The sequence below is a fragment of the Haematobia irritans genome, chromosome 2 (assembly GCF_050003625.1).
Source record: "Haematobia irritans isolate KBUSLIRL chromosome 2, ASM5000362v1, whole genome shotgun sequence".
NCBI classification, from domain to species: Eukaryota; Metazoa; Arthropoda; class Insecta; order Diptera; family Muscidae; genus Haematobia; species Haematobia irritans.
The window spans coordinates 90,316,893-90,388,981 of record NC_134398.1 but is presented as its reverse complement, the minus strand read 5'-3'; the positions used below and the strand labels follow the sequence as shown (position 1 = coordinate 90,388,981).

The following is a 72,089-nucleotide window of genomic DNA, read 5'->3' as shown; positions in this document are numbered from 1 at the left end:
TTTTTCCAAGCGTTCATCAATAAGTTGCAGCATTCGGAAAGGGGAGTCGGAAAGACGTGGAGTTTTAGAGGTGTTTCCCATAAATGCAAATGACCGAAACAAAAATAAATAAATGAAATTTCAGCAAAGAAAACGCGAAGAAGTGGTGAATATACGAAATAAAGAGAGTGATATATGTGTATAGTGAATATTAGTGTACGAAAGTGGTGAAAACAAATACTTTTAGTTATTTCTCTCCGAAATTATTTGGACAGACGGCAAAATGGAATAACAAAAACAACAAACTTTAATGCGTTTTGCCGTCGGCAAATGAAAATTTAATTAAAAACACTGAAAAACGATATTTTCACGCCAATAAAAGCAAAGAAACCACTTTAAATCAAAAAAACACTAATATTCACTGATATCACTATACTTGTATACCACTTTTAGGAATATTTACAATAAAAACGATCGCGTAGCGTTGTAAAACAACCTTTTTTTCTTTAAATGGACGGACGACCACTATATTTGTTGTTGCACCGACCGCAAACTCACTTTATAAGGGAAAATGCACTGCACTTACCTTATAATACGATGAAATAGATGTTGAGGATGATGAAATGATTGGTTTGAATTTAGGTGAAGGTGATGACCAGGTCAGGTGGACTGTGTCTAAAACAAAAACCAAGAAAACACCGGTTAAACCAATTCTTCCACTCCGAAGTCCAATTATCCGGTTCGAAGGACCAAAATGTTCGCCGATTGCGAAAAATATGGAAAATATAAAGAAAAATAAACACGATAGTTTAGTATTTTCAATGTATAATAAAAGCAGGAGGCTTTATTGAGGGTTTTAAATAAATACAAAATGGTAAACAATATTACCTATAATTTCCAACGATATGGATAAATTTTGCAACTGCACCAATTGGCTTATCGATAACAAGTCAAGTGAGAGATGCTCTCAACCAAGATGGCGGAAGGCGGGGGCTTTTGACAAGATAAATTAATATTGGAATTATGACATTTCTACTCTGGCAGGGATGTACCAAAAAGTAGTATACAAATTCTAACGAACACTATTAAACCCAATTAATCTTTATTCTAACTTAAACAGAATCCTTACCAATTCACTATTAAATTACAGGCAAAGGAGTACAAAAAATTTGTCCAAATTTTTAAGGGTTTATTCTGAAATTAAATATTTGTTTTTACATTAAAAATATTACATTGGTTTCTAAAAAAATTGATTAAAGAAATACTAAATAAGGTATTAAAAACCTGTAATTTTGATGATAAAAAGGTCACAAAAACGTAAAAATTCTAGTTGAAATAAAGCCAATTTTTAAAAGAAAACTTACCAATTCTCTATTTTTTAAATTTGTTCGAATCCATCTGGAGTTGCTCTGAAATTAAATATTGTTTTTACAACAAAGAAAAACATTAAACTGGTTTCCAAAATAATTAATTAACAAATAATAATATACATACAAAATATTCTTTTTAAAAGAAAGTCATATTAAAAAAATACTTACCAATTTAAGAATAAACTATACACTGAGATATAACAATAATTTTCCAAATTCATCTGGAATTGAATATTAATTTTTTACATAGAATAATAAAAATTTCAATACACTTTCAATTTCAACATAGTTTCCTAAATATTCTTAATAACTTTTTTCTAAACTACCGATAAAATATTAATAACTTTCATTTAAAAGGTTTAATAAACAAACACCAATATATGTCTCAAAAATACAAAATATTCCATGCCTTTATATTCTCTTGTTGCATACCTACTTAAAAGATGCAAAAGCCCACGCCAACGCCAACTATACAACTGAAGCATGCCAAGCAAAGCCAAAACATTCCTACAACAACAAAAACACATGTGCCTTTATTGAAAACAACACCTCATCCAGCCAAATAAACCATCCGCGAATAACAAACACACACACAAACCACTAAATGAACAAAAATAAAAACAACCCCACGCTCATGTATACACAAGAAAACTCAAGTAACATCATCATTAATCACATTCCACTGTGCCGATAAAGATCTCAGTACTATGCATTAGTTCATCGCATCTGCTGACAATTTACTCTAAGAATAATATTCGTAAAGGCATACCAGTTTATGAACGATGAAACGTTTAACTTAAAATTTTCATGAAATGTTATCTACCATTTTTGACGAAAATGTCTATAAATTTAATTACATGTGAACTAAAAATATTTCATTGGGTAATTTTTTACCAACAATTATTAACTATAGGAATTGTCAGTAAGAAATTGCTATCCACTTTCAAGTTCATTTTTCGTAAAAAAAAATTTTCTCACACAAAAAAATATTATAGTAAATTGCACTTATTATTTAGAAAATACTTTACATTTCACAAGTAGATTTATAGCATGACAAACGAATTTTTCACTACCAGTTAAGAAATTTTTTAAGGAAATTTCCATCGTATTTTGTAGGCCATGAACTAAACGATTGCTACTTAGAATTTGTAAAATTTCGTTGAAGATACGAAAAATGAACTAAAATTCTGGAAAATTCTTGTAATAAATTATTATAAAAATCTTCTTAAATTTACGAGGCACTTTTTTTTCTGTGCATGGAGATATGATTACACCCATAGAAAAATTATTACCATACGGGCTCAAATCGATACCGTACGTTATTGATAGTTAGCCAACCCCGTATAGTACAATATCAATACCGAACGGTACATGCGGTACGCAAAGCATGAACGTACCATACGGTATTATGAAAATACCAAAATGGTATTAAAAATAATGCCTAAGCGGTATTAATATTTATACCATTAAGTTATTGATGTATAAACAGTGTGGTATTACCAAATAATACCAAAACGGTATTGGGTTTAATACAAACCCGATATTTATTGTTATTATACATATTAGTTCAATAAAACAGACGTAACAATGACATTTCCTTTAATACATTTATAAAATACTTAGTACATACACTTCACCACTTTTTTCATGCAAAATTATTCTTTGAATTTTATGTCCCATCGCAGGCTCTGCATGCCTCAAGCTGTCTGTTGTGAGATTTGGAAAGCTTTTGTATGTCTCTTACGTATCTAATGAGAGTATGGTTCCGAATTAGTAAACATTAATAATGCTAAAACATTTTATGCTTACGAATACTTCGCTATATCCACAAATTTAGTTTTTTCAGTCATCATGTTTTACAAGAAATATTGCAATTAACGCGTCTATCTACTTTATGTGAACAAACTAAGCTACTAAGGCGACCACTTAGTTTTTAGCAACGGTGACATATCATATGCTACGGGTATGTGATAGTTAATACCATAATAATACCGGATGTAAATGATTTGATAGAAAGTGGTATCAAAATTAGAAAGTAACGTGAACCAATCAATTAATACCAAACGGTAATGGCCACGTACCGCCTTTTTTCTACCAGTGTAGCTGTATATATGCATGTTATGTATTAAATGAAATAAAGAAACAAATACATTTTATGTGTGTTTTATTAAACTAAATATGTATTACTATAATTAATACAGGGTTGGTATTAAACCCAATACCGATTAGGTATTATTTGGTAATACCTCACTGTTTATACATCAATACCTTTATGGTATAAATAATAATACCGCTTAGGTATTATTTTCATTCCCATATTGGTACTTTCATAATACGGAAAGGTACTTTCATGCTTTGCGTACCGGTTGTACCATTCGGTATTTATATTGTACCATACGGGTTTGTCTAACTATCAATAACGTACGGTATCGTTTTGAGACTGTATGGTAATAATTTTTCTATACAAGGCCGGTTTGGAATCGATGACCAATTCTTTTGTAGTTTCATGTAGAATTTGTTAGGCTCTTGTAATTTCATCACTTTCAACAACAGGAGCTGATCTCATGCCCATATTTTCAATATTAAAGTAATCTGCAACAGCTTGTTCGTCATTTCCTCTTACGTTTGCAAACAGACATGAATTTTGCGATGGCGCTACACTGGGACATGGACCAAACACAACCCATCCCATTTCTGTATTACATGAGTTACGATTCACTAACTGCTATTTAATTAATTCTTTTATTTACTCTCCACATTCGTTACCCATTATTTATAGTTTTCATTTTTATCCTTTATCTATGTTATAATAATTATCTATTTTAATGACTATTTTTGATTACACACTCTTTATATTCATCTCCATTTTTGAATATGTAGTCAGTTGATCCGTAGAATCTGTAGAGTTAAGACTATTTGGAATTTAAATAAAATTATTAAATTAAATCAATTGTGTTTTAATATTACAAACTGGCGCAGTCAAGGTTGTGAACCTTAAGAAATTAAATTTTTTATTGGAAATCATAGTAAATACGAACATGTGAACTTAAGTTTGCTGATTTAAAAAAATATAAATAAATAAAAAACGATTTCCATTCTGTTATTAAATAATTTGTTAAAAAATTAAAACTCCATATTTGAAATTTAAAGTGAATTCAGTGAGAATAAAATGTAATTTGTAAAACTAAATAATTTATGAAAAAAATGATATAAACCAATAATGTGAATTAAGAAAAAATATTAATTGAGTTAAGAAAAATCATAAATAAAATTTAAAGAAATTAGAAAACTTGGTGCATTTGACCTTTGCTTAATGTTTCTATGTCATTGAAAGACAAATGCAATCAATGCTGTAATGTGAAATTAAGAACAAACAAAATTAACGAATTTGATAAAGCACAGCAAAAGCAAAGTGAGTCGGCAATCTGGATTGCTCTATGCAGAGTAACAAAATAACAGTGATCAAGTCTACACAAAGTATGGAGACTAAAGGTGGGTATTAAGTTCGAGTTTAGCCGCTAAAATCGTCAATTTTTCACGATTACTTTTCTTTAATAATCCATTTTAAGGAATACAAACTTTGTGAAAATTTGCTTTGGGATATTCCCCATCAAGTTATAATGAAATCTACAACAAATGTGTATAATTTTATAACTTTTTTTACTGATTTAGTTTTCACTTTAGTGAAAATTAGCGGCTAAAATCGAACTTAATACCCACCTTAAGACAAAACAAAAAGACAGTATCCCCAACTCCCCACAAGCATTTCAGTGATTTGGATCAACAACAATAACAACAATGACGTCACAGGTAGTTATCTCAATAAATGATGTGCTAAAAGACGCTCAACATATACGTGAGTACAGAGGAGATGACACTTACGCTCTAACGTCTTTTTTGAGAGAAGTGGATACCATACTCTCTCTTGGCCAATGTGATGAGGGCGAACTTTGGGGCCTAACCCAACGTGGGAAGAGAGGCACTAATTAATAACTTTGGTATACGAGAATCATATCACCAGCTTTACCAGGAGGCATTTGCTGCAAAGGATACCGGTGTTGTCAATTATTATAAACAACTGCGATGTATATTATGTAAGCTAAATGAAAAATATGAGTATGATAATACGAAACCAATCGAATTCATCCCATTGTATGTTGAAAAGATTATTTTGAGAACTTTTCTCAATAACATTGATGTAAATTTAGCATCTGTTGTTATTAACAGAAACATAGTAAAATTGAGAGATGCATACAATTTGCTGGAACGAGAGGGTTTAATTAGAAATAAGGATGAGAGTAAGGAGAAAAATGTGAAAGAAAACGTTGATAATTACAATCGAAATTCTTATCGCAACAAATAATGTAAGGGGAAATTTTGTTTGTCATGAGTAATCAGACAAGAAATTATTCCAGTAGAAATAGTTTACAATTTAGAGGAAATGATATGAATGGTGGTAATACTTTCGATCGGAATGGTTCATCTCAAATGCAAATTGACCATATTGATGCTCATTGCCAACAGTCTTCATACAGTGATGAACAGCTAAATTTTCATACAACTGATTCAAGAAGGCACTTCCAATGATTTACCTCACCATTGGTGGGGAAAAGACAAGGGCCTTAATTGATACGGGTTCGACTACCTCAGTTTTAGATAGTGGTAGTTTGTTAAATTATGAAAGAAAGCCCCTTAAAAAGAGTATTTCATTTTCATCACTGAATGGTAGTACATCCATTACCCATGAAATAATTACAGAATTACCCCACGAGTTTGGCGAGATGGCAACAATGTCGTGGAAATTGACCAGCTTAAAAAATAGGGATTTTGACGCGATTTTGGGACAAAATATTTTGAGACCTTGGGGCTATAATAGATATGGATAGTGACACATTGACCATAAATGACAGACGGATTGATTTTATTCCTTTTTGTACTTATTTTTTAGATCAAATTTACCAGTTAGAGTCTTTGAATATAAATGATAGGGTTTTGCACCATTTATTTAAAAATTTAAATCAAGAGGACACAATTGCTCTAGAGGATATTATTCAATCTTTTAGTGATCTAGCATTTAAGGAGGGCGATGTTTTGGGAAGTACCCAGATAATACAACATAATATTAGGACAATTACTGATAGGCCTATATATACGAAAATTTATCGTTATCCCCACATTTATAATGTGACGGTGGATGATAAGTTCCCAATACCAAATATTGACACTATTCTTGATAAATTGGGCAGATCCCAGTATTTCTCGACTATTGACCTTGCTAAGGGTTTTCACCAGATCGTACTTAAACCAGAGGACAGACCGAAAACTGCATTTTCCACCCCATATGGTCACTACGAATTCGTACGAATGCCCTTTGGCCTGAAAAATACTCCGGCGACGTTTCAGCGATTAATAAATAATGTACTCAAGGATTACATCAATAAAATATGTGTTGTTTACTTGGATATCCTTGTATTTTCCACGAGCCTTCATGAGCATATTGACAACATTAAGAAAATTTTTCAAAAATTAAGAGAGGCGAATCTAAGGATTCAAATGAACAAGTGCTCATTTTTTGCAAAGGAGACTTTGTACTTGGGCCATTTATTAACAACGGAGGGAGTTAAGCCAAATCCTGATAAGATTTCCGCGATACTGAATTTGAAATTACCACACACCATTAAGGGTATTAAACCGTTCCTTGGTATAACTGGATATTATAGGAAATTTATCAAGGACTATTATAAAGTAGCATATTCGATGATAAAATATTTACATAAGGACATTAAACTAGATGTTAATGATCCTAATTATGTGAATTGCTTCGAAAAAATGAAGAGGATACTGACTGAAGCGCCGGTACTGAAGTATCCGGACTTTAATAGACCATTTCAGTTAGTGACCGATGCTAGCACAAATGCAGTTGATGCTGTTTTGCAGCAAAATGGACATCCAATCTGCCATGCAAGTAGGACTCTTAGGTTAGGTTAGGTTATGTGGCAGCCCGATGTATCAGGCTCACTTAGACTATTCTGTCCATTGTGATACCACAGTGGTGAACTTCTCTCTTATCACTGTGTGCTGCCCGATTCCATGTTAAGCTCAATGACAAGGGACGTCCTTTTTATAGCCGAGTCCGAACGGCGTTCCACAGTGAAACCACTTAGAGAAGATTTGAAACCCTCGGAAAGTCACCAGCATTACTGAGGTGGGATAATCCACCGCTGAAAAACTTTTTGGTGTTCGGTCGTAGCAGGAATCGAACCCACGACCTTGTGTATGCAAGGCGGGCATGCTAACCATTGCACCACGGTAGGACTCTTAATAGGCATGAGAGTAATTACTCTGCCACTGAAAAAGAGCAACTTGCGATAGTTTGGGCAACGGGTTATTTTCGTCCGTATTTTATGGTGTAAAATTTGAGATACTCTCTGACCACAGCCTCTACGTTGGCTTTTTGTGAAATCTCAATTAAAGGAACTTAATCCTCGTCTTTATAGATGGATCCTTAAGTTGAGCGAGTTTAACATTACTCTCAATTATATTAAGGGCCATGATAATGAAGTCGCGGATCAAAAAGAACAGGATCAATTTCGAATCTGGTGAGATCAATTATTTGGACAATTCTGGGTGTTCATTATACAATAATGATGATGATGATGGAAGAGCCACCGTCCATTCTCAGACAGAGGGTGATGTCGATTATGTGGGAATATTGGATACTACAGTGAACAGATTCCGGACTCAAATAATATTGACCGACAATAAAAGGAAAGAAACTGACGTCGTTAATGGTAACAAAAGAATTTTTATTAGTTCTAGGGATTTGAATTCTGACTTGGATCACATTCTCACTGAGAATCTTGTGAGAGGAAAAATTGGAATATTTAGTGAGTTTGATGATCATAGATATTATATATTGCAGAAGAAGATTATCGACCTTTATCAAGGACAGCCAGGTTTTAAGTTTGTTCGTTGTGCATACATGGCAGAGAATATGCCCTCAGAGGATGAGGCATACGGGCAGATACATTTTTATCACAGAAATGAGACAGGATATACTGGAATCAATGAATCTAAACCTAATCTAAAGCTGTTAATACAAAAGAATGTGAATAATTGCAAGATTTATAGTCAGGTGAAATTTGACCGAAATCCAATAAGACCTAAGTTGTCTAACACTGAGACTAAATCGAGCTTTTTGACATTTATCGATTGGTTTTCAAAATTTGCAACAGCATACTATTTAAATGACAGGACAATCAAACAATTATAGAAGTAATGCGACTTTACAAATCACAAAAAGGACATTTCCATAAACTTATAACGGACAACGAGTTTAAGAGCATCAATATTAAGGATTATTTACAAAATGAGGGTATTGATATAGAGTTTGGTAATTGTGATAAGAAAAAAATACACGAGAGAGTAATTGCCCATAAGAATATTGTAATTGGTAAAAGAAATACTAGGAGAGAGTCATATGTCGAGAAAAGAGATGTCGGTTATATAAAGAATTATAAGTCTGTTAGACATAAGGATGAACCAAAATTTAGACTAAGTAATTTACAGAATGTTCATGATTCGAATATTAAAAGAGAGACAAAATTTAACAATCAATTAGATGTATCACAATTTGATGGTTGAAGTCACCATGTTCTTGTTTTTTACAAAAATGAATATATTAGTTTTTTTATGTAAATGAATAAATTAGTTTTAAGTCCATATTTAATATTTTAATTAACAATGTGGGCATTGTTGCTTTCTTAAGCGAAGGGGAAGTTACGATTCACTAACTGCTATTTAATTAATTCTTTTATTTACTCTCCACATTCATTATCCATTATTTATAGTTTATTATGTTATAATAATTATCTATTTTAATGACTCTCTTTGATTACATACTCTTTATATTCATCTCCATTTTTTAATATGTAGTCAGTTGATCCGTAGAATCTATAGAGTTAAGACTATTTGGAATTTAAATAAAATTATTAAATTAAATCAATTGTGTTTTAATATTATATAACTCACGCAAAGGGTCCTGGCAAATTATTTGTTTCACGGCAGGATGGCAACCCCAGGACGGGTAACGACTGAAGTTATAAATTTGGGCAGCGACCAAGAGTCAGGCCCAATTAGTCGACCTGTAGACGGGTCGACTGGCGGTGACACTTTGTCGAACCTTTTCTAAGGTGACGACATCAAAAGGAGGCAATCCCTCTCGAAAGAGATTCAAGGAACGAAGAAATGCTTTGTTTATCCTAAAGAAATTAGGATCAGTCGACCCAAGCACGTTGTCGGCTAAGCAAAGCGATTCCTTAAAATGGGCTCAAGGAATTCTTGAAGCTGGAAAAAAGGAACGATCACCGGATGAGCTGCCATCCTCTAAACGGGATCAAAGATCGTTTGTCTCAGTTGCAAAAGACAGCCTTGTGATGGCTATCATTAATAAAGGAGCATTGGACGGTATGATTCCAAGGCAAAAATGGGGGGAAATTGAGAACGCGATGTCTGGTGTCTACCAGAGGTCTATGAATTTTTAAAGCTGCATTGATGCTAATTGGTGAAGTTTGGGAAGAAGCCGCTTTGGAGTTAGTCGATAAAAAAGACATACCGGCTAAACCTAGAGCACATGCATGGATACCGGCAAACCCTCCTGATCCAGAGTCAATTCTAGAGTGACTAAAACGATGTAACCCAGATCTTCCAACCGCCGATTGGAAGGTTGGTCGTTTGGATGAGGTGGATGGACCAAGACGACATGCGGTGTTTATATTAAACATAGAGTCGCTGCCATATCTAGCCCAGACCCAAGGACGTGTAAGTTATGGCTTTCATGATATCCATATGAAGGTATACAAAAGCGATCAGCCAAAGGATACCGAAACGGACAGGCCTACGGTAGAGTCAGCAGTGAAAAAATCTCCTAGCGAAGCCGAAGGAGACATAAAACTGCAGACTATGGCGAAAATCGTATGCGGAAGTTTCTACAGGCTTAAACCTCACCAAAGCTGAACCGCGTATTGTTGCGAGAGTCATCGAGATCTGTGAAGAGGAAGCCCTTGATGATTCAATTGAAGCGGCTGATGTGACGGTGGTTGAAAATTTGGATGGTTCTACGGTTCCTCCAGATAAATCTTCACCATTGTAAGGCCGCTTGTGCTGCCTTAAAAGTTCTCCTGATGAAAGGAGATATAGATATAGTTCTTATTCAAGAACCATACATATATAAGAACAAGATCTGTGAATTAAGCACTCCGCGTTTCAAACTTTTGCATAATACCGGTAACGATATAAATCAAGCATGTATAATTGCTAAAAACGAACTGAACTTGTTTCTGCTTCTTTCCTTCCTAGAGATATCCAAATGCAAATATTGGGTATATTCGGTCTACATGGGACATGATAGGGAGGAGCCACCCTGTGCCGTTAAGACCTTAGTTGAGGAGTCACTAAAAACAAAGACAAAACTCATTATGGGATGCGATGCAAATGCACATCATAGTATTTGGGGAAGTAGTGATACTAATGCAAGGGGAGAGTCGCTAATAGAGTTTATTTTGCGTACTAACCTGGTAGTTTGCAATAAGGGAGATGCACCAACCTTCGTCTCCAGAAACAGGCAATAGGTTTTGGACGTCACGTTGATCTCTCCGGAACTGAATGATAAGATATCTGAGTGGCAAGTTTTGAGGGAACATAGCTTCTCAGATCATCCCTACATCAGTTTCAGATTGGCTGTTCGTACTTCAAAGACCATATTTCCGCCAATTGTTAGGAAAGCTAATTGGAATAGGTATAGGGAATCGTTCAATTTGATGATACCGGAAATGCCAGAGACAAATATGAGCACTGTGCAATATATCGAACACTCAGTGCAGCGGATTACTAAGGCCTTCAACATGTCACTGAAAGCTGCTTGCCCTAGAGGAAATCCAAGGGGAAAAAATCGGCCGCCATGGTGGACTACGGAGTTAAGTAATATGAGGAAATCCTGCAGGAAGCTCTTTAACAAAGCAAAGTCCACAAGAGCTCCGGAGGATTGGGACACTTACAAGATAAATCTGAGAGCATATAAACGAGAACTGAGAAGGTCTCAGCATAACTCTTGGAATGATTACTGTAGCAGTATTAAGAATACGTCAGAGGCTTCCTACGGAAGGTTCTAGCATCCACCAACTCCGCTCCAGGTTTCATTAAAACATTGGAGGGCAATTGGACAACGTCCAGTGAGGAGACGCTGGAGGTGCTATTGGACACACATTTTCCTGGAAATCAGACGGTTGAACCAGGTTCTGGCGGTGCCACAGTGGCTCAGCGATCGTTTCCTATCGAGGAAATTGTATCGGAATCTAGAATAAAATGGGCTTTAAATAGCTTTGGACAATTCAAATCCCCCGGAACTGATGGAATTACTCCGGCGGAATTACAAGCGGTGGCTGAAAGAATTATCCGCTGGTTGACGGTGATATATAAACGACGTGTAAACTTAGCATATATTCCAGAAAAGTGGAGAGAAACAAAAGTCGTCTTCATACCTAAAGCGGGAAAAGCCTCTCACTCGAGTGCGAAGGATTTCCGACCAATCAGCTTATCCTCATTCCTACTTAAGACCCTGGAGAGGATGATAGACATGTATCTTAGAACTAGCGTGGATTCAAGTTTGCTCTCGAAACGACAGCATGCATACTCGAAGGGCAGGTCTACTGAGACCGCATTGCATGAACTAGTCAGCTTTATTGAAAGCTCGCTATCTGTCAAAGAATACACAATCGTGGCGTTTCTAGACATCGAAGGGGCGTTCAATAATGTCCATCCGAGCTCGATATTAAATGGATTGACAACTCTGAATGTTGATCCAGGTATACTTAGGCTGTTAGACGAACTTTTAATAAAGAGACGTATTTCAGCCACACTAGCACAAGCAAACATACAAAGGTATGTGAACAGAGGCACTCCCCAAGGAGGAGTTCTACACCTCTTCTTTGGAATGTTGCTATAAACAACCTTCTGGTTTCCCAAGAAAAAAAAGGATACAAGTGACTAGCAGTCAGGGGAAAATTTCCATCCACAATCAGAGATATTATACAGAGAGCTCTCCGGATGACTGAGAAATGGGCGAAAGATAATGGTCTTGGGGTAAATCCAGCAAAGACAGAACTAGTCATGTACTGCAATGATCGCAAAACTCCCACGGTTAGGCCCATTTCCTTAGGGGTATTGAAATTCCCTTTGGTGAGTGTGCTGAATTTTAGGCTTAATATTGAAGAAAGAGCGAGAAAAGCCACGGTAGCTTTGTACTCGTGCAAAAAGGCAATAGGGAAAAAGTGGGGACTAAAACCAAAAATTGTGCATTGAATATACACGGCAGTGGTTAGATCTATAATGCTATATGGTGTTGTAGTCTGGTGGCCGGCACTTCAGAAACCGACTTGTTTAGATAAAGTTCAGCCTATGGCGAGCTTATGTATCTCAGGCGCATTTAGTAAGACAGGAACGGACTCCCTTAATGTCATGCTGAATCTATTGCCTTTAGACATTTTGGCCAAACAGTCAGCTGCAACAACGGCTGTGCGGTTGCGCGAGCTATCGCTGTGGTCGGAAAAAATGTACGGTCACAGTTCGAATATAGCGAAAAGATTACCTAATCACTGTAGTCTTTTTCAGGCTGAAATATTGGCAATGAGAGAGGTGGTGAATTGGCTGAGATGTAATGTTCCAACAAATAATGGCATTAATATATACTCAGACAGTCAACCTGCAATAAAATCCTTGGACTCTGTGTTCCTTAACTCGAAAACGGCCATAGACTGTGTTGTGGATTTGAACAGAGATGGGAAATGAGTAATTATTTGAAATAATTCACAATTGCTAACGGTCTTAGGGGGATCTATCTGGGTTATAAGGTTATCGATATACGACAGGGATAATATCGAGCGATTGAGATGGGCGTAATGCTATCTCATCCCACGAAAGAAAAAAATCTGCAAACCAGTTGAATTAGGAGGTTATAAAAAACGTCCTCAAGGGGATTGAAAGTCAGTTGCAAAATAGCTGTCGTGAAATATATAAGGTGGAAATTTCTGAATTAAACAGAAACTCACAACCCACGTGTTGAATTAAAAGAACAATGACTTTAATTGTTGAATTGATAAATTACTAAATATGCCATAGACTAATAACCGTAAAAATAAAAGGAACCGTACGATCTCTAAATTTCCATATGATATTCTATACGATAAATAGACCGGAAAATATATAAAATATCTGTTCTATGGAGAGAAAGAAAAATGAACTCTAAAAGGACAGCTATCAAGTGCTAAAAAAGGTTTAAAGTGCCAAAATTTTTTCTGTGAAACAAGAACAATTAACATTAAAAGACAGCTAGCAAAATTCTTAAAGTGCCGCAAAATCCTTGTCGCTTGGCTTAATTACCCAACACAACAACAGACTTTGCCACTAAATCTTTGCAGTTTTCCACATAAAAGCAATCAGTTAAAATAACTAATCATAACGCCTTAAAAGACTCGTATAGAAGAAATATATATATATATATATATATATATATATATATATATATATATATATATATATATATATATATATATATATATATATATATATATATATATATATATATATATATATATATATATATATATATATATATATATATATATATATATATATATATATATATTACTTAGAAATTAAAATAAAAAAAAAATTGGTTAAACGGTACGGGTAACGAATAAATAATAAAAAGAAACAACAAAAAAATATAAAAGCTATCACCGCAACACACATCAAAGATAATTTTGAAGAGATGAAGGATGGAAATAAAATATACCACCAAAACAAAGATCAAAGATAATTTCGAAGAGATGAAGAATTCATGTAAATAGCCCAAAGAAACCAACGAAGTAAATAATCAAAACAAAATGAAAACCAGCGAGTGCTGAAACAATATCAACTGATCGATGACAAAAGTTATTATATTATCGATAATTCCACTATAATTTTTATGCAAACTTATTGTAAGTAACATTTGTAAATATATTTTTGCATATAAAATTATTAATGAAATCATACCCAAATTAGTATTTTTATCAGTAACATAATTCATTACTGTTGAATCTGTCTCGTTTTCTTATATGCAAGAGTATTTAGTATTTTTAGTATTAGTCTGTATTTTTATATTGGAAATTAAAAATCTTTATAACTATTTTCTTTTATATCGTACTTCCTATAATAGCTTTAAGAATTGTACTATGAATTTTCCATCTCATCTTGTTCCTTATAATAAACATTGAAAATGAACGTTTAACCAGTTTTATTACGTAGAAAATGAAGGTAGACTGAAGAGCAGATTTCGTTATGTAAGTAGTGGCTAAAATAGGGGCAATTGTAACGAACACGGGTGCTATTAATTGCCATAGGTGTGGCTTATTATGCTATTGGGAGGGAAAAGGGCACTCTTGTGATTGGACACCTGTCACAGATATTAATTGACATGATAATTGATTCAAAGATAAGTAAAATATGGCTAACTGTAAAAATCTCTATTCTCTTTTGCATATATTTTGTGGCTTAAAGTGAAGGACATGGATTTCTATTGTTGCGAATCATAGCTTCTTGGGTCAATGAACTACGCCACGGCCGAGCTAGCCAATAATGCTTCCATGTCATATGACTTTTTCCAAGTTGTTTTAAGTATATTAATTTTTTTTTAAACTGTTTGCAACATAGATGGCGCCCAACGTCAAAAGAAAACTATTTGTTAGTAGTATGTAGAGTATAGTATTATATATTCGGCTAGTATTACAATTCTGAACAGTCATCCTTGTGAATATAGATCTAGTACGCATCTTAAATTTGAAGTACTATTAAGAGAAGGCTAAGGAAACTTTGTAGCTATGTATTGCATGGATCGATTTTGGAAGTGTCTTTATTTCTTCGAATTCTTATTACATAAAGGGTGATTTGTTAAGAGCTTGATAACTTTTTTAAAAAAAAAAACGCATAAAATTTGCAAAATCTCATCGGTTCTTTATTTGAAACGTTAGATTGGTCCATGACATTTACTTTTTGAAGATAATTTCATTTAAATGTTGACCGCGGCTGCGTCTTAGGTGGTCCATTCGGAAAGTCCAATTTTGGGCAACTTTTTCGAGCATTTCGGCCGGAATAGCCCGAATTTCTTCGGAAATGTTGTCTTCCAAAGCTGGAATAGTTGCTGGCTTATTTCTGTAGACTTTAGACTTGACGTAGCCCCACAAAAAATAGTCTAAAGGCGTCAAATCGCATGATCTTGGTGGCCAACTTACCGGTCCATTTCTTGAGATGAATTGTTCTCCGAAGTTTTCCCTCAAAATGGCCATAGAATCGCGAGCTGTGTGGCATGTAGCGCCATCTTGTTGAAACCACATGTCAACCAAGTTCAGTTCTTCCATTTTTGGCAACAAAAAGTTTGTTAGCATCGAACGATAGCGATCGCCATTCACCGTAACGTTGCGTCCAACAGCATCTTTGAAAAAATACGGTCCAATGATTCCACCAGCGTACAAACCACACCAAACAGTGCATTTTTCGGGATGCATGGGCAGTTCTTGAACGGCTTCTGGTTGCTCTTCACTCCAAATGCGGCAATTTTGCTTATTTACGTAGCCATTCAACCAGAAATGAGCCTCATCGCTGAACAAAATTTGTCGATAAAAAAGCGGATTTTCTGCCAACTTTTCTAGGGCCCATTCACTGAAAATTCGACGTTGTGGCAGATCGTAAGTCTATTCATGATGAAATGTCAAAGCATACTGAGCATCTTTCTCTTTGACGCCATGTCTGAAATCCCACGTGATCTGTCAAATACTAATGCATGAAAATCCTAACCTCAAAAGAATCACCCTTTATAAGAGTGCGTAATATTTGAATGCGCATAATTCAAAATATCGACCTTATGTATTGAATTCATAATTCCTCTTACCCAACACCGTACTCAAGGGATTTTTTTTGAAAATATCTTATAGACAAGTATATGTAAAATGATATTAAGCATTCGTATAACTTCGCATAGGATACTGATAAAAAAATCTTTTGAATAAAGATTCCTATCAAGACGCTCCATTTTAGATTATATCTTGGTGGAATATATGACGGTTAGTGAAAAGGAATTCTAAGTAACAGAGCTTAAGGTTCAATCAATATAATTTATAACAGGGGAATGGATATAATCCCAGAGTTAGGCAATGTTTTATGATTTTACACATATGAAGCATTAGACAATAATGGGTATCATTTCATGATCTGGTCTGTAAGAATATTATTAGTCAGATCATTATGGCCACTACTATACATATATTGCTCGGATGTCTACTGGATTTTTCGATTATAACAAAGATATTAAATACAAATTATAACCTATTAGAAAATATAATTTCCATGCTTTTAGGAGATCTATGAACGATGGTAATTTCATAGGTAACCCCACTAAAACGAATAGTATAAGAGGCAGAGGTAGGAGCGTCAGAACTCCCAACAGCTGTTCCCTAGATTATTTACATAGTCCTGAGGGACAGGAAGACGTTTTATCTACACAAAGTTCTCATTGTGTAAGGAAGATTAATTTTTCATTAGATAATTTAGTTGTCAATACGGGACCCGAATTAACTACTACTGGACAGAGGCACGTGGGCCAGGATACCGGCTCAACACCGGAATTATCGGTGGACGATTCGAGTGACTTAACGGTACTATTAGGATTTTCAGAGGGACATAATTCTACAGTGATGCCTGTCGATGAACAGACAAATGGCTCCAAAGGGAACAATGTTCTCGCGGACCACAATGCTCGGAGAAGTGGTACCGATTTAATGGAGACTATGCAACGGACAATTAGTCAGGTGGAAGAGGGCCTTAGATCTGAGATAGCATCCTTGAGAGAGGCGATATCGTCTTTGAGCCCTAATATCAATCGAACTAGTACATCGACGCATGAAACGGCTTGCTTACAAAGTAGCCGGGATGTATATCGTAACAAAGTAGATTTGGAAAAGTGGAGAGTATCTTTTGATGGTAAAGGGAACTGTTACCGACACATTCAAAATCAACCCCGAAGATATAATCTATATTTGCATCCCTAATTTTTTAATTATATATTTAAATGTCAATTAATTTTAACGAAGAAAAGGCTTGTCAATAGTTTTCTATTTGCGCCATTTTAAGTGTTCAATATTGCTGATAATATCGCTTCATTGCGCGATTCCAGAATTTGCCTTTTACTAAGAATTTTCTAGTACTTTTTGCACTAAAAAGTATGTAACTAGATTTAAATATTAAACCGAAACATATGTAGAAAAATGTAATAATTAAAATCCTTTTAGGAATTTTAATATAAGTGCGATTTGTGAAATAAACCATTGAAGGAAACACTTGTCTTGCTTTATTCAAAATCCAGCGAAAATTGCTAGCGTGGACTATATTGCGCCAACATTTTTAAAATTCTTTTTAGTACTGGTGAACCATATTGCTATCGAATCTTATCTCCACCTTGCCAATCGCAGTAAGTAGATATGAATTCCAATGACTTGCAGTATACAACAAACGACCAAACTTGTCCTATATGCCACAAACCCCCTGATGGCCAAATGGTTTTGTGTTCTGCTTGTAATAAATCATTCCATCAAACATGTATACAAATCCCATGTGAAAATGGCTTCAAATGCCAAAGGTGTAGTTCATCTTCAACCCACAGTGTCCGAAGCCACAACTCTTTGCGATCTCGCCGCTCCCACTCGGCTAGAATTGAGTTGCAGCTCCAACGATTGGAAGAAGAACGGTCCATGAACCAAAAGCGGTTGGCCGAAGAAGCCCTGATGAATCAACGCTATCTGGAGAAAAAATATCAACTACTTGAAGAGGAAGCTGAAAATATATCTCTTGAATCTTCTCGTAGGTCACAAACCGTGCGGAGCTGGTTAGAAGATGTACCAGGAAGTTACGAAAAGGAGGGAAATCCAGATATGAACATTCCCACGGGCGCTGAAGAATCTAATACAAACCAATCAATTCCACCGATCGAAGCAAGTAATAACACAGATATGCGGGATACTTTCCCGCCAGACGAAACCCTTTATTTCAATATTCCACAAATAACGAATTCGTCCAATTTACCGACTCTTGTATCAACCCAACAGAATATTTCAACATATACCTACCCTTCTACAGATCCAACGGTGACGATGACGGCAGCAAATCCATTGACATCTACAGGCTGCATCGCTGCTTGTACTCAGCCGCAACCTCTGGTTCATGACCGCCAATTTACAATTAACTCCACTAATAATATCGCAAGACGTGTTATGAATTCGAATCAACATACACTACCAGCCATTGTTCACACCACACGACAACAACAACCACTGCCAAACAATCATACTGTTCTATCTTCATCAAATAATCCAGCACAACCCATATCATCAACATTAAACACTATTCCGTCCACCTCAGCAAATGCATATGACCTTACTCAGTTTGGATTTGATACACTTAATAGCCTGTCTCAGAATCAAATAAATTCTCGACAGTCTATTCCCAAGGAACTACCTGTTTTCTCAGGACAGCCGGAAGAATGGCCCGTGTTCTCCTCAACATTTCATTGGTCCACCCAAACATGTGGATTTACTGAAGCCGAGAACTTGGTACGTTTGCAAAACTCACTTAAGGGGAGCGCCTTACAAAGTGTGCAACAGATGCTTGTGCACCCTTCAAATGTGACTTCAGTAATGGAAATGCTCTACGGCCAACCTGAAAAAATCATAAATTCAATAAAACATCGGATTAGGCACACACCAAAGGTGACCGAAAATAATTTAAACTCTCTTACCACATTCGCTATAAATGTTCGCAGCTTAGTTTCCACAATTAATGCCAGCAATTTAACCAACGAAATAAATAACTCTTCTCTTCTCCAAGAATTGTTGTCAAAATTGCCACCGTCTTATCAAATGCAATGGGCAATGCAAAAAATGAGAATAACAAATGACAACAAAACTCCAAATCTGTCCGAATTTGATAAGTGGGTGTTCGATCTAGGCATCACTGCCAGTAGTATAACAGTTGACCATATTAATGCATATGGCAACAACACAGGTGAGAGCAGATGTTATAACCAAAATCATAACAATAACAAAGCTTACGTCCACTCTCACGGAGAGGGGCGGGAATGCATAATATGTTCCAACAGTTGTAAGACTCTTGATAGCTGCCCAACATATAGTAAACTTGATCGTGGTGACAAGTGGAGAGTTGTGCGAGAGCATAATCTATGTAAATTTGGTTTACGAAAACACAAAGGAGAGTGTAAAAACAAAAACAGATGTGGGGTAGATGGATGTGATTATTTTCACCACCCGTCATTACATAGATACTCAAATACAAAAATTAATGAAGAAAGAGAAATGTCAAACTCAGATGTTAATGAAACTCACGATAATATCAATAACGTAGTAAATTCACACAGTGCCAAATCTAGTAAAATTTTGTTTAAAATTGTACCGATTAAAGTTTATGGTGGTAATAAGTTTATAGAAACATTTGCGTTTATTGATGAGGGGTCATCTATTAGCCTCATGGATGAATCACTTATGAAAGAGCTGGATTTGGATGGCACGCATAGTCCTCTGTGCCTTCGCTGGACAGGAGGTATTGAAAGAACTGAAAAAAATTCGAAAAAACTTAATGTTGAAATTTCAGGCCCTAATTCTAAGCGGATTTCAATTGATATCTGTACTGCAAGTACACTGAGATTGCCAACACAGTCACTAGAGTATGAGATTTTATCCAAAAGATATCATCATTTGCGAAACCTTCCCGTGAAGAGCTATAGCGATGCGATACCAAAAATCTTAATAGGTTTAAACCATTGTAACCTTGGTGTGCCCAATAAAATACGCGAAGGAGGAAAAGATGAACCCGTAGCCGCACGAACGAGGTTGGGATGGCTCGTATATGGCTCCATGTCTGGTGAGTCTAGCCCTATTCATTGTCTTAACTTTCATATCTGCGATTGTACAAACAATATGAATGAACTAGACAGGTTGGTAAGAAGCTTTTATTCATTAGATAGTGTGGGCATCAGAGCATGTAATCCTTTGATGGGCGAGAACGATACTCGTGCATTACAGTTGTTAGAGAAATTTATGAAAAAAAAAGACAATGGTCATTACGGAGTGCCTCTACTTTGGAAGTTTGATGTCGTAGAGCTTCCAAATAGCTACAATATGTGCTACAAGCGTTTAGTTTGTCTAGAGCGTAAACTACAAAAAAAAAAACTCAATTCTTCAAAAAATTTTCTGTGAAAAAATGGACCAATACTTGACTAAAGGCTATGTTCGAAAGCTTAACACTACCGAAATTCATCAAGCTGATGGTAAAGTTTGGTATTTACCTATATTTTCGGTTTTCAACAAGAACAAGCCGGGAAAATGTCGAATTGTGTGGGATGCCGCTGCAAAAACAAATGGACTGTCGCTAAACTCATTCCTATTGAAGGGGCCCGACCTGTTAACATCTTTGCCAGCAATATTATTATCCTTTCGTGAAAAAGCAATTGCAGTGTGTGGTGACATCGAAGAGATGTTTCACCAAGTATACATACGACCAGAGGACCGCAATGTACAGCGATTTTTATGGAGGAACTGCAATCAGACAAGAGAGCCGGATGTATACGTTATGGATGTAATGATATTTGGGGCGACATGTGCGCCTAGTATTTCCCAATACATAAAAAAATTTAAATGCCACAATTTACGAACAAACTTATCCAGTCGCATCTAAAGCTATCCAAAAAAATCACTACGTAGATGACCTACTTGTCTCCGTTGATACACCCGCGGAAGCGATCAAATTAATTGAAGATGTGTCATATATACACAGTAAAGCCGGTTTTAATATGCGGAATTGGGTCTCTAATAGCGCAGATGTTTTGAAATCTTTTCCACAATCTGTTGCAGGGACAGTTAAATGCTTAAATTTGGGTGAAGAGAAACAAGTCGAAAAAGTACTGGGTATATTCTGGGAGAATCAGAGTGATTCCATAACATTCCAAATTTCACCTTGGCTTAGGGAAAGCCGTGTAATAAACGAATTTATAGTACCAACAAAACGTGAGGTATTACGTATCATAATGGCGATATATGACCCTCTTGGTCTAATTGGGTATGTAATAATGTACGTCAAGGTGTTATTGCAAGAAGTTTGGCGATCGAAAATAGAGTGGGATATGCAAATACCTAAGGCTTTAATGGAAAAATGAACAATGGGTTGGAATTCTACCAGATATGCAAAGTATTAGAATTCCCCGTAGTTATTTGCAGTGTTTTCAAAACTATGACAATGTGGACGTACAGCTGCACACATTTGTAGATGCTAGTAGAGAGGGATATGCGGCGGTGTGCTATTTTAGGATGGTGAGAGATAGCACAACAATTTGCTCCCTTATTGGGTCTAAAACAAAGGTAGCACCTTTGAAAATAACATCAGTGCCACGGCTAGAACTTATGGCCGCACTTATTGGTGCCCGCTTTGCGGACTTCATAACGAAAAATCATACAATAAAGATTAGCCACAGATTCTTTTGGTCGGATTCCAAAACAGTACTTAGTTGGATTAATTCTGATCATAGAAAGTACCATCAATTCGTGGCATTCCGAATAACAGAGATTTTAGATTTATCATCAATAAATGAGTGGCACTGGATTACCAGCAAGCAAAATGTGGCTGATGATGCCACCCGGTGGAACAAAATTCCTAACATATCCCAGTCAAACAGATGGTTTAAAGGTCCAGACTTTTTGTACCAACCCGAAGAAAGCTGGCCTAAACTTGATAATTTCACTCACGCGACTCAAGAGGAAATGGTGTGTCATTTAATGAAGATTTCAGAAAATAAACTAAATTTCGACGTTTATAGATTCTCAAACTGGAAGAGATTATTACGATCGACGGCATATGTGGTTCGTTTTATTGAAAATTGCAAACAACCTAAGAAAGAAAAAGGCGAGTTAACGCAAAATGAGTTGTTAAAAGCAGAAAATTTGTTATACCAACAAGCGCAAAATGAAAAATTTTCTGTTGAAATAGCCTGTCTTAGCTCAGGGCAAAGTGTTCCGAAACGAAATAAAATTTATCCAAAATCTCCGTACTTACATGATGGAATTCTGCGAGTTGAGAGTCGGATTACTAATGCTAATATCTCCGAAAACTGCAAACGCCCTATTATACTTCCAAAAGAGAGTCACATAACAAAACTGATTATCTTACACTTTCACCACAAATACTTTCATATGAATCACGAAACAGCAGTGAACGAAATTCGGCAAATATATTCAATCGGACTATCTACAAATCTGTAACAAGGGATTGTCAGGCATGCCGAATACATAAAGCTATTCCCCGCACCCCTGAAATGGCGAAACTTCCTCGCGCTCGCCTCGCATCGTACATGGCCCCATTTACATTTAGTGGTGTAGATTTCTTTGGTCCCATATGGGTCACTGTTAATCGACATAAAGAGAAGCGATATGGGTGCTTATTTACATGTCTAACAGTGAGAGCTATTCATATAGAAGTGGCCCACTCTTTGTACACAGATTCGTGTATTCTTGCTATACGAAATTTTATATCTCGTCGTGGAATACCTCGTGAATTTTATAGTGACAATGGCACGAATTTCATCGGAGCCGAGAGAGAGCTTCGTCAATCGTTGGCCGAAGTGGACAAAGATGCTTTTGTCAGGGCATTTACGTCAGCTACCTGTAAATGGAATTTCAATCCACCAGCAGCTCCCCATATGGGAGGAGCATGGGAACGTCTTGTGCGCTCAATAAAGACAGTACTTTATAGAATTATGCCAACCCGGTCACCTAGTGATGAACTTTTGCGCAGCATGTTCATTGAAATTGAAAACGTAGTCAATTCTAGACCGCTTGTATATGTTCCCTTGGATGAAGACTCAAGTGAAGCCCTCACATCGAACCATTTTCTTCTCGGTAGTTCAAGCGGCATGAAACCACTGATATCATGCGATGATGCGGGAATCACCCTCAAACAGAATTGGCGTATATCTCAGCAGTATGCTAATATTTTTTGGAGAAAATGGGTCTTGGAATATTTGCCTACGCTGACATGTAGGACAAAGTGGCATGAAAAGCAAAAACCTTTACAACAGGGGGATCTGGTCATTGTTGTTGATCCCTCACTGCCTCGAAATGTGTGGGTCCGAGGCAAAGTCTTGGAAACGCGATGGACAAGTAAGGAGTGCAAAGATCCAGACGAGTACCGGGATCATGGAGAGACCAACATCCAAACTGGCGATTTTAAATGTGTCGCCAGAGAAGAAGTATGGCGATTAGAGAAATGCGTGCCATACTGAGGGGGGAATGTTACCGACACATTCAAAATCAACCCCGAAGATATAATCTATATTTGCATCCCTAATTTTTTAATTATATATTTAAATGTCAATTAATTTTAACGAAGAAAAGGCTTGTCAATAGTTTTCTAATTGCGCCATTTTAAGTGTTCAATATTGCTGATAATATCGCTTCATTGCGCGATTCCAGAATTTGCCTTTTACTAAGAATTTTCTAGTAATTTTTGCACTAAAAAGTATGTAACTAGATTTAAATATTAAACCGAAACATATGTAGAAAAATGTAATAATTAAAATCCTTTTAGGAATTTTAATATAAGTGCGATTTGTGAAATAAACCATTGAAGGAAACACTTGTCTTGCTTTATTCAAAATCCAGCGAAAATTGCTAGCGTGGACTATATTGCGCCAACAGGAACGTTTCTGATTTTCTGTTCAAAATAGATACCTTGCGCACGCGAACAAATCGTCCGGATGATCACCTGCTTGCAAATTTTCACATATTTTTAACGGGAAAAGCAGAAATTTGGTATTGGGACTTTGTCAAGCAGAATAATGACACAGACTACGCTTTTCTTAAATTTTCGATTTCACAGGAATTTGGGTCTATAGAAACAGACGATGACATCATAATAAAATGTTAGTGCTAGTCTTAAACTCATGCTGTTCAATACGGATTCCAGGAGTTTACATAGCCTAAGAGAACGTGCACGCAACGCTGAAAAGATTTTGAATGAAGGCAGATTTTATGCACGGACAAGTAGGAATGTGAATGAAATTGACATTGTTCGTACTGAAGAAGAGGAAGATGACAATGAAATGGATCCGCAAATAGATGCAATGAAATTCAATCGGTCCACTTCAAGGGATTATTCTGGTATTAAATGTTGGAATTGTTTGTCGTTAGGACATTCCTACATTTATTGCCCAGAAGATACTAGACATGTCTTCTGCTATAAATGTGGTGAACGTGGAGTTACCACGGTTAAATGCAAGAATGACCACCAGGGAAACCGGAAAAGAGATGGCCACCGGGGACACTCGTTCTCCAAAATTTACCCCGAGTGCATAACTGATCATTCGAGGAGTCTCCCACAGGGAGGCGAATCCAGATCCCCCATTCTAAATATTCATAATGATTACGAATCACACATTGATCCTCGAATTATACATAATTTTAAGAAGAATATTTCTAGAAGAGTACAGAGCTGTCGGTTGCGATACAAGAAGAGAAAACTTTTCCGGAGACTTATAGAATCATCGATTCTTCCCAGTGCTAAGGATGAGAGACCATTTGCTAGTATCAAAATATTGGGTGATGAAATTTATGGTTTACTCGACTCTGGCGCTAGCGTTTCAGTGCTAGGTAAAAAAAGCCTCGAGTTTATTGAAAGACACCGACTTAATATACGACCTTTTAAATCATACATATCTACCGCAGATGGTTCTCGCAATTCCGTCATTGGTTATTGCTCGATACCAGTTACATACAAGGGTGTTACCAGGGAAATTGTTTTTTATATCGTTCCATCGCTGGATCAATCCGCTTACCTAGGGGTTGATTTTTGGCGAACGTTTGCTATAGCCCCTAACATAATTCCGGCTATAGCCTCTATCGACTTAGACGATAATGAGTTAGAAAAGCCATCCTTTCATGTCTTGTCCGCCGATCAGAAAATCGAATTACAAAAAGTTCTGCTGGAATTTCCTTCATATCAAGACCTAGGATGCACCGATCTCATAACTCATCATATCGATACGGGGAATGCAACACCCATAAAGTGTCGACACTACCCTCTGTCACCCCCTAGACAGGCTGAGGTCTATACGGAGTTGGACCGCTTACTCGAAATGAAGGTAATAGAAGAATCCAACTCTCCTTGGTGTTCTCCTATCGTCAGTGTTCGGAAACCCGGGAAGGTACGGCTTTGCCTAGACTCGAGGAAATTAAATGAGGTTACGAAAAATGACTCATATCCTCTACCCCATATTAATGGTCTACTTAGTCGCTTGAATGATACCCACTTTATAAGTGGCATAGACCTCAAAGACGCATTTTTCCAAATTCCTCTTTCCGAGACATCCAAAGAGAAGACGGCCTTCGCCGTACCTGGGAGACCGCTATACCAGTTCCGTGTTATGCCTTTTGGATTATGTAACGGTCCCCAAAGTATGAGTCGTCTTATGGACAAAGCTATTCCGTCCCGTCTTAGAGAACGCGTTTTTGTATATTTGGACGACCTTCTGGTTTGTAGTTCCACATTTCAGGAACACCTTTGTCTACTACAGGAGGTCGCACGATGCTTGAGAAGGGCGAAATTGACGATCAATGTAAGCAAGAGTAAATTTTGCCAAAACGAGATAAAGTACTTGGGGTACCGCATAGGAAAGGGCTGCCTGAAGGTTGACCCGGATAAAGTTTCCGCTATAGTCGATTTTCCCGTGCCCAAGACACCTCGACAGGTCCGACGATTTGTCGGCATGTGCAATTGGTATCGGTCTTTCATCCAAAAATTTGCAGATATGTCCGGTCCGTTGACTGATTGCTTGAAAAGAGAAATGGGCAAGTTTTATATGACCCCTCAGGCAATAGAAAGTTTTGACCGGCTTAAAGAGGCATTGTCCACTGCTCCGGTTCTAGCTCAACCTGATTTTCGCCGTGAATTCACCATACAGTGTGATGCTTCACGTGTTGGTGTTGGAGGAGTTTTATTTCAACTGGACGACGACCACTGTGGACGACCAATTGCATTTGTGTCTAAGAAATTAAACCGATGCCAACGAAGTTACACAGTGACAGAGCTGGAGTGTTTTGCGGCTATTGTCTGCGTGAAGCGATTTCGTCCATACATAGAGGGACTACGGTTCCGTATAATAACGGACCATTCAAGTCTTAAATGGCTTATGTCATTAAAAGATCTGAATGGCCGTTTAGCGAGATGGAGTCTAGAGCTTCAGGGATACGATTTTTCCATCGAATACCGAAAGGGGTCGCAAAACGTCGTTCCAGACACACTTTCTCGGTTCGATGTGGACTCCTTGTCGCTAAATAGAAACACTTGTGGAATTGATTTGAATTCTCAAGAATTCGATTCTACGGACTATGACAATCTCAGGAAAACAATCATCCAAAATTGTGAGACATTACCTGACTTAAGTATACAAGACAAATTCATCTACAAAAGGGTGAAGTTTCGTCAGGGGGTAGACGAGGATGAGAGTCTTTGCCGTTTATGGCTTCCCTCCAGATTGAGGCATGAGGCGATTCGAAACGCACATGAAGTGTGTTGTCATGGCGGGTACTTGAAGACACTGTATAGAGTTCGTCAATTCTATTATTGGCCAAATATGAGCAAGGAGGTAAGGGCTTACGTTTCTCAGTGTGAGGACTGCACGGAAATAAAAAGTCCTAACCAAATAATGCGTCCTCCAATGGGAGAACCCTTTAATACGGTCAGACCTCTGCAGCGTCTATATTGTGACTTCCTAGGGCCATATCCTTGTTCGAAATCAAGGAATACACAGCTATTTATTGCAATAGACCATTTTACAAAGTATCTGTTTTTGAAACCCCTCAGGTCGGCCACATCTAGGGAAGTTATTGATTACTTTCAAAACTATTTATTTGTTACTTTCGGAGTTCCACAATTCCTGCATAGCGATAACGCTAAACAATTCGTATCTAATGAGATGCAGAATTTCCTTTCAGAATTTGGGATTGTACATGTTAAAACGGGATTATATTCTCCGCAGGCGAATGCATCGGAGAGGGCAAACCGGGAGATTATAACAAAGATCCGTTTTTACCTGAAAAATGAACCAAACCATCTTACTTGGGATAATCACATACCCCGTATTTTGATGATTTTGCGAAGCGATGTACATTCGTCGATACAATGCTCGCCTTATTATGCGATGTTCGGGCAGAATATGGTAATGCATGGTTCAGCATATTCCATGTTGGAAAAATTGAATATGCTTACCGATGACACCATAATTAAGAGAGACCATAAGTTATCCACCATAAGAGAAAAGATCAGCACAGGCACATGACAGAGCAGAGATGGAAATGAGTAATTATTTGAAATAATTCACAATTGCTAACGGTCTTAGGGGGATCTATCTGGGTTATAAGGTTATCGATATACGACAGGGATAATATCGAGCGATTGAGATGGGCGTAATGCTATCTCATCCCACGAAAGAAAAAAATCTGCGAACCAGTTTTGCAGAACCGTTAAGAAGTAGATACAAAAAGAGGAGGAGTTGACATTGAATTAGGAGGTTATAAAAAAACGTCCTCAAGGGGATTGAAAGTCAGTTGCCAAAAAGCTGTCGTGAAATATATAAGGTGGAAATTTCTGAATTAAACAGAAACTCACAACCCACGTGTTGAATTAAAAGAACAATGACTTTAATTGTTGAATTGATAAATTACTAAATATGCCATAGACAAATAACCGTAAAAATAAAAGGAACCGTACGATCTCTAAATTTCCATATGATATTCTATACGATAAATAGACCGGAAAATATATAAAATATTTGTTCTATGGAGAGAAAGAAAAATGAACTCTAAAAGGACAGCTATCAAGTGCCGAGCTAAAGCATCTAAAAGGTTTAGGCTTATTTCTGTAGACTTTAGACTTGACGTAGCCCCACAAAAAATAGTCTAAAGGCGTCAAATCGCATGATCTTGGTGGCCAACTTACCGGTCCATTTCTTGAGATGAATTGTTCTCCGAAGTTTTCCCTCAAAATGGCCATAGAATCGCGAGCTGTGTGGCATGTAGCGCCATCTTGTTGAAACCACATGTCAACCAAGTTCAGTTCTTCCATTTTTGGCAACAAAAAGTTTGTTAGCATCGAACGATAGCGATCGCCATTCACCGTAACGTTGCGTCCAACAGCATCTTTGAAAAAATACGGTCCAATGATTCCACCAGCGTACAAACCACACCAAACAGTGCATTTTTCGGGATGCATGGGCAGTTCTTGAACGGCTTCTGGTTGCTCTTCACTCCAAATGCGGCAATTTTGCTTATTTACGTAGCCATTCAACCAGAAATGAGCCTCATCGCTGAACAAAATTTGTCGATAAAAAAGCGGATTTTCTGCCAACTTTTCTAGGGCCCATTCACCGAAAATTCGACGTTGTGGCAGATCGTAAGTCTATTCATGATGAAATGTCAAAGCATACTGAGCATCTTTCTCTTTGACACCATGTCTGAAATCCCACGTGATCTGTCAAATACTAATGCATGAAAATCCTAACCTCAAAAGAATCACCCTTTATATATATACATATATATATATATATATATATATATATATATAAATAAATATATATATATATATATATATATATATATATATATATATATATATATATATATATATATATATATATATATATATATATATATATATATATATATATATATATATATATATATATATATATATATATATATATATATATATATATATATATATATATATATATATATATATATATATATATATATATATATATATATATATATATATATATATATATATATATATATATATATATTACTTAGAAATTAAAATAAAGAAAAAAATTGGTTAAACGGTAAGGGTAACGAATAAATAATAAAAAGAAACAACAAAAAAAATATAAAAGCTATCACCGCAACACACATCAAAGATAATTTTGAAGAGATGAAGGATGGAAATAAAATATACCACCAAAACAAAGATCAAAGATAATTTCGAAGAGATGAAGAATTCATGTAAATAGCCCAAAGAAACCAACGAAGTAAATAATCAAAACAAAATGAAAACCAGCGAGTGCTGAAACAATATCAACGGATCGATGACAAAAGTTATTATATTATCGATAATTCCACTATAATTTTTATGCAAACTTATTGTAAGTAACATTTGTAAATATATTTTTGCATATAAAATTATTAATGAAATCACACCCAAATTAGTATTTTTATCAGTAACATAATTCATTACTGTTGAATCTGTCTCGTTTTCTTATATGCAAGAGTATTTAGTATTTTTAGTATTAGTCTGTATTTTTATATTGGAAATTAAAAATCGTTATAACTATTTTCTTTTATATTGTACTTCCTATAATAGCTTTAAGAATTGTACTATGAATTTTCCATCTCATCTTGTTCCTTATAATAAACATTGAAAATGAACGTTTAACCAGTTTTATTACGTAGAAAATGAAGGTAGACTGAAGAGCAGATTTCGTTATGTAAGTAGTGGCTAAAATAGGGGCAATTGTAACCAACACGGGTGCTATTAATTGCCATAGGTGTGGCTTATTATGCTATTGGGAGGGAAAAGGGCACTCTTGTGATTGGACACCTGTCACAGATATTAATTGACATGATAATTGATTCAAAGATAAGTAAAATATGGCTAACTGTAAAAATCTCTATTCTCTTTTGCATATATTTTGTGGCTTAAAGTGAAGGACATGGATTTCTATTGTTGCGAATCATAGCTTCTTGGGTCAATGAACTACGCCACGGCCGAGCTGGCCAATAATACTTCCATGTCATATGACTTTTTCCAAGTTGTTTTAAGTATATTAATTTTTTTTAAACTGTTCGCAACAACTGCCGCAAATCTCTCAACGAGATAGCTGAGCAGTACAATATTCACCTAATATGGGTGCCTGGCCATAGGAACATACCGGGGAAGTGCGAAGCAGATGAGTTAGCAAGGCTAGGAACTACCTTACATATTCCAGGGGAACTAGAATCTGTTGGTATGCCTCTGTCCACCTGCAAGCTCTTACTGAGTGAGAAGGCTATTATGATGGCCAATATTCAATGGGAGAATCGCAAGGGTTGTAACGACACCAAGCAAATATGGCGCCATTTAAACTTAAACCGCACACTAGATATGCTAGTGTTCTCAAGGCGTCAGATAGCAATCCTGATATGGCTATAACGGGTCGCTGCCTGATAGGCGAATTTGCAAAAACTATAGTTGCGAAGTATAATGATTATTGTATAAGCTGTCATGATATGGAGGAAAATGAATCAATTAAACACATCTTGTGTGAGTGTCCTGCTTTTTGTGTAAGGCGTAAGCGAATTTTAGATTACTGGCGGACCTGGAAATCGTTAACTTAAGCAGTTTGTTAATGTTTTTGGAGCAATCTGGTTGGTTCAACAAAAGTAAATAATAGAGAAGGTTCAGTGGTTAAGACTAGAAGTGCCCATATGTAATAGGTACTTTTAGTTAAATGTGGTATCGCAATGGACTGAATAGTCTAAGTGAGCCTGAAATTTAATCGGGCTGCTACTTTAACCTAACCTAACCTAACCCCAAAAATGCATGATCTAAACCAATTAATAATTTTGGCACAATGTTGGAGTACGGTTTGGCAGACGCATTTGATTTCTTAAAAACTTCATTAATTTCTTCTTGTGTGAGGCTTTTTAATGGCAAATTCAAATTTGAAACAGCATATACTTTTTTCAACAGATGTCAACTCTTTTTGTTAATTCCACTTACTTTCAAATTGAACGAAAATACTGGTTCTCTGGCTGACCGCCCTCCAAACCACTGAATATTTTAGGAACTACTTTTCCCTCGAACTCCAAGTTTATCGGCAATTTCTTTATCCAGCATTGTGATCGAAGATCCATCATCAAAAAGTGCGTAGATATTCAGGCAACAATTTTCCCCGTACAAACTGACTGGTAAAACACGAAACAATATTTTTTTACTGTCTTATGTTGTACATTTTGTTGAGGTTCACTTACAACAGCACCATTTGTACTGGTAAAACACGAAACAATATTTTTTTGCTGTCTTATGCTGTACATTTTGTTTAGGTTCACTTACAACAGCACCATTTGTACTTTGTGGATCATAGGACATGTCCTCATGAAGCAATTTATTATGCATTTTTTGACATCCATTTTTGTCACAAGTTTTATTTCGTCGACATTCACCTGTGTTATGACCAATATTTAAACAAGAAAAACATGCACGATTTTTTTTAAACTTGTGTCCAGCGATCTTTCACATTCAGATTCAAAAAACGGCTACAATATGATTACCTTTACACACTGGGCACTGTTGTTCTTTGTCTGTTGTATGCAGTAGTACACGGCGACTTTGTTTTTTCTAAATGTATATCTTGAATGGTACAAACTAAAATTGCCACTTCACACAACCAATCACTAAAATTCACAATTAGGGCTGTTTTCTTTTAGCACTCGTTTATGCAGGACATCTCTAAAATTATGCAACACTGTCATCAGCTGCTTAAAAACAATCGCAGAAAAGAAGTGAAATCTTGCATTTTTAATGTATGAAATGCTCAAATAGTAATAAATATTTACTGCTGCGATTATTTATGACACTGTACCACATTGAAATTAATTTTTTTCGATAAATTAGTTACAATAAATTGCTATTCTGGATAGCCCATACAAACGTTGCATCCAGTGCTAAAAGAAAACAGCCCTATTGTTGGATAGGGTTGAATATTCCACTTTGGCCCACACTAGTTTTTTGCTCATGGGGAGCTTCGCATTTAGCTCCTCTAGTAATGTAGGGTTACTAATATGTTGTTGTCCGTTCAGCTAAATTTTTTACCTTGGTTGAAGACGGCACTAACTTCACTAGGTTGTTTTCCGATATATGTGACAACTTCCTTATTTTTCTTAACTGGCACTTACATTGTCTGGATGAATCAGCAAAGATTTGACTACCTCACGGGCTTCTCCTTTCAAACACTTACACAAACGTTGGTTATTTTCCAAATTTGTATAACCATATGCGGCAATGGTTTGTGTAAATTATGTATAAAATAGCGGCCAATCTTCAGGCTAAATTCCACTAAATTCTGGCAAATCTTGCGTTGACTGGAAAAATGATATGGCGGCAGTCGATGTACTTATGGACAGCATTACATATGTGGGTGCTGCTTGTGTTGACGTTGCGGCGATGTTGTGGCATAATGTGGTGGTCGTTGCACTTGTCGATATGTCTGTTGACAATGGTGGTAGGTAACGGGATTCATATATTGGTGGTGGTACACTGTCAATGGCAGCACTATTTTGCGTTCCTGTAATGGATGTGAGGTTATGGTCACTTACCTTGGTCATTTGGAGAACACTTTCCAAATGCTGGCATTTACGGTTGCTATCTGCTAGTTTGCTGTGTGCATCCTTAAGTTGACGCTGCATTACCGACATCTCTTTTTGTATGTCCATCAGGAGGATAGCTTCCTGTGATGGTTGCTGTTGTTGTCGATTTTTATTGGAACTACCCGTTCCCTTTGTCGTTTCTGTGCTGGTTAAAGGAGCACTGCTGGTTGTTAATGCTGGCGGCATTACTTGTTGTGGTGTAGTTGCTGTTGTGTTCATATTTTCGTTGTTCATATCAGGCGGAGATATACTGATTGCACTGGCCGTGCAACGTAAATTGGGTGAGCTCCGGCCAACAGGTGGTGCCATTTTCCAACTTAACTCAAATAATTTTTTAAATAAAAAATATTACACAATTCGGCTAATTATCCCTTCAAACACAGGGCTCGCACAACAACAAAGTCTTCCAATCGACGGCTTGCTAGTTGAAGATATTCATTTAAAAATTTCCACAGACAAATCTTCAATTGCGAACTAAAAATGTTGCTGGCCGCAATTGAGTCCGGAGGTTTTGCCAATATAACAGTTTGAAAACACAAACAAATTTTGGGTATGAATGTGATTCTCATTTCCGTTTTCAACCTACAAACAATGTATTTGCACAAGCAGTTACACCTTCAGCTTCTGCGTCGAATAATTTTCATACCCCTTATACGACTCCGGAGCTAGATAATTTTAATGGAAAACTAAAAATTCTGGTCCCGAAAAATACTATTTTTTCTTCACGTTTTGTTGGGGAAACGTCATCAGTTGAAATTGCGTTCTATATTAAATTGAAGGTTAGGTTAGGTTAAAGTGGCATCCCGATTAAATTTCAGGCTCACTTAGACTATTCAGTCCATATGGGCACTTCTAGTCTTAACCACTGAACCTACTCTATTATTTACATTTGTTGAACCAACCAGATTGCTCCAAAAACATTAACAAACTGCTTAAGTTAACGTTTTCCAGGTCCGCCAGTAATCTAAAGATGTATGCTCCTAAAATTCGCTTACGCCTTACTCAAAAAGCAGGACACTCACACAAGAGGTGTTTAATTGATTCCTTTTCCTCCACATCATGACAGCTTATAAAATAGTCATTATACTTCGCACCTATAGTTTTTGCAAATTCGCCTATCAGGCAGCGACCCGTTATAGCAGATATCAGGAGTGCTATCTGACGCCTTGAGAACACTAGCATATCTAGTGTGCGGTTTAAGTTTAAATGGGGCCATATTTCCTTGGTGTCGTTACAACTCTTGCAATTCTCCCATCGAATATTGGCCATCATAACAGCCTTTTCACGCAGTAAGAGCTTGCAGGTGGCCAGAGGCATACCACAGATTCTATGGCCGTTTTCGAGTTAAGGAACAGGAGTCCAAGGATTTTATTGCAGGTTGAGTATTTGTTGGGACATTACTTCTCAGCCAATTCACCACCTCTCTTATTGCCAATATTTCAGCCTGAAAAACACTACAGTGATTAGGTAATCTTTTCGCTATTCGAACTTCCAGATCTTTAGAATATACTTCGAACCCCACTTGTCCATTCAATTTGGAGCCATCAGTATAGAAATCTATATATCTTTTATTCCCCGGGGTCTGTGTACACCACGCCTCACTGTTGGGAATTAGAGTTTCAAACTTTTTGTCGAAAAGTGGTTTTGCCAGGGTGTAATCCACTACGTTAGGAACATCTGGCATTACTTTGAGGACCGAACTGTGACCGTACATTATGGAAGCAAAAAAGTGATATTGATGTGGAAATTATCAAATTTCAATTCGCTGAAAAAAGAAGGATGACGTCATTTCGAATTCTTGTACCAGAAGATATTTTTGAAGTGGTTGTAAACCCTGAATTTTGGCCTCCAAGAACTATAGTTCTGAGTATATCTGCAAATCTAATCCTAGATCTGAAGGAGTTCGTTTACCTCGTCCCGATGGAGACTCAAAAAACTAAGTCATCCTGTTGAAACTTCCATATCGATTCTATATAAAAATGTTAGAGGTCTTAATTCTAAATTATCGTCGTTATATACTAGCAGTTTTAGTCTTTGTTATGATATTATAATTTTTACCGAAACTTGGCATAAAAATAATATTCATAATTCTGAAATTGTATGTGCTAGATACCAAATTTTCCGTTACGATCGTATTAATCAGTTTAAAAAAACTGGGGGAGGTGTCTTAATTCCTGTTTCATTGGAATTCCCTTCTGAATAAATTAATGTTGCTTGCAATGATACTGTTGCGGCACGGTTAGCTGAGTCGAGTTTAAATAAAACACAAAATGTTTAATAGCACTCCATGTGCAATATATTAACAATTTATTTAGGTTAATTAAATCTTCGCGAGAGCGCTTTAAAATAATTTTGTGTTTGACCGTGCCTATTAATCGACTGATATGTCCAAACTCATTTGTCCTCCTGCTAGGTGGTAGCTATTGATTGGCATACGTGACAAATGAATAGGGACCATTAGAATTCTATGCGGAGTTGAATATCATAAACAAATATGAAAGCAAAAAGAATTACAATAAATAGGCAGACATGTATGTGTATATGTACAAATGAAAAAGTAAATAGAAAATATTTGTTACATTATTATATGTACACAGTAACTTTTGCAAATTCTAATGGTATGTATCCCTATTAAAATTATTAAAAATCAAAATGAAAAATATTTTAATAAATTAATATAATAATTTTATCTCGTGGATATATGGCGGAAACATTTCCCTCCTCGTAAATGAGTTCAATGGATGAGTTTACTTCGCTGTAATGCCGACATCCAATTTTGCTAATTTTGTTGTTGGTCGTTGGTAAACACTATTTGCTGTTTGGACTGTTGCTTGGCGCACTTGCCCGTCTTTGGCAATAACCGTTTCCACAATTGTTCCTTTTGGCCAGCAATGGCGTGGTAGGTTATCGTCAATAATAATTACGATATCGCCAACTTTTAGTGGTGCCGTTTTTTCAAACCATTTTCCCCTTCGTGTGAGTGTAGGTGTGTACTCTTTAAGCCAACGCTTCTAAAATTTATCTGCAAAGAGTTGAATTTGATGCCACCGTTGTCGTAGATCGGCTCGTTCGAAATTTTCCGTTTTGTGACCATCGGATGATCCAAGTAATAAATGATTTGGGGTCAATGCTTCATCGTCGCTCGATTCTAATGACACGAATGTAAGAGGCCTTGAGTTTACCATAAACTCGACTTCAGCAAATGCGTTTTAAAGTGTTTCGTCGGTGAATGTCATCTGTGGGCATATTTGGTGAAGTGCTTTTTTAACTGAACGCACTTGTCTCTCCCAGGCTCCACCCATATATGGCGCTGCATGGGGATTGAAAAGACATTTAATGCAATCGAGTGACTTTTACATCATGCTATAGATAATTTCAGTTGCGAGAACTTTCGAGGCAGACTTAAAATTGGTCCCGTTGTCGATATAAATTTCGTTTGGCGTCCCTCTGCGAGCCATGAAATTGCGTATGCTCATAATACAGGAACTGTTGCCTAAACTATATGAAATTTCGAGATGTAGAGCTCGAACTGTAAGGCACGTGAATAGTACACCCCATCTCTTTTCTTTTCTTCTTCCAACTGTTACATATAATGGGCCGAAGTAGTCAATGCCCACGTAGGTGAATGGTCTTTCAAAGCTTGCTAACCTCGAAGGTGGGAGCGTTGACATTTGTGGCATAATAGGTAACGCGGAAGCATTTTTACAAATTTGGCAGGAATTTCTCACGCTTTTGTAGAGACTCGTAGACGTGGTATATGGTATTTGATTTTAATGTTGTTGATGACGGTCTCGTGTGATATATGGTGAAAGGTTTCATGGATATGACGAACCAGAAGAGTAGTCACATGATGATTTGCAGGCAGTATTACAACGTCTTCGGGGTTAAGGAATGACGTGCGACCTTTGGCCCTTAATACGCCTCCGTCATCTAAAAAGACATTAAAAGAAATTAATTTACTTACCATTTTTTAAACAATGTATTTCTTCGCAAAATTCAGTTTGCTGTGCATATTTGAATAAAGCGGATTTAGCTTGTGTGTGCCATATCGTAGGAAACTTGATTTGGCAGATTGTCTCCTTTGCGCTTCATCTTCAGCCTGTTTACGTAAAGTATGAACGTAGCTACAGCTCGATACAGTCTCCTCCAGTTGGAAAAATATTCCACATTTAAAGTAGCAGCTTTATCTTTATGAATGTGAAGAAAATTATGTCTAATTTCGTCATTGCCGCACGCGTCTAATTTCACACATTCTGGCGCGAAGAAATTGGGGTCCCCTGAACTACATTGAAACATTCCAATTATGCTGATATTTTGTTGCAAGATCTGCAGGATTCATTTTTAATGGTACCCATCGCCATTGCGTTACATTTGTGACTTCCAATATTTAACCTACACGGTGCATTACAAATTGTTGAAACTTTTTGGGATCCATACGAAGCCACTGTAAAACTGTTTTGGAGTCTGTCCAGAAGTATTTCGATGTTAAATTTAATCGGCTAATTTCTAGAACTTTTTGGGCAATTCTCACTCCAATAATAGCAGCTTGCAGCTCTAATCTGGGAATAGACATTGGTTTCAATTAGATTTGCCTGCAATTATGGCAACATCACACTGGTGTTGACTGAAGACCCGGATGTAGCAAACGGCTGCGTAAGCATCTTCACCCGCATCAACGAATGTGTGTAATTCTATTTCCGTTGCTTCATTTAAATATTGGGAGTAACATCTTGGAATCTCAACAGCTGATATACGGTCGATTGCATCTTTCTAATTTTGCCATTTAATATTGCGGATTTCGTCTTGAAGAAGAATTTTGAGTGTTGTTGTATAACATGATATAAAGCCCAGTGGATCGAAAATAGACATCAGAGCTTGCAACAGTTCTCTCTTCGTGGGAATTATTTCTGTGGTGAGTATATCTCGCCGAAGTCTGGCAAATCTGAAAATGTACACAAAAAAACATCTTTATTGGGGTCCCAATACATACAAAATCTTTTCAGTATTTGTGAGACCTTTTGGCATTTTTTCGGCAGAAGTTATATCTTCGAGGTAGTTGGTGACTGCGTCATTATTCGAAGATCAGTTTCGAATGTGAAATCCAGTAGCGGCGTGAATCAGTTTTACTTGTGACTTCGATGGCTTCTTCTTCGGTGTCTACACTGTCAATAAAATCATCAACATAGTGGTTGTGTTACCGCGCGGGTATATTTGTCCTTGAATTGATCAGCATTGCAATCTCGGACGTAATGTGCTATGCATGGAGTACATGAAATTCCAAATGTTAATGAACACATTACATAAACACTCGGCTTCTCCGGAAGATCTTTTTTGTCCTACCACAGGAATCTTTGAGTGTGCATGTCGCTTTCTCTAACTTTTATTTGGTGAAACATTTCTGCTATATCTACGCAAACTGCAACTTTACCCACTCGGAAATTTAGCAACACATTTACAAGGGGTTTTAATAGATCAGGTCCGCTGTGCATATAGTCATTGAGACAAGCGCCATTACTTTTGGCAGCGGCATCCCAGACCATTCTTATTTTCCCCGGCTTGTTTGCGTTTTTAATTAAAAATATTGGTAAGTACCACACTCCTTCAGTCGATTTATTTATATCCTCAGCATTCAGTTTCTTTGCGTAGCCTTTTGCAAGTAAATTATCAATTTGACTTTGTAGCACAATTTTCAAATTTGGATCTTTTGAAAACTTTTTGTTCAAACACATGAGGCGCTTATATGCATTATCATAACTTTCCACCAGTTTACTCACATGATTTTTCCACAACAAACCCACCTCATAATAGTCGTCCACTTTTCGACACGTAGTCCTCAGCGTCTCGATGGATTTTGGATCTTCAGTTGACACTAACGACTTACTAGCACTTTCTTCTAAATTAAATTGTTCTTTGACCAGTTTATGTAGTTCATTATAGTTCTTTTCACATTCGCAGGTGTGTATGTTTAACCAAGTTGTCTGTTGCCCCTTACCATGAGGGCCTTGGATTGTCCATCCTAATCTTGTTTTTGTCGCTATTGGTTGATTCCACAAACCTTCTCTTATTTTCAGCGGCACTGCAATTTTCCAGTTGTCTGCACCTATCAATATTGTTGGTTTAACCCTTTTATAGGATTTAATAGACACTCCTGCTAGATAGGGATATTTCGCAATCAAATCGTCCATATCTAGCGATTGCGTCGGAATATCTAAATTTTCCACTGTATGGACACCATTAAGCATATATTTTGATCCATTTTCTGGGTTCAAAATGTTTATAGATGCTTGAACTGAAGATTCATATACACGCGATGTGTTGCCAGTCCATTTTAGGCAAAGTGGTTTGTTGACACTATTTGCATCGAGCGAGTCGAATATGTCCTTTTCAATTACAGTAACTGACGAACCTTCATCGAGGAAGGCGAATGTATCGATGTAACCACCTTTCCTTTGAAGTCGTATAGGCAAAATTCTAAACAAGGCCTGTTGATCATTTTTACAAGAATGTGAGTTTTTTGATCCACTACTTATATTTTCATGTTGTTGTCTCGAAGACGATGCTGCCTCAACGTTGAAATTTTTATGAAGCAAACGATGATGCTTTGCATGACAACCATCAATTCCGCATTCGGTGTTCATAAAACACTTTCTTTTATGCTTATTTAAACATTGACGGCACAATTTATTTTCTTTCACAAACTTCCACTTATCGTCTAAATTCAATTCCTTGAACTGGTTGCACATTGAAATTTTGTGTTCACCTTTTTCACAATATAGACAATTTTTTTCTTTGAGGACTTTCTTGTGTGTGAGTATTAATCGATGCAATTTTACTCATTGGAACAGTTGACACCACTGTGCTAGCGGCATCTGCAATTTGAAAAATCCAATCACTAAATGTTTTTAATATTGGAGTTTCATCACTTTTAGGAAACATAGCCCAATTTAATTTGTATTGGCTAGAAAGCTTCTCAACCAGTTCTTTTACCAACATAGGGTTGTTCATATGAGCCTCCATTTTGCAAGCTCCATGGTGGAGTATATATTTTTTGCACACAATGCATATTCGATCATGGACTCAAGTTTTCCTTTGGGCGGTGGAAAACGTCTGGCTTTTCAATAACCCTTTCCAGAATATGTTCTGGTCGTCCAAAACACATTCTTAAAGTCTGGATGATCTCGGGCACCATTGTAGGTAACATAAGCTTACTTTTAACCATTTCCTTGGCCCTACCTTTTAAACAGGCTTGAAGTTCAAGTTCTCTGCGTGAGAGTAACCAGCTACTGTAGTGCTGTTTTCAAATGAGCTAATAAAAAGCGGCCATTCTTACGGATCGCCGGAGAAGGATGGTATAACTTGCGGAATTGATTAACGAGCTGCCAGTTGTGATGGGGTTGGTCCGGAAAATAAATTCCAATTTGATCCCAAATTGAAAGTGTTTTGCTGCACGGGAGCATTAAGCCCAGCTTGTGAAAGAATTTGGTATTTCTTTTCTAGGAATTCCTGCTGCATACGTTGCTGTTCTTCCAACAACTTTAGTTCCAGCTCAACGTTCGATGTAGTTTGGGAATTAGTTTGCATACACGGACGAAAAAGACTGTTTTTCATATGTTTGGGTATAAACATTATATGTTTGGAACTCAAATTTTTAAACACAATATTTTTGAGTGCAAGCATATAATGTTCATAAACTAGCATAATATGTTTGGGACATATATATTAATATGTTAGAACATATTATGTTTGGGACATCAAATGTTTGTAAATATAATATGCTTGGATGCAAACATATATTAATTTAGAAATAGCCCATAAACATATATATGTTTACAAAGAGAGACAAAGTGTATGCTGGAAGTAAAATAATGAAAGTAACCAATTGGCGCATTACAAATATATATACACAAAGAAAATTTCATTAAATATAGGAAAAATACTATGTGTGAATATAAACAAGTATAAATTTACATATTATGAGTAAAAATATATATGTTGTGATATAAGACTTCGCCAAAAATTTTATATGCTTAAGTAAAATATTAAAATGAGTATTCGGAGAGAAAATTCATTCGGAACCAAGATAAAATATATTTGAGAAAAAGAGCATGAGTTTTGTTTATCATTTTCGCATTACGGGCACAATTTTTTTGTTTCGTCAAAACAAATCGGAACGTAGGACGAGTAAGTCAAAATATTCAAACAAAGGTAATTAAAGGGATCTTCATAAAAACTAACGAAAGGGCACTATACACTGAACAAAAAGAATGTCCGGTTCCAAAGATTGTGTCTCCACTTTAACAATTTTGGTATTGATTCCGAACCAAAGAAGCGGAGAATACAAGTAAGGATGCTTTTAAGACACAATTCTCTTTTAAATGGGGTTTTGTGTACTTGACTCTACGAAGCACATTTCAATTTTTCGCCTTTTCAACTTTTTTCATATGCTATAAAATGTCCGTTAAAAACAAGACTTCCAGTAGAAATTATGCTATGTTTCAAGTAAAAATGTCTTTAAAATAAAGTATTGAAAAACATATCCTATTTTTGAATGATTTTTGCCTTGTAGTCAAGATGCAAAAATGCAACAAATTTAAAGACAGTTTCATTAATTTTAAAGAATTTTTCTGAATTATTAAAGTCAAGTTGACCTTAGTCCAAAATTTGTTCTTTCATGTTATGATACCCATTTTGAAGCCAAATCACTTAATTATAACAACAACACGACTTCATTGAAAGTATCGACCTTTGAAGATCTATAAAAACAAAGATTAGTTCCTCTTTATTAATGAGTAATCCAAGAGGAGTTGACGGATTTTTTCGAAATTATATTAAATTGTATTATAACATGGTGGGGAAAGATCCAAAGCAACAATTGAATAAGTTTATTTTCTTTAAAAGAAATTATTAAAGAAAAGTAAAAGGGTAAACATTGGCATGATAATGCCAATTTATACCGGCCTTAAGAATTAAATTAAGTACAAAATTATTCGTTAATACAAATTTATATATTTATTTGTATTTCTAAATTAATGGTGTTACATGCTAGCAAACAATTGTTCACACCAAAATAAATTTATGTGCTGTTTTAAAATTACTGTTTAGAATTTAAATATAATGTGCTTTTGAATGGTTATCGTTAACCTTAGGATTCGATGGAAAAATATTTATATATACTCGACTTCACGTTCTTCTTTTGTAAGAGTTTTTGAATTTCTTCGAAAATTTTAAACTTGTATACAAAAACCTTTATTTGTTACACAATTTTTATTGTTGCAATAAAAAAATAATATTTGATTTGAACTCAGTCCATTTCGTTTATATCAAGCTGACTTTAAGTCTTTTATAAAACACACTTTAAAATTTCGTAGTAAAAATTTAATATAATAGTATGTAATGCTGAACACCTTTTCGGGAACTTCCGAACGTATTTGGAATATATGTTAAAAAATATATTAAAAAAAATGGTGTTGGTCGAAGCAGGGTTCGAACCCAGGTCCCTTGTCACGCAAGGCGGACGACCAACCACTGCTCCACGCTGCCAATAAATGTATGTTTAACAATTTTATGTTGTTAAACAATGTTATGTTTGCATCGGCTCGTGGGCGCCGCAAACTATGCTATATAAATATAACTTATAACGATAATTATCTCTTGACGACCATAACAGGTACGTAGGCCAGTGGTTAGTGTACTGGCTTACAAACTGTGTGGTCCGCTGTTCGAATCCCCGTCCGGCAAAAGGTAAAATTAAAAAAATATAAAATATAATAATTTCTTCTAAAATGTTTGTATTACAGAAAAAGGTGCTAAAAACTCGTGGAAGTGAGGGAATATACAATTAGGCAGAAAAAAATTTGAGCACAATCTTCTTTGGGAGAAAATTCTTCTAAGCATATAATATTTTTGGGTTCAAAATGTTTCCAAACATATTATATGTTCACATAAGAACATATAGTTTTTTGGAAGACAACATTATTGAATTTGGATGGAAAAATACAAAATGTTTGGAACTTAGACTACCCAAACATATTATATTGTTTCGACCAATATGCTTTTAAACATATTATATATTGTTAGAAATCAAACATATAAATGTTTGGGCAATACCCAAAAATTTATATGCTTGAAGCAATATATGTTTGGGAGTATATGTTACAGAAGCGATTTTTTTTGAGGGTGTAGAACACTTAGAATATCTTCACTTTAGTTTATATTGCTCTTATTTGTGACAATTTCTTTTTATTTAACTTGAACACAAAATAAAAGTTTAAATATACACGTAAAAAATATTTTAAAGATTGTTGCGGCACGGTTGGCTGAGTCGAGTTTAAATAAAACACAAAATGTTTAAGAGCACTCCATGTGCAATATATTAACAATTTATTTAGGTTAATTAAAACTTCGCGGGAGCGCTTTAAAATAATTTTGTATTTGACCGTGCCTACACACAAAAAATTTTTTTTTGATTCAATCACGAAATTAATTGATCCAATTAATTTTTTAATTGAAATGTCTTCAATCACAGAAATGATAGTATCAATTAAAAAAATAATTGAAGGTAAATTAAAAAATTAACCGATCCAATTAAAAAAATTAATTGATACTATTAATTGTTATTGTATTGTAAAAAAGTTGATGATTCAATTAAATTTTTAATTGAATATTTTTTAAAACTCAATTAAAATTTTAATTGGAAAAATTTTCGTGAAATTTTTTTCTGTGTATTAATCGACTGATAGGGAGCCACCGTGGTGCAATGGTTAGCATGCCCGCCTTGCATACACAAGGTCGTGGGTTCGATTCCTGCTACGACCGAACACCAAAAAGTTTTTCAGCGGTGGATTATTCCACCTCAGTAATGCTGGTGACATTTCTGAGGGTTTCAAAGCTTCTCTAAGTGGTTTCACTAGAATGTGGAACGCCGTTCGGACTCGGCTATAAAAAGGAGGTCCCTTGTCATTGAGTTTAACATGAAATCGGGCAGCACTCAGTGATAAGAGAGAAGTTCATCACTGTGGTATCACAATGGACTGAATAGTCTAAGTGAGCCTGATACATCGGGCTGCCACATAACCTAACTTAACCTAACCTAACCTAACTAATCGACTGATATGTCCAAACTCATTTGTCATCTTGCTAGGTGGTAGCTATTGATTGGCATACGTGACAAATGAATATGGACCGTTAGAATTCTATGCGGAGTTGAATATCATAAACAAATGAAAGCAAAAGGAATTACAATAAATAGGCAGACATGTATGTGTGTATGTACATATGAAGAAGTAAATAGAAAATATTTGTTACATTATTATATGTACACAGTAACTTTTACAAATTCTAATGGGACGTATCCCTATTAAAATTATTAAAAATCGAAATGAAAAATATTTTAATAAATCAATATAAAAATTGTATCTCGTGGATATATGGCGCCAACAGATAGTATTGAATTGTTAGCAGTGAAAATCCGTATACGAAATTTATTTTTGTTCGTTTCATGCTCGTATATTCCTCCTAACTCCTCTTTGAGTGTTTATAATGATCATGTTTCAGCCATTTTATCTTCATTTAAGTTATCAAAATCTACCGACATTTTACTTGGTTTTGGCGATCATTCAATTGAAAGTAATGTTCGACTACGTCTATGGCTACTAATATTTGTACAAATGGTAGTATTGAACCTTTATTTAATTTTGGTATGTTTGAAATAAATCGTGTATATAATAATCAAGGGAAGCTTTTGGACGTAGTGCAATCATCTGGTATTACCTGAAGATATGAAACGATGAAATTGAATAATCTTTTTGGTCTATAAGTTGGGATGATGTTTTAAATTCTACTATCTATATATATATATATATATATATATATATATATATATATATATATATATATATATATATATATATATATATATATATATATATATATATATATATATATATATATATATATATATATATATATATATATATATATATATATATATATATATATATAGTGAGTTTCACTTAAACACTCAATCAGTGAGTTCTCACCCTACACAGATATACGGTACGAGTATTAAATTCGAGGTACTGAATTTCGTACATCTTGGTTTAGCACTCATTCACCTGCGTTCATTATTTTGAGAGTTTATCGATAAAGCATTTCGTCAAAAACACTCGACTTACTTTACTATTTCCGTCAATTGCTCAATCGAAATCTCGTTCTTGTTGTAGCGTTTATCACTATCGAATTTAATTTATATTCGTGTTGCAATGTTGATTATATGTCGAATCCGTAAAATTAAACATTAAAACTCACTTGGACCCAAGTTGTTTAGGTGGAGTTTTCAGTTGGGAGAATTAACACCATTTATACTTGGTTGTCCGTCTGTTTTGTTTTGATCATAGATAATTACACTACATACCTTTTGCCGAAATTATTTATAACACTAGTGTTTCTTTAACTCTAAATTCTATTTTGCACAACTAAATCTTGTACGTACACGGATGAAAAAGACTGTTTTTCATATGTTTGGCTATAAACATTATATGTTTGGAACACAAATTTTTAAACACAATATTTTTGAGTGCAAGCATATAATGTTCATAAACTAGCATAACATGTTTGGGACATATATGTTAATATGTTAGAACATATTATGTTTGGGACATAAAATGTTTGTAAATATAATATGCTTGGATGCAAACATATATTAATTTAGAAATAGCCTATAAACATGTATGTGTTTAGTAGCTTGGAGCGCTATTAAACAGGGAGCGATATTGAATTAAGTTGGTGGTTGTTGCTTGTTATTACAAAATTAACATTTTATTTTTCCTTCGGCAATTGATCAGCTACTTCTTTGATCCTAACAAACTGTGTGGTCCGCTGTTCGAATCCCCGTCCGGCAAAAGGTAAAATTAAAATAAAATAAAAATCATAAAATTGAATAATTTCTTCTACAATGTTTGTATTACAGAAAAAGGGTGCTAAGAACTAAAAATCTCGTGGAAGTGAGAAAGATGTGGGGGAATATACAATTAGGCAGAAACAAAATTTTGAGCATTCAGGTCGAAAACCTATGTTGTTAGCACCTATATTACCTGTTTATTTTCATAATTCATTATGATTGTAAATATATAAATAAATAAATAAAATTTTGAGCACAATATTGTTTGGGAGAATTTTTTTTAAGCATATAATATTTTTGGGTGCAAAATGCTTCCAAACATATTATATGTTCACATAATAACATATTGTTTTTTGGAAGACAACATTATTGAATTTGGATGCAAAAATACAAAATGTTTGGAACTTAGACTACCCAAACATATATTGTTTAGACCAATATGCTTTCAAACATATTATATATTGGAAGAGATCAAACATATAAATGTTTGGGCAATACCCAAAAATGTATATGCTTGAAGCAAAATATGTTTGGGAGTATATGTTACAGAAGCGATTTTTTGTGAGCGTGTAGAAGTAAGAAAAATTATTTTTGGTTGATGAAAAGAAATCTTGATGTGACGGTTATGATCAATAAATAAAATAGTTAAGAAGTTTATCAATGGAGGTTGAGTGAATTAAGTGCATATGGTGTTTGAGATGCGTAAAGAATCTATTTATTTAATTTTCCTAAAATTGTGTGTCTTAATATCTTAAATTGGTTAAATATAGGTGGGAAACTGCTGTACGGTTATCATCATCGTCAACAAATGCCTTTCTTGACAGCGATGGACAAACATTAAAACGTAAGTCTCAGTAATTTTGTTTTTTTTTTTTTTTGTTTTTGGTTTCAAAAATGTTGTGGTACACGCTCACAAAAAATCGCTTCTGTAACATATACTCCCAAACATATTTTGCTTCAAGCATATATATTTTTGGGTATTGTCCAAACATTTATATGTTTGATCTCTTCCAATATATAATATGTTTGAAAGCATATTGGTCTAAACAATATATGTTTGGGTAGTCTAAGTTCCAAACATTTTGTATTTTTGCATCCAAATTCAATAATGTTGTCTTCCAAAAAACAATATGTTATTATGTGAACATATAATATGTTTGGAAGCATTTTGCACCCAAAAATATTATATGCTTAAAAAAAATTCTCCCAAACAATATTGTGCTCAAAATTTTATTTATTTATTTATATATTTACAATCATAATGAATTATGAAAATAAACAGGTAATATAGGTGCTAATAACATAGGTTTTCGACCCCCACATCTTTCTCACTTCCACGAGATTTTTTAGTTCTTATCACCTTTTTCTGTAATACAAACATTGTAGAAGATATTATTCAATTGTATGATTTTTTTTTATTTTAATTTTACCTTTTGCCGGACGGGGATTCGAACAGCGGACCACACAGTTTGTAAGGATCAAAGAAGTAGCTGATCAATTGCCCAAGGAAAAATAAAATGTTAATTTTGTAATAACAAGCAACAACCACCAACTTAATTCAATATCGCTCCCTGTTAAATAGCGCTCCAAGCTACTAAACACAGATATGTTTATAGGCTATTTCTAAATTAATATATGTTTGCATCCAAGCATATTATATTTACAAACATTTTATGTCCCAAACATAATATGTTCTAACATATTAACATATATGTCCCAAACATGTTATGCTAGTTTATGAACATTATATGCTTGCACTCAAAAATATTGTGTTTAAAAATTTGTGTTCCAAACATGTAATGTTTATAGCCAAACATATGAAAAACAGCCTTTTTCATCCGTGTAGTTATGATATTTTGTTGATCATTTTAAATGGATAGACAAAACCAGTGAGTTTGTCAACTATATATACCAACTATATCCACCATTTTTACACAGTACAGCACAAGTTTCAATGTTAAAGTCATTTTAGATTTTTTTCAATTTCTATTTAATTATTTCCTATACATACATCTATTTAATTTAAATTCGTTAGTAATTTTAAGTATTAAAATGCATAGTTTTAAGACATTTTGATTAGTTCCTTTTAAGTACTACATGTAAAAAAAATGAATTGCTAAATAAGAATAAAACGAGGAATAAAATGTAATGCTATGTTATTGAATTAGGAAATGGCTTATAGTTTTGGGACAATCTAGTAAATTAAAGGCACTTTGATTGTCAATGGTGTATGCACGGGTGGGAAAAGTGTGCCATAGGTCAAGTCAACCAGACCTGATGTTTATGACCAGAAATACTTCGCTATATAAATAAATAATAAGTGATCGGCATGACTAGAGGCATGATATATTTTCTATTGTTATGCATACTTCTGATATTAGGTGAAGAACCCTCGCTAGACTGAAGATAGCCGGAATAAAGAGCCATCGTGCCACAACTACCTAATTATCAGAGAAAGTAATAAAGTATTGTATTTCGAGATCTTTTACAATGACATAACAAATGCAATAGATATACACCAATAAGAAGTATGCTAGACGAATTAAAATTGTCCTTTTTGCTTTACCGATGAATAAACAGCATTTAATTTGTAATTAATTAATTCCCATTGCCTTTCTAAATAAAAAGTGATGTCGATTTGGATGTTTCACAAAATTGTTGGTTTTATTTATTTGGCACTATCAAAGGTAAGTATGTTTTGAAAATTAAATTAATACAAAACATATGTTTAATCGTGGGGGTGTTTATTCACTACAAAAGATACAAAATGTTCACATGTTAAATCACAAGGTATAGTACTGTAATGAATAATTTTAAAAAGAAAATTTAATAAATTAACAATAATTAATCTTACTTGTTGTTTTGGTTATAAGCAAAAAAGGGGCGATTGTTTGCCGGATGGGCCTATTTATATGTATAAAACAATAATAACAATTTAATACATATGCAATATAAAAAACAATACGGCTGCGCTAGTAACAAGACGTGGTCGTTTTGTGAATTGCAGATTTGACAAAACCGTGGTCATTACCTTTACTGTTTTGCCAAATCTGTGACCTAATTATTGTCTGGTCTGTTTCCGTTATTTGAACATAAATGTATGGTGTGTGTGTGTGTTTAATAAATTGAAAAATAAAGGAAATGCTTATTCTAGAGTAGTTAAAATGAAATTGAAATAATAAAGAAAATGCTTATTCTACATTGTCTGGTCCGTTTCCTATGATCGAATATAAAGGTAAGTGTGTGTGTATGTGTTTAATAATAAATTGAAATAAAGAAAAATGCATTATAAAGTGTTACAAAATTATTGTCAAATGTATGTCTTAATCAGATAATTGTAAAATATGCTTATTCTAGATTTCTAGTATATTAGGGTGTCTCGATGGTTCTAGATTTCTAGTATATTAGGGTGTCTCGATCGTGGGGGTTCTAACGTAACTCCTCCCCCCTTAGTGTAGAGCGAAGGCCACAGTGATTTCGATGGGGCCAAAGCGACTTTCATCTGCTCAGGGTAGAATTTTATACTAGATTTACTCCATAGGACGATCGTGCTGCAAACCAGTGCTATTCCAAATATCATTAGTGTGCCTAGTATGATATTGTTTTTGGTTGATGTATCTTGTTTGAGGGTAATGATATCATTTCTATTGTTAAAAGAGTAGTTTTTCAACTTTATAAGGTTGAATGAATCGCTTATGGTTGAGGCTGCTATCTTGTTGTAATTGGGTGGGGATATCATGATGTGGTCCCAGAAGTACAAAGGGTTGTCTTTATAAGTTATCGAGGCTGCAGTTACTGAACAGTTCGAAAAGCGTATTAACGAATTCCCTCTGATTGTTACATTAGTTTTGCTGCAAGTAGATGTGATTAGTAACTCTTTTACATTAATAAACATGATATAGTTATTTTCAGGTTGGAATATTGAAGATGTGTGACCAACATCTTCCAGGGGACAGGTTGGTGTTTTTCCGCTTATGATACTGCCAATACAGGTGGATTTGTCTGTTTCCTCGATGACTGTAGATTTTTTACAGTAGTATGTATTCTCAATTCGTGGACAGGGTTCAGTAAGGTGTTGTATGCTTTGATTATTATAATTTATATAAGGGTTAGTTATAATTCGCATGGTCTTATTTATGGGTAGTGGAATGAGATGATAAAGTGTGTAAGTTTCATTTGCAAAATTTGGTATTTTTACATTAATCATGAGATTGTTATCGTTATAGTAGGCTTGAAGTTCTAAGAGTTCGTAGATGTTTTGGTCTGATATTAGATCAACTCCTTGTGTTTTGAAAATATTTCGTATTACGGTGATTTCTTCAGGGTGAAGAATGAGTTTAGATATCGTACCCAATTTAGCAAGCATAATTGCATCTATTATGTCTGAAATATGGTCTGATAGTAGATCTATATTAAAGTTAAGTTGGTTCATGTATTGCATTTCTTCTAAAATAGTATCTTCTTTGCGTATACTATTTGAGGTTTCTGTTGAAAGTTTCGTCAAAAATTCGTTTATAACGTCCTGTTGATAGTTTATATGTTTAGTTAGGTTCTTAAATCTTTCAATCATTTGTAAATTTAAGTTCCTCTGATCCCGAATCATGCTGGCTGATTCATAGGTCATACTTTCTAAATTCTGAATTTGCTTGTTAATAGTCTCAGCATCATTTGCGTCCATGTTCCCAGTAATAAACTTTATTGTCGACCCTAGTCCATTTATAAGTCCTCGTTTTCTTCTTTTATATGGGCTTAATGTATTGAGTTTGGTTCGTGCATTATCTAATTTTAATATGCATATCCTTACAGAATCTTGAAGAACGCTATGTTTTCCAAATTGTTCAATGATAGCAGATATATTTGCGATCTGGTTACTGTAGTTGTCTAAGTCAATAATGTGTGTTAGACTGAAAAAATTGTCTATTGTCCTAGATTTACCAACATTTAATATTACCATACTTTGGTCTATGTCGAAATTATGTACTTCCAACATTTGTCCGAGTGTCAGGGGTATGCTAGAAACAAAACAACAACAAAAAAAAAATAGATATTGATCACTTCCTTTTCCTTAATTTCATCTTACTCTTATGTAGTTTTCTCTTGCTAGTAGTCAAGATAGTGAATTTATTATCCTTTAGCACTCTCTGCCTAGAAAATCTTGGAGTGAGTTTATTTCTCCTAGATTCCTTCCTATAGATTTCCTCATTTTCGTCCCTCGATTCTGGGTCCTCTCGGTGTGTATTGAGCTTAGAGATTAATTTTCTCTTTGCGTCTAACACTTTTTCCTTTACTATTGGATATAATTTCTGTCTATATTCGTTAAGTTTATCTAAATATTCGTGTTCGTTTCCAAAGTCTACATGTTCTGCGAAGTTATATGGTCTGCCGAAAAAGAGTTCATAGGGAGTAAATTTTGTGGATGAATGAATTGTATTGTTATAGGTTATGAATGTCTCATCTAGGATCTCTTCGTGATCTGTTTCAAGTTTCTTTTGTTTCCTGGTTGTCAGTATAATCCGATAGATTTCGGTCAAAGTAGAATGTAATCTTTCTACTGGTGAGTTGCTAGATGACTGTTGGAATGAAGTGAAATGAAGGTCTATTTTGTATTGTCTACAAAAATCCTTGAATATATTAGAATTGAATTCTGTCCCTTGATCACAAACGATTTTCTTCGGTACGCCTAGAATATTCATAAAGGATTTTAGGGATTTCAGTACACAAATACTAGATTTTGACGGAAGTGTATATCCCGTCGCATATTTGGAAAACTTATCTATCATAGTCAATATACTCCTTCCGTTTACCGTATAAATATCAATATGTAGTATGTCAAGAGGTTGGGATGGTGTTTCAGTCAATTGGAATTTTAACTTCGGTGGATTTCTGTCGTATTTGAGAGTATCACAGATCTCGCAATTATTTATAGTCTTGTTTATTATTTCCTGCATGAGAGGGAAATAATATGTCCTTTTAAGGTAATTATAGGTCTCTGATATTCCTCTGTGATTCCTATTCTCATGACATTCCCGTATTAGTTCCACTTGTTTGTCCTGATCCGTCACGTCTAACAAAAGTCTCGTACAGCGAACCACACGAAATTGTTTCCCGTATGCAAAGTATCTGGAGTAAACTATCTGTATGGTCATGAAAATATCGTCATCTGTATAGATAGCCGTCAGTTTCCTTGGAGGGAGATATTCCTTCAATACCCTTACCAATACCTCCTCGGTAAAGTCCGGTTCTTCTATCGTTCTACGCTGCTTGTTACGGAAAACGTTTTCGACCCTCATCGCATGTTTTCCGGCAGATTTATTGAGAACGAGTTGAATACTAAATTCATTCAGAGGCTTCCCAGATATCGGAATCCCGTCGTCTAGATTTTCTAGACATGAATGTATGGTAGAAAGATCCGCAGAAACGCCCATATTCAACTCGGCAATATCTCCACCGTCGGTCCTTATTCTGCTTAATGCATCCGCGTTCATATTCAATGTACCCTTCTTATAAACGATCTCATAATCATACTCCTTTAACTTCAATCGCCATCTTATGAGCTTTGAGTTAGGTTCCTTCATGGACATTAACCACGTAAGTGGTCGATGATCTGTGACTATCTGAAATTTCCGCCCGAAAAGATAAGGTCGAAAATATTTCGTAGCCCAGATTATAGCAAGGAGTTCCTTCTCTATCGTGGAGTAATTGCATTCGCTGCTTGAAAGAGTTCTACTTGCATAACAGACGGGTCGGTCGCTCCCTATCCGGCCCTGCGATAAAACCGCACCTAATGCAAAATTGCTAGCATCCGTCGTCAGTATGAAAGGTTTAGTAAAATCCGGGTATTGCAGAATGGGGTCATTCATTAGAATTTGCCTACATGTCTCAAATGACCTAACATAGTCCTGGTCAAGTGTGATTTGTCTGCCTTGTTTCAGACAAGCCGTCATCGGTCTTAAAAGTTTGGCTAGGTCAGGGATAAACTTCCTATAGTAACTTAGTAGTCCAACAAAAGATTTAATCTCTCGGCGAGTCCGAGGAATAGGAAATCTCTGTATAGCCTCAATCTTCGCTGGATTTGGTTTTATGTCCTCAGTCGATATCAGATGGCCCAAGAATGCTATCTCCTTTCGGAGAAATTCAGACTTGTCCAGCTGTATCTTATAATTTGAAGTTCGTAGTCTTTCGAAGACCATCCCTAAACTCACTATATGCTCCTGTAAAGATGTCGAATATATGATGATGTCATCCAGATACACTAAACATACCTTCCCGATCAAATCCCTAAGGACATTATCCATCACCCTTTGGAAAGTAGATGGTGCATTCTTTAAGCCAAAGGGCATCCTGACATATTCGTAATGACCGCCCTCTACAGTAAAGGCTGCCTTCTGAATGTCCCTTGGATGCATCTCTATCTGATGAAATCCGCTTGCAAGATCCAAAGTTGAAAAGTATAGGCATTTGCCCAACTTATCCAAGATTTCCGCGATATTGGGTAGCGGATATCTATCAGACACGGTCTTCTCATTCAACTTCCTATAGTCTATAACCAGCCTCCACTTTTGTTTCCCAGATGCGTCCTTCTTCTTTGGTACGACCCATACCGGAGAACTCCATGGGGAATAACTTGCCCTAATTATACCTTGATCTAACATGTCCAATATCTGACGTCGGACCTCCTCCTTATGAATATAAGGGTACCTGTACGACTTCGTGTGTATAGGTATATCGTCTGTCGTAGCTATCCTATGCTTCACTTCGTTTGTGAAGGTTAATGTCTGTCCTTCCCTATAGAATACATCGTCATATCGTTTGCAAAGCCGGAGTAGTTCTTTTCTCTCTTCGCTATTGAGATGTTCGATGCGCAATAAGTCCGTTAGTTTCCTAGAGCTATCGTTCCCCATATCGTATTGCATATCAATCTGATTAAGTTCCACGAAATTACATGGGTTGTATGGATTTACCTTTATCGGTTGTTCTATAGAAAGCCTCAAATCCACATCTGTGGGATTAACTATCTCCATCGCACTAACCCAGTCCTCGGCATTGTATAATCCAGGTGGGATAACCAATCCGTTGTCCAAGTCGATTTTCCCTATTAAAAAGTCGCCCTTTTCAATGTCCACGGGAAGTTTAATCAGTTGTTTCGTCCTCGCCACCACGGTGTGTAAGCCGGAGGTAATATTCGGTTTTAGGTTCAAAGGGATTGTCACGTTACCTGTAATTAGTGTTCTGTCCTTGAGGTCTACCTTTGCCTCTATTCTAGTTAGATAGTCAGTGCCTAATAGACCATCGAAGTAGCCATGGAATTGAAAAACGAAGAATGTGAAAGTTCCTGACCTTCCAATTTCCTTAAAAAATGGTAAAGTTGCCTTCTTATTGATGCTCGTTACGAAGAGCAGAGATCGTAATCGATTCGCATTCCCTGATGGAATTAGGATCTACGAATTCAGGGTTTATGAAGGAAGCCGAAGCTCCAGTGTCAATCAAAAACTTTAATGGTCGTCCGAAAGGTGAAGAAATATTAATATAAGGCAATTCATTTCCGAGGCTATTAATGTCTATGTACCCCGTCTGTCTTCCGAGGCGAAATGTCGAAAATCCTGATTGTCATCAATATTGTCTTCCTCATATCTATCTAAGTTTGTCATGTCCTGTTCACTAGTGAAGAATTTCCTTTTATTGAAATCTGAATTCTCATAATCTTCCTGCCTAGGAGATTTAAACCCATTCACATTATTCACCTCTCCTCTATTAGAACATTTACTGAATCGAGTGCTTGGGCTTGATTTGAACCTCCCAGAGTCCCTTTCAAATTTCGTAAAGGTCGTACCTATGTCCATCGGCTCTGGTTGTTGGGCCTTTCTCCAGGTTGGCTGTCTAAGAGTTGCTCCGAATGTCTGGCTTTGTCCGTTGTTATAATTGTCATTACGATTTGGCGGTTGATATTGATTCCCAAACATATTGTGGTTATAACCCGGATTGAAGGACTGGTTGTTATTATCGGAATTAAACTGTCGAATTGATCTATCTGAATTTCCTCGTGAATGATCAAAATTATTCCCAAAATCTCTCCGATATGGGGGTTTCCTTGAATATGAAAACTGATAGTTTGATCCCCAACGGTTCTGTCTAGATCTATTCGAGTCCGATCGTGAATAATGAATGTTCTGTTCTCCTATACAGTACTCAAATGCCAAAGCTATGGAGTCGGGTCTCATCGCCCTGACCGTAGATCCCATTGGTTCGCGAAGGCCAGACAGAAAAGAGTTCAAGCACATTTCAGAAAAGAGCTCCCTTTTTGCATTTATAACTGCCCTCTCATTTTCATGAATGGAGAGATTGTTATACAAGGCTGATTGTATTTCCATAACTTCACTAAAGTACTTCTCTAAAGGCTTCCCATACTGTTTCAATGAATGTAAATCTCTAATCAGAGACGTTTCCGTCCTCTTGTCCGAATAGTGAGATATTAGATTCCTCTTGATGTCGTCCCAATTGAGGGGTGTCCTATACATATTCAAGACCTCATTAGCTTGACCATCTATTTTGTTCCTAATTGCCCTGAGAAGAATTTGTCCCTGTGGGGTATTATCGGTTCCCTTGATGAATAATAATATCTCCTCTACATTACTGATAAACTCATGTAGAAGACGAGGATTGCCATCGTATTTGGGCAGATCCTTAATGACATCCGGTATCCTAAGTGAGCTGATAATATCGTTTGCCTGAGACATAGTGGGGTTACCTTGGTCTAGAGACATGTTAAACTTTGCTAAATCGTTCTCGGGAATGGAATTAAGACTTCTCGATTTAAAGATCTTAAAATTCTTTGGATATGGTAAAAATCTAGATTTACTGTTCATTAGGAGATGGCGAAACGTATAACAATATTTTTTCTAAAGGCACAAGGAGGTAACAACAAAAATATAAAATTCGTGTTAATCTCGTCGAGTAGTCTTGTCGTATTATTATTCCTTTCTATAACAAAACAATTATCTCACAGTTCCTCTTAAATTTTTGTACACAATCATTCAATCTTATTTCGTCTTACTTTTCTTTTTCCTTTATTATTTTTTTATATATTTGCTCTGTAATAGCAATAGGTAAACAATTCACATAACATATTTTTTTCTTATTATGGGTATAAATTCTTTTCACAATTTTCTTTCCTTTCTTATATGATTCAACTTCTTCAATCTTTATCTTTAATTTCTTCACTTTTTTTTTTTGAGTTTTACTTATTTATTAGTTTTAACATAACAACATTTACTCACATTAGCCCTGTCCACATATATGCCAAGATTGTCATGTCGCTGCTGTTGATTCCTCTTTTGGTCCAGAAAGGCTGCTAACTTCCAATTTGCGTATGGTTGTGGGTTTGTGGGTTCCGACCACTGGTTGATTTTATCTCTGCCTGGTACTGATATTCCCTCAATACCTGTTGATAAGTTTTGATATACCCTCAGACTTATCAACAACGACAATAAGGAGATTTTTCCGTGGGTTTGTAGGTTCCGACCAATGGTTGACTTTATCTCTGCCTGGTACTGATATTCCCTCAATACCTGTTGATAAGTTTTGATATACCCTCAGACTTATCAACAACGACAATAAGGAGATATATATTTTTTTTGTCGATTGGTCGCCTTTTGACTGCGCCAGTAACAAGACGTGGTCGTTTTGTGAATTGCAGATTTGACAAAACCGTGGTCATTACCTTTACTGTTTTGCCAAATCTGTGACCTAATTATTGTCTGGTCTGTTTCCGTTATTTGAACATAAATGTATGGTGTGTGTGTGTGTGTTTAATAAATTGAAAAATAAAGGAAATGCTTATTCTAGAGTATTTAAAATGCTTATTCTACATTGTCTGGTCCGTTTCCTATGATCGAATATAAAGGTAAGTGTGTGTGTATGTGTTTAATAATAAATTGAAATAAAGAAAAATGCATTATAAAGTGTTACAAAATTATTGTCAAATGTATGTCTTAATCAGAGAATTGTAAAATATGCTTATTCTAGATTTCTAGTATATTAGGGTGTCTCGATGGTTCTAGATTTCTAGTATATTAGGGTGTCTCGATGGTGGGGGTTCTAACGTAACTCGCTCTTCTCAGCTTGGGATATTTTGCGGTAAGTCCATTTCTTAAACTTTTGTTACCGACATTGTGGTGACCAACTGCAACAAAAATGGTTAAATATAAAACAAGCCCTAAAACTAAATACATTGTCTTTCGTTCATAAAATAAAATATGGTAAATCTCCGGAATATCCACTTGAACGAGTTGAATATGTTCAGGATTCGCAACCATATAACAAGCGTACATCAAATAATTTTCGGATACAGAGAGTAAGAACAATCAACATGCAACGATTACTCTTCTATAAAGGATTGCAATTGTATAATGAGCTTTCAACCAACATAAAAAATGAGTCAAATAATGTAATTTTTAAAAAAATGTGTTCGAAAATTATTTTAGAAAATATGTGCACTCTTAGAAAAATATGTTTTTCATATGTTCCAATATAAACAAAATGTTTTTCGGGCACAATTTTAAAACACAATATATTTAAGTGCAAACATGTAATGTTCCTTAACTAACACTAAATGTTTGGGACATCTATGTTAATATGTTAGAATATATTATGTTTGGGGCATGAATGTGTAGGCAACATTGCCAAATCATGAGCGAAGGCAACTCTGAAGACGAAGAAGTCAGTCGACTCGAGCTTTTGAACAAAAACGATCCAAAATACAGATTACTTTTCTATTTTATTATTTAACTGTTTCCTTTAAATTAAATAAATGAATTACTTTTGTTTTTATTAAATTAAAATCACCCCGTGTTTAAAAGTGTGGTTTTCAGTTCAGAAGTGGGATGAATTAATAAATAAATTTCCCCAAGTGCCTTTAAGTTTACCAACAATATTGTGAAATTCCTTTTGTGACGACACACACACCGACACGAACGGAATAGAAACGTATACATATGTGTGTGTCCGAACTCAGCCAGAATGATATTGTGCGTGTGTGGTGATCAAGGAAAATAATTTGTTTATTGTTCATATGTGTGAGCGACATTTTGGCGATGTTCCTTCAATGACAGTGCTACTGACGGGCTGCAACGATGAAAAAGCGCTAAATTTGGAACAAGGAAACGATTTTTAACGAGAAAAAACGCGAACGTGCTAAAATTTCAATAAACGTACAACACTCTCATATGTGATGGTAGTGGTGTTTTTAGAAAACGAATAAAAAGGAGAAACGAAAGTTGGTGTATTCAATAAGAATACACACGAAATACGTGATTGTGAGATTTTTGAAAATAACGACTATTTCTCGGCGATTGAGTGGTTTGGATTACGTCCAAATTTAGAACGATACAATATGCAGAAAATTGAATCATTACGGGTAGATCAATTGAAGACAATATTGTCGAAAAAGGGTCTAGAGACAACGGGTCTTAAGAAGGAATTGGTGGAACGTCTTACGAAGGCTGTTGGCGCAGACGAAATCGAATGGGACGATGACGAACAGGTGACAATTTCTTCTGTACAAGCTCAGTTGGACGAAATGCGACAATTATTTATGTCATTCATGCAGATGCAAGACGTCAATAGGGCACCTACATCAACCGCGAACAACAGCCCACATTCAAGAAGTTATAACGTGAAAGAAATAGCCGAGACTTTGCCTGATTTTGACCCAACCAAGGAATCATCTGTAACTGCGAATCAATTCATCCTCCGTGTAAATAAATCTTTTGCAGCTCATAATTGGGACGAACAATGTATGTTACTAGCTGTTTATTCTAAAATGCGTGGTGTGGCCAAGATGTGGCTTGATTCGTCTCCAGATTTGTATTCAAGCTGGAGGGAATTTGCTGAAGGACTGCGAGCTGAATTCGATTCGAGCACCGATGAGGCGGACATGCATTTTAAGATGAGTCGTTGTACCCGGAAAGACGGTGAAAATATAATCGAATATTGTTTTCGTGCCAGCGCTTTGGGAAAACGTTTTGATTTAAGTGAATCTGCCATAATCAGATACATAAGAGAAGGTCTTCGGAACAAAGATTTACAAAATACACTTGCCGCGACGAAATTTAATACGGTTAAGGAAATGCGTGAGATGATTCAAGAGTATTTGCAAAACAGTAATTCGGTTAGACCTACAAGTTTCAAAAGTGAACGCAAATATAATTTCAAAGACGATGAAAACAACTCAAATAAACTCAAAAATTCGTCGGATAGTAACAAATCGAAGGTGGTATGTTACAACTGCTCCGAGACAGGACATTATTCTAACGAGTGTACGAAACCACAACGACGTAAGCGGTGCAAAGATTGTCAGAAAGTGCATAAGCGGGGTGAACCGGAAAATTGTGGTAAAAAGGACGGTGGTTCATCTGTTCGAAAAACGATAGCTAAGAATTTTGGAAATAATTTTATAAAGACAGTGCGCATAAACGACAATAATTTTGAGGCATTTTTAGACACGGGTAGTCAATGTCATATGATTAGAGAATCTGCGGTTCGTGACCTGCCGTACGAGCGAATTAAATGTAATATGAAAATAAGTGGAATTTGTGGTGGATATCGTTGTGCTACAGAAAAGATCATATTTGATATAAACATTGATGACATCGAACTAAATATTGAAGCATTTATTGTCGAAGATTCTTTGCTAGACTCAGATCTACTTCTAGGACAAGAATTATTTGAATTGTGTGACGTAAATGTGTACGGTGGAAAAATTCAGTTTAAAAGGGGATATCACGTAGCTTGTGCTTACAATTTTGAAAAAACCCCTATATACCAAGAAGACATAAAATGTGATACCGTTGATAAAAGTGTTAAAGATAATTTAACGAAATTTTTGAACAACTATAGAGATGTTTTCGCAAACGGGATGAGGGAAATTGGTGTCACGGATGTGATTGAAATGCGTATAGAGCTTAATACAAACGAACCAATTGCTCAACGGCCGTATCGCATACCAGAACCGAAGAAAGTGCTTATGGACGATATGATTAAGGAACTTTTGGCTAACGATATTATAACGAAATCCGAATCGATGTACGCGAGCCCGGTAATTTTAACCAAAAAGAAAGACGGCACAGAAAGAATGTGTATAGACTACCGTAAATTAAATAATCATATTCAAAAAGAAATATTTCCGATGCCGAACATTGAAGAGCGTTTACAAAACGCCACACGTTACAAATATTTCTCAACGTTAGATTTGAATAGTGGATACTATCAAGTGCCTATAGCGCCGGAACATCGTAAATACACCGCGTTCGTAACAACAGATGGGCTTTTTGAATTTAAAAGAATGCCGTTCGGGCTTAAGAACGCTCCGGCTGTTTTTCAGCGTCTTATGTCAAAAATTAAGGAGAAAACTCGAGAAAACGATATGTTGCATTATATGGATGATATATTGATTGGTGCCAATACGTACGAAGAAATGTTTGAAAAATTGAGTCGGGTAATGAATGCTTTACGTGAACTAAAACTGACGCTGAATATTAGGAAATGTGAATTTATGCGCGATTCTGTGGAATTCCTGGGACACCGATTAACGTCGAATGGTATCAGTCCCGGTACAGTAAAAACGTTGGCGATAAAGGAATTCAAGACCCCTGGAAACATTCATGAGGTACGTAAATTTTTGGGTTTAAGTGGTTATTTTAGAAAATTTGTTCCGTCATATGCACGAATATCCGAACCGTTGCGGATACTTACCCGAAAAGATACGCCTTTTGAATGGGGCGCCAGACAAGAATCCGCATTTCAAGAGTTGAAAGACGCGCTTACTTCACAACCAGTTATGACTACATACAAGATGGAAAACGAACACGAGGTTCACACTGATGCCAGTGGCAGTGGTCTAGCGGGTGTTTTGATGCAGAAGGAGGAAGAAGGGTGGAAACCTGTGATTTACTATAGCCGATCTACAACCGAAGATGAATGCAAGTACCATAGCTATGAGCTAGAAACATTGGCAGTAGTTGAAACCCTTGAACGATTTAGATACTACATTCATGGAAAGAAAGTCAAGGTGGTGACTGATTGTGGATCTATTCGTACTACGATGCAGAAACGAGAACTAATACCGCGTATTGCACGTTGGTGGCTTCGAATTCAAGACTTTGATATAGATATTGAACACCGGCCCGGAAAAAGAATGGATCATGTCGACGCACTAAGCCGATTCCCCAACGAGACGTCGCGAGAAATCGAATCAGCATCATTGAGAGTTTTGAAGGCGACTATATCAGAAGATGACTTCCTCTTTAGTATGCAGTTGCAAGATGACAAAATCAAGAATATTATAGCGAAGGTTTCAACGGACGATGCAATACTCTCCAAAGAATACGTTCTTGACAAGGGAAGACTCTATAGAAAAGTGAATGGTAAGAAGTTATGGGTTGTACCAAAATTTTTGCGATGGAGAATTTTGAACGACAACCATGATAAAGTTGGACACCTTGGAGTTGATAAAACGATCGAGCGAATTCAAAATCTCTATTGGTTCCCCAGAATGCGAAACTTTACGAAGTCTTATATTAATGCGTGCGTTGATTGTTCTTATAATAAGAAACCAGGAGGTAGACAGGAAGGGGTGTATCATTATGATGACGTCGAGCCAATTCCTCTCCATACCATCCATTTAGACCATCTGGGTCCATTTCCCAAGAGTAGTCGCAGGAACGAGCACATATTAATATTGGTTGACGCCTTTACCAAATACACCATTGTTCGAGCAGTGAGAAGTACGGCGACAAAACATGTTCTACAAGTTCTCAATGAAGTCTTTGGTTATGTTGGCTCTCCTACCAGAATTATCACCGACAGAGGAACTGCTTTTACCTCAAAGGACTTTGGTCAATACTGCAACGATTTACATATCAAACATATTCAGAATGCCGTGCGGACTCCACGAGCCAATGGACACGCTGAGCGCGCAAATAGGACTTTATTGTCTATGCTCAAAACCTCTACAGAAAATGAAAAGCGGTGGGACGAAAAGCTACGAGATATTCAATGGGCAATGAACACGATGAAAAATGGTACTACGAAACGAACACCTCATGAACTTGTATATGGATATACGCCTAGGGATATCCTGAAGAATAAACTTACCCTGATTTTACACGATGACGACTCTGGCGATGAAACGGATTTAGATATCACACGAAAAGAAACGGCCGAAAGAATTATGAATGCCAAAGAGAAAGCAAAGCGACGTTACGATGTTAAGCATTCAAATCCAAGGGTATACAACGTCAACGACTTAGTCTTAGCTGAAAATGAACCAACTAGCACCGGCGTATCACGCAAACTTGAACCCAAGTACAAAGGACCGTATTTGATAACCAGTGTCTTAGACAACGATCGATATGTTATTTCCGATTTACCATCATCGAAGAGGACACAGCGGCATTACACCGGCGTTTTCGCGTCCGATAAATTGAAACCATGGTGTAATCTTCCTGGAAGTGATATTTCCGATAACGAAAATTCTGACGATAGCATGAGTGAGGACACTCATGAGATGCAGGAAAGGCCGACTGTAGGCAACATTGCCAAATCATGAGCGAAGGCAACTCTGAAGACGAAGAAGTCAGTCGACTCGAGCTTTTGAACAAAAACGATCCAAAATACAGATTACTTTTCTATTTTATTATTTAACTGTTTCCTTTAAATTAAATAAATGAATTACTTTTGTTTTTATTAAATTAAAATCACCCCGTGTTTAAAAGTGTGGTTTTCAAATGTTTCATAAAAATCATATGTGTGAATGCAAACATGTATAAATTTACAAAATTCGGATAAACATACATATGTTGTGATATTTTATTTAAAGCGACAGAGAGAGTATAGCGAAAGAAATAGAGATGGAAACCGGGAGAGTTGGCAAAAGATATCAACATAACACAGCGAAAGAATCAAAAGAGAACAATTTCTGTGAAACCGCTTGTATGTTGTTTCGGTAAACTGTTTTATGATAAGGCCAAAAATTTGATATGCTTAAGTCTAAATATTATTTAATTTGAATAAAGAGAATGGACATTCGGAACCAAGAGAATAGACATTTGAAAAACAAACAGCATATGTTTTCGCCTTGAGAGCAGCATTTTATGTATGTGTGGACATGTGTTTTGTTTATCATTTTGGCATTATGGGCACAATTTTTTTCTTGGTTCGTTAAAAGAAATCAGGGGTCTTCATAAAAAATAACGAAAGGGCACTATATTCTTTTTAGAGTTGGGACAGTAAAATGAAATAAGGAGGAAATAGTGAAAAATTACACAGTAAAATGTATAAAAACAAAGTTTAGTTCCTCTTTATTAATAAGTAGTCCACGAGGAGTTGACGGACACCTTCAAATATAAAAGCGGGCATTAAGTTCGAGTTTTGCAGCTAAAACAATTAAAAAAGTTTATTTTCTTTAAAATGAATTATTAAAGAAAAATAAAAGGCATTTTAGAGCGATGGTGTTAAATGCTAGTAAAAAACTGTTCACGTTCTTCTTTTGTTAGAGTTTTTGAATTCCTTCCAAATTATAAAGTTTTGTATCAAAAACAGTTTTTTGTTACAAAATTGTTATTTTTGCAATAAAAAAATAATATTTTATCCAAAAATCAGTCAATTTCGTTTATATCAATCACTGTTACTGACTATAAATCTTTAATAACCCACATTTCGAAGTTTCATTATAAAAATTTAATATAGTATAAATATAAGTGTGTAAATTAAAAACAAAAAAAAATGTTCGGTCGGAGCAGGGATTGAACCCATGACCCACATGCAAGGCAGACATTCTAACCACTACTCCACGTGGCAAACAAATGTATGTTTCTGTTAAATAATGTTATGTTTGCATGGGCTCGTGGGCGCTGCAAACTATGCTATATAAATATAGCGTATAACGATAATTACCTGCTGGTGACTATAACAGCTACGTAGCCCAGTGGATAGTGTGTTGGCTTACAAACTGTATGGTCCTCGGTTCGATTCTCCGTGCAGGCGAAAGGTAAAATTTCAATAATTTATAAAAGTGAATAATTTCTTCAACATTATTTGTATTACAGAAAAAGGTGCCAAGAACTAAAATATTTCGTTGAAGTGAAAATGACGAGTATGTTAGGGAATGAGCACAATCGTCTTTGGGAAAAATTCTTCCAAGCATATAATATTTTTGGGCTCAAAATGCTTCCAAACATATAATATGTTCACATAAAACAAACATATTAATGTTTCGGCAGTATCCAATAATATATGTGCTTCCTGCAAAATATGTTTGGAACATATGTTAAAGAAGCGATTTTTTTTGAGGGTGTGGTAGCGATTCATTTCAATTTGAGAATAACACTTGAGAAATTATTGCTAATGTGTTTAATTTTACTGTTGAGGGTATCTATTATTTGTTGAGAACGCGATTTTCTCAACAATTTCTCAACTTGAATATTACCCTAATCATTTGAAAAAATGTTTGAAAAATTGTTGAAATTTAGCATTTTCGAACGTTTGTGTTTATTGGTTTTATAAAGAGTTGGTTTTCAATTTTGTTTTACCTGCTACTTATCCGATCTCTTGTATGAAGGACATGCTGTTGGCACTGTCTGTTAATCTCCGTGATAGAGCGATGCGTACACCCAAAAAAATTTGTTATTCATAATAGGAAAAATGTTTGCTAAAACAGCAGAGTTTGTTTGCTGAAAAAGGGACAGCAGTAGCATGTAGTTGTTACAGCAAACATTCGTTAGTTGAAACAGCAAACATTTTTTACAGCTAAAATAGCAAACAAATGCTGTTGAATTAGCAAACGCGATTGCTAAAAGTTTTTGACAAACATCGCTGCTGAAATAGCTTACATTTTTACTGCTATAACAACTACAAATGTTTGTTGTCCCAGCAACAAAATTTGCCGTTTTTAAGGATAAGCTGAAATGAAACCCGTAAATCATTTAATACAATAATTTCTACATTTATTAAATGTGTGAAATAAATTGAATTCCATCGAAGTATTGGAAGTTGAGTTGAAGTGTTGCACAGGATTTATTTTCGTTTATTTTTCATTCTTTGGCCTTATACACGCGGATAAAACATAACATTCTGTAATGAAAAGACGTTAAAAAAAACTACACAGAAAAAAAGTGTCTCGTAAATTTAAGAAGATTTTTACAATAATTTATTACAAGAATTTTCCGGAATTTTAGTTAATTTTTCGTATCTTCAACGAAAATTAACTACTCGAAAGGAAATTTTACAAATTCTAAGTAGCAATCGTTTAGTTCATAACATTCTGTAATGAAAAGACGTTAAAAAAAAAACTACACAGAAAAAAAGTGTCTCGTAAATTTAAGAAGATTTTTACAATAATTTATTACAAGAATTTTCCAGAATTTTAGTTCATTTTTCGTATCTTCAACGAAAATTAACTACTCGAAAGGAAATTTTACAAATTCTAAGTAGCAATCGTTTAGTTCATGGCCTACAAAATACGATGGAAATTTCCTTAAAAAGTTTCTTAACTGGTAGTTAAAAATTCGTTTGTCATGCTATAAATCTACTTGTGAAATGTAAAGTATTTTCTAAATAATAAGTGCAATTTACTAATAATATTTTTTATAATATTTTTATAATATTATTATTATATTTTATAATATAATAATATTTTTATAATATTTTTTTGTGTGAGAAAATATTTTTTTACGAAAAATGAACTTGAAAGTGGATAGCAATTTCTTACTGACAATTCCTATAGTTAATAATTGTTGGTAAAAAATTACCCAATGAAATATTTTTAGTTCACATGTAATTAAATTTATAGACATTTTCGTCAAAAATGGGTAGATATCATTTCATGAAGTTTTTGCTAATTTTAAGTTAAACGTTTCATCGTTCTTATACTGATATGCATTTAAGAGTATTGTTTTTAGAGTAAATTGTCAGCAGATGCGATGAACTAATGCATAGTACAGAGATCTTTATCGTCATAGCGGAATGTGATTAATGTAAAGATGATGTTACTTGAGTTTTGTTGTGTATACATGAGCGTGGGGTTGTTTATATTTTTGTTCATTTAGTGGTTTGTGTGTGCACGCTCACAAAAAATCGCTTCTGTAACATATACTCCCAAACATATTTTGCTTCAAGCATATACATTTTTGGGTATTGCCCAAAAATTTATATGTTTGATCTCTTCCAATATATAATATGTTTGAAAGCATATTGGTCTAAACAATATATGTTTGGGTAGTCTAAGTTCCAAACATTTTGTATTTTTGCATCCAAATTCAATAATTTTGTCTTCCAAAAAACAATATGTTATTATGTGAACATGTTTGGAAGCATTTTGCACCCAAAAATATTATATGCTTAAAAAAATTCTCCCAAACAATATTGTGCTCAAAATTTTATTTATTTATTTATATATTTACAATCATAATGAATTATGAAAATAAACAAGTAATATAGGTGCTAACAACATAGGTTTTCGACCTGAATGCTCAAAATTTTATTTCTGCCCAATTGTATATTCCCCCACATCTTTCTCACTTCCACGAGATTTTTTAGTTCTTAGCACTTTTTCTGTAATACAAACATTGTAGAAGAAATTATTCAATTGTATAATTTTTTTTATTTTAATTCTACCTTTTGCCAGACGGAGATTCGAACAGCGGACCACACAGTTTGTAAGGATCAAAGAAGTAGCTGATCAATTGCCCAAGGAAAAATAAAATGTTAATTTTGTAATAACAAGCAACAACCACCAACTTAATTCAATATCGCTCCCTGTTAAATAGCGCTCCAAGCTACTAAACACATATATGTTTATAGGCTATTTCTAAATTAATATATGCTTGCATCCAAGCATATTATATTTACAAACATTTTATGTCCCAAACATAATATGTTCTAACATATTAACATATATGTCCCAAACATGTTATGCTAGTTTATGGACATTATATGCTTGCACTCAAAAATATTGTGTTTAAAAATTTGTGTTCCAAACATATAATGTTTATAGCCAAGCATATGAAAAACAGTCTTTTTCATCCGTGTGTGTTTGTTATTCGTGGATGCTTTATTTGGCTGGATGAGGTGTTGTTTTCAATAAAGGCACATGTGTTTTTGTTGTTGTAGATATGTTTTGGCTTTGCTTGGTTTTGTTTGGCATGCTTCAGTTGTATAGTTGGCGTTGGCGTGGGTTGTTGCATCTTTTAAGCAGGTATGCAACAAGGGAATATAAAGGCATGGAATATTTTGAATTTTTGAGACATATATTGGTGTTTGATTATTAAACCTTTTAAATGAAAGTTATTAATATTTTATCGGAAATTTAGAAAAAAGTTATTAAGAATATTTAGTAAAATATGTTGAAATTGAAAGTGTATTGAAATTTTCATTATTCAATGTAAAAAATTAATATTAAATTCCAGATGAATTTGGAAAATTATTGTTATATCTCAGCGTATAATTTAGTCATAAATTGGTAAGTATTTTTTTAATATGGCTTTCTTTTAAAAAGAATATTTTTTATGTATATTATTATTTGTTAATAAATTTTTTTGGAAACCAGTTTAATGTTTTTCTTTGTTGTAAAAGCAATATTTAATTTCAGAGCAACTCCAGATGGATCAAACAAATTTAAGAAATAGAGAATTGGTAAGTTTTCTTTTAAAAATTGGCTTTCTTTCAACTAGAATATTTACGTTTTTATGACCTTTTTATCATCATACCTTATTTTAGTATTTCTTTAATCAAATTTTTTGGAAACCAATGTAATATTTTTAAAGTAAAAAACAAATATTTAATTTCAGAATAACCCCTTAAAAATTTGGAAAAAATGTTAGTACTCCTTTGCTTGTAATTTAATAATGAATTGGTAAGGATTCTTTAACTTTCTTTTAACCTTGTACAGTCATCCTTATTTTTTGTACATTAACGTCATCCTTCCTCATTTTGACTACGGCTCATTTCAAGACGCTATAATTTTCATCGTGAGCGAAAAAGTTAACCAAACTTGAATTTATTTTCTTATTCAATTTGGTTTTAATTAGTATAAAACAAAAATTCATAAAACGGTCGAATTAGTATAACTTAAATTTACCATTTCCCAATAGACTAAAATGCATTTTAAATCGAAAATGAAATTACGTGTCGTCATTTACACACAAAAAAATTTTTTTGATTTCAATCACGAAAATCGCGGATTCAATCATTTTTTTAATTGAAATGTCTTCAATCACGAAAATGATAGTATCAATCACCCATTTTGATTGAAACCCAACACGATTTTTAATTAAAAATTTAATTGACTTTTGTCACGGAATCAATTAATTGTGTGATTGAATCAATTAAAAACGTGATTGATTTTTAACATAAAATTCAATCACAGTTTTAATTGAATCAATTAAAATTTTAATTAATTTCGCGACAAAAATCAATCAACTATTTGATTCATTCAATTAAATAATTAATTGAAATTGGCTATAAATTTCGATCAAAAAATTTATATGTTGCGACCCCAAAATCGTATTTAGTTTTTTTTCTTTTGAAATAAAAGAAAATATGTGTTTCTTATAAAACATATTTAATATTTTAATATTTTTTGAATTATGCAATAGACAAATAAATTTGGTTCTTGTCATTTGGGTTTTGTTCTAACATAACTTACAAATACAACTACTATCAATAACAACTATAGGGTGAAAAAATAAATTATATAAATCATTATCTTCCTTATAATAATAACCATGTTAGCATGTTCCTTCTAATATGTAGATGCGCCTAGATTTCCAATAAATCAGCAGCCTATAAGCTAAATTAGTTTTTCTGAAAGTAAACAGAATAATTCGAATTTAATTTTGTTCAATTAAAAGTTAATTTTGTTAAACATTACCTGCATAGAATATCTAGTTAAATTTTTAGTTCCAGGTTGCAGATTTATAATCTTCTTTTGCAGTTGTAGTCTTTTAGCATAAAAAGGTGTATTAAGGAGCTCGGTAATTTAATTTTAGTAAAAATTCCTTTCCAAAATTTCCAACACATAATCGTCTATTAAAATTTGAACCATAGACAAAAATAATGGGAAAGCAATGTACTATTTGGTATTATATTGATGATACTTTGCAAATTCTGGAAATAGTTAAAAATATAAATGGAAAATACATATTTTTATTATTTTCGGATATTTTTCATATTTTTAAATCCAAAAGAAAGAACTCTTTTACCATTACATAATTCAGCTCATTAGTTTATATATCAGATATACTGCTCTCTACTTGGGTTCAAACTGAAAAAGGCAGGTAAAACAAAAATGCAATTTAATGCCAACGCTACTTCGCAACTTCAAGGTGAATCTTCCAACAAACCCATACCGCTCTTGGTTTTAAGAAAACTAGGAGTGAAAAAAATTATAATTTTAAAAGATCAATACGGTACCCACTTTTTTATTGCAAACATATTATTATATATTTGATAAAATGATGGAGTTGATGGGATTGATTGGTCAATTTCACGATATAAAATTGGTCACTAAAAGAAATGAATAAAAAATATATTATTTTAGTCCGTTTAATGTAAACAGGCTTCAATGGAAAACGGTATTCACATTTCACAATTTCTTACCTTCAATAAACGTAGATTGTTTTCCATTTTTACAAGACCACAAAACACAAACACAGGTAATTTCAAATGCGTTCTGTCATATATTTTTTCAAACCTTTACCACGTGGCCGTTTGTTGTTGCACACTTTATTTATTTTAACCCTTTGCTATGATTTGTTGTTGCGTCCAAAATATTTATGCACACATTTTTAATGCAACAGACAGAATGTCGCCAATCATGTTTTTCAATTTACGCGAAAAACCCAACCGTTCGTTACGAGTTACTTCCACAGACTGATCTCTCCATCATACATTGTTGAATAAATACCCATTCTCTTGTTCTCTTTTCGCTCTTTCCATTGCTCAAAATTATTCAGTTTCAATCACAAAGGTGATTGGATCAATCACATGTGTAATTGGAAACGGAAAAATTTCAATCACGTTTGTAATTGAAAATTATTTCCGAATTGATTAACAAATTGATTGAATCAATTAATATTTTAATTGCGTAACGTAACAAATATCAATAATTTTTTTAATTGGTTTTTATTCGGATTTGATTAAATAATTAATTGAATCAATTAACATATTAATTGAATCCGTTTCCAAATTCAATTAAGTGTTTAATTGAAAAAATTTTGGTGATAATTTTTTGTGTGTAGGGTTAACCATAATATTTTTATGCATATTATTATTTTTTTCATTAGATTTTTTGGAAACCTATTTAATAATTTTAATTAATGTAAAAAATAAATATTTAATTTCAGAGTAACCCAAATAAATTTGGACAAATGAACTACTCTCTGTTCCACGTGGTCATAATTTTTATTCACAAAAAACATTGTATTAAGAACTTTCATCATAAGTTTTTATAATAAAGTACTTTTGCTTAAAGAAAGTTTAATTTTAATGTATGAACATTTTCATAATAGTAAAACGATTTGTTGTTACTTTAATTATTTAATTTCTCTGTACTGTGGAAGGATTGATTTAAAAATAGTTTAGTTGTCGACATTTTAAAGAGACTGTAAACCAATTTTTATTATCGGGTTTCCCACAAAATAAGCAAGTAAACCAAAATAATATTGACTTTTTAACTTGGTAGGGGTATATAAATCTTATGGTGTTGTAAAAATGAACAAAAATACGATGTTATAGATGAACTAAAATTTAAGAGAATTATAAACTAGACAAGTTGAAAAAAATCTTAAGGGCTAAATCATGGTCAATATTACTACAGTTTAGTTCATTTTGCAATGGAAAAGGGTTCACTGTTTTTTCAGTGTATTAGTAATGACACTAGTTTACACTAAAATTTACATTTGATTAGAGGTTGCTTTTTATGTATTTTCATATACTGAATTCGAATGTAGGTTAAAAATTTTTGAATGAAACAGTTTTTGAGATAACTTTATATTTTTAGTTTTTCGTCCATTTTTCATTAGAAACATCATTTCTCGAGCTAAAATTTTACGATTATATTGTTATTGGTACTTAAATGCTAGGTATTGAGATGACGAACAAATGTGGATCTGTGATAAGTTAAGTGGTTCAAAATATATTTAAAAAAGGGCACATTTTCAAACAAATGCTTACAACTTTGTCATTTTTCTTCTAGTCTTATTCTTACGTTAAAGTAGCACCTTTACGAGCATAGAGAGAAAACGGACGCTATTTCAACGGTTGGCACTTTTCCACCGGCATATAATCACTGTAAAACATGATGAAAATGTGCCAAATTTTCATCGATATATTTAGAACTAACTTATCACAGATCCAACGACATACCCGGACATTTCTAGCTTGAGATATGATTCTCGTGTCTAGTAAAAAACTAAAAATATAAGTATATCTCAAAACGTGTTCCATATAAAAATTTAACCTCTAACATATATTCGAATTCAGGAGATGAAAATACATAAAAAAATCACCTCTCATCAAATATACATGACAAACATTTTTATAGCCGAGCCTGAACATAATTTCCCTTTGCTATGGAAATTTTAGAGTAGCTTTGAAACACTCAGAAATGCCACCAGCATTACAGGGGAGTAATTCACCAATCCACCGTTGCAAAACTTTTTGGTGTTTGGTCGAAACTGGGATTGAATCTATACCGTTTGTATGTAAAGCGGGTATGAACCATTGCACTACCGTTGCTCCCATATACACAGAAAAAAAAGTGTCTTGTAAATTTAAGGACCATTTTAACTTCCACATAGTTCAACAAATTTACTGTAATATAGTTCATTTTTCGTAACCACAACGAAAATTAACTTAGCTAAAGGAAAACTTATAAAAATTCAGTAAATGTTTTTTAGTTCACTAACTACGAAATGGGAAGGATTTTTCCTTAAATAAATTTCCAACACAGTAGTTAATGCATCGTTGATTCTATTATAAAAATACATGGGCAATATAAAAATCTTACTACGAAATGTGGACAATTTACTAAGAAAAAATTTTGTATGGAAAAAAATTTTTTTAGTAAAATTTAACTTAACGACATTACCGATTCGTACGATGGCTACCTACAGATTATTTCCCTTTTTATTATATGTTGGAGTGTTTTTACTCACATTGAAAATTTTAGAAAAAGTGGAATTA

The 72,089-nt window shown here is 34.8% G+C and overlaps 2 protein-coding genes across 2 annotated transcripts; one reads left to right on the top strand and one right to left on the bottom strand.

Annotated features, from left to right (window-relative positions):
* Positions 1 to 21,685: 21,685 nt before the first annotated feature.
* Positions 21,686 to 23,778, top strand: LOC142224757 (uncharacterized). Its single transcript, XM_075294544.1, has 2 exons — positions 21,686 to 22,403; positions 22,640 to 23,778. Exons 1-2 carry the CDS (start codon positions 21,686 to 21,688, stop codon positions 23,776 to 23,778), a joined length of 1,857 nt encoding a protein of 618 aa, XP_075150659.1.
* An 11,925-nt stretch (positions 23,779 to 35,703) lies between these two features.
* LOC142224756 (uncharacterized) lies at positions 35,704 to 39,973 on the bottom strand. Its single transcript, XM_075294543.1, has 6 exons — positions 39,790 to 39,973; positions 38,385 to 39,716; positions 38,155 to 38,210; positions 37,549 to 37,726; positions 36,685 to 36,886; positions 35,704 to 35,926 (listed from the first exon to the last, which is right to left on the bottom strand). Exons 1-6 carry the CDS (start codon positions 39,971 to 39,973, stop codon positions 35,704 to 35,706), a joined length of 2,175 nt encoding a protein of 724 aa, XP_075150658.1.
* Positions 39,974 to 72,089: the final 32,116 nt, after the last annotated feature.

Bases quoted from the DNA above. Each gene is read 5' to 3' on its own strand.
- LOC142224757 (XM_075294544.1), top strand. From the start codon at position 21,686: ATGCAAAGTATTAGAATTCCCCGTAGTTATTTGCAGTGTTTTCAAAAC. The intron at 22,404-22,639 runs GCGAGTTAACGC...CTTCCAAAAGAG, and splicing joins ACAACCTAAGAAAGAAAAAG to AGTCACATAACAAAACTGAT.
- LOC142224756 (XM_075294543.1), bottom strand. From the start codon at position 39,973: ATGGAGGCTCATATGAACAACCCTATGTTGGTAAAAGAACTGGTTGAG. The intron at 39,717-39,789 runs GTAAAATTGCAT...ATTGTGAAAAAG, and splicing joins GGTGTCAACTGTTCCAATGA to GTGAACACAAAATTTCAATG. The intron at 36,887-37,548 runs GCAAATCTAATT...ATGTCTTTTTAG, and splicing joins TGATGTTGCCATAATTGCAG to ATGACGGAGGCGTATTAAGG.